At 40.8% G+C, this 72089-nt stretch overlaps 1 protein-coding gene across 2 annotated transcripts; it reads right to left on the minus strand.

Annotated features, from left to right (window-relative positions):
* Positions 1–3564: 3564 nt before the first annotated feature.
* On the minus strand, positions 3565–53285 carry PDGFRA (platelet derived growth factor receptor alpha). Of its 2 annotated transcripts, none has more exons than XM_036762623.1 (23): positions 53100–53285; positions 39796–39856; positions 37846–38163; positions 33394–33657; positions 32224–32354; positions 29961–30132; positions 29672–29861; positions 26300–26415; positions 25013–25139; positions 23492–23679; positions 22251–22345; positions 22002–22134; positions 17943–18047; positions 16823–16933; positions 16338–16491; positions 15552–15718; positions 14234–14349; positions 13677–13799; positions 11985–12096; positions 9683–9782; positions 9464–9569; positions 7212–7447; positions 3565–6463 (listed from the first exon to the last, which is right to left on the minus strand). In XM_036762623.1, exons 2-23 carry the CDS (start codon positions 39842–39844, stop codon positions 6316–6318), a joined length of 3261 nt encoding a protein of 1086 aa, XP_036618518.1. In that variant the 5' UTR covers positions 39845–39856; positions 53100–53285; the 3' UTR covers positions 3565–6315. The 2 variants fall into 2 exon arrangements, with proteins under 2 accessions (XP_036618518.1, XP_036618519.1); XM_036762624.1 differs by lacking the exon at positions 53100–53285 and adding an exon at positions 51820–51958.
* Between the last annotated feature and the right edge of the window lie 18804 nt (positions 53286–72089).

Here is a 72089-nt window from a genome sequence, read left to right on the forward strand (position 1 = left end):
CAACCCCTTCAATGAATTAACGAATGCAGATGTATAACACTTGACCAAGCAGCCAATTCTCAGCCTAGGCATCAGACAGAATTCTGGAACCACTTCTACTTGGAGCAGTCGGCATGAAATGTAATGAAATTCAAAATAGACAGCATCCACATGCTGCAGAGGGAAGTCATTAATATCCATGAATAATGATATAGCAAAATACCATCTGCTAGGATAATGTGGCAAATCTTTTAAAAAGTCCAATTAGCCCACAAACCAGAAACATGGAGCAAATAGGCTCACTGTGCCATGTGAGACCACGTATTCTTAATATCTCTATCAACTTTATATGTAAGTGAAACCATTGGTGACAGGGAAACATTATCAATTTAGGAATACATTTTGGGTAATGTATTCATTATTCATCAGTACATGGGTGCTATTTATGGGTGGAACAGAATGTTATAGTTTGCTAATTAAGAGCACATATGTATTTTCACATATACTGTGTTTGTGAGGAAAAAAAATAAATGTATCCGTTATGAACACAGTATATTAATTTTGCTGTAACAATGTGGCTGGATTTTATCTTGGGTGAATGAGATGAAGCATTTCTATTACCCTGATTATCCCAGGGAAAATTGTCTGGCTTGTGAGGAGTTCACATATTTTAAGCCATTTCCTTGAGCATATAGCTACTAAAGTAATGAAGCCTGTGATTACGACTATTGTTATTATTATTCGGAACAGAAAAGGTTCTCATTACAGAAATGTTGAATAGCTCCTCTTCAGGCAGACTGGCCCATTGCTTCCTGCTTTGGGGAATAAATTGATAAGCAAAGCAACTTCCTTGTCAGCAGCATGTGGCATTATATTAGCCCTTAATGGATAGAACTTGGAGTTAAGAAGACCAAAGTTCTAATCACGCCTCAGGCCCACAACTAGCTGTGTGACCCTAGACAAGTCATTTACTGGCCTAGGCATCAGGCCAGAGCAATAACTAAGGGATGACCAGTTCCTCCCTCACCCTTACCCAGAACTACCGTCGTCAACTCACAAGTTGCTCTCCCAGACCAGCGGCCAACTAATCACACAGCAGGCATGTTCTGGCTATTCGGTGGGGTCAAAATCACCACCATGTATCCTCCTCCCTCCTCTGAACAGCTCTTCTTCTCACCTTCTGGAAGGCAGAGTTTGAAGAATTTGGAGATCACAGACTGTGACAAAGGCCACTCTCGAGGGCAGAAGTTAACTTGCCATCCAAGGGGTGCATAGATAGATTTCATGGGACAAAGTTACATCTTTACTTTCTCTAAACTCTAACTGAAATTTATAATTTCCTTCAATCCTGAGAATGAATCTACAGGCTTCACCAGACTTCCAAAACGATCGATGATGTGAGAGTTTAAGAACACTTGGTCTAGGGAATGGGCCATTCCTTCCATCCTTTTGACTGCACCTGAGTCCCACTGTCCCTCGAGTGGCTTTCCCAGCAGTGGTCCTAGGATGTTCTGAGATCTCCCCCATAACAACAGGGTCTCAGAACTTTGTTTTCTGAGGCCCAAGGTGCTACCCTCCCAACAGTCTCCTTCCTCCTGTTTGCCACGGGAGCCAAAATTATTACAGTTTGCAGTCAGAGGATTTAGGTTCTATTCCAGTTCTATTAGAAGTATTCCTGGTGGCGGCTAACTTAATATATCTATGCCTCGGTTTCTTCACCTGTCTTGAAGGATTTAACGTGTTAACAGCTCTCTGAGGAAGTTATAAATGAAGTAAGAAAGCTTGAGGTATTGGGACCAGAGTACTAAGAAAACACATTACCAAAGCATCAGCCCAAGAGGTCCAGGTAAGCATCTGAATTCAGCTACAAGAATTTCACTGAAAACTTCTGGAAAACTAAGTGGACAGAAGCTCAAGCTCATTCAGTAGTGATAGAGTAGGAAGAAAGCAAGTCAGATAGTCAGAGAGCCTTAGATGTCCTTAGAGTCCATCATTCATTCCCAGGGGGACCTCAGGTAAGACAAATGACTCCTCTGGGTCTCACTTCCTCACCTATAAGGGGGGTAGGACTAGAGGTCTTCAAAGGTACCTTCTAGCTCTGGATTAACAATCCTATGAATGTAAATGAGTTATTATTTCTGTTTATAATGGCCAATGAGGCTTCTTTACAGGGCTTCTAACCACCTCACCTGCTGTGTTTGAACAGACTTCTACTGTTGGGATCATCTTCATTGTGAGTAACAGGATTTGACCCACAAGCTATTTGTTCTATTTGTAGAACAAGACTTGTTACAGAAATGAGGAGTTTTTGGATTTGATGAACAATATGGTCACGTCTCATTTAGTCACAGATGTAGGAAGTCAGATGAGGCATGTGTAATTTTAAAAACCCATGAAATTCATTTGTTATTTGATTTTGGAATATTGTAGGACAGTCAGATCCATAGGTCTAGATATTCACATAACTATCTCCTTGGTCAGCTGTGGCTCCTGCCTCAGGGGAGATGCCCTAAGTGTAAAACAAGAAATCTATTCACAAGTAATCAAGAATTTTGTGTACTTCAGATTTGCATAGCACTTCAAAGTTTAGAGAGCTCTTTCCTCACAGCCCTAAGGAAGGTACATCATCCAAGTACTGTCTCTGTTTTACAGAGGTAGTTTATTGTCCATAGGGACAGTATCAGGTGGAGCTGGGATTCCAACCTAAGGCTCCAAGTCTTGACTCCCAAGTCCAACGTTCTCTCCACTGCACCACTTCTGCTCTCTTATAGTAAATTATTTCTAAGGTTTTGGTATCCCTAAAGAGATGCCTGAAATGGAGCTTTCATTGAGATGAGGGACTCTTCTTAGAAAAGCTGAGTTGCATATGATCTTTCGGCCAAACTCCAATCTTTTGGAGATGGCTCAGTTCACAGGAGATGATTCAGAGATGACCCCCAGTATCAAAAACCTGAAAGTCGAGGCTGAGAGAAAAACCTTTATGGTCTTTAATCACTAACTTTCAATCCCCAAGGAATTTTTAAGAACTGAATGGACAGTTTTCTGTTCAGTTGTTAAGAAAACAATTTTAGATTCTAGTTAAAATTGAGCTTATTTTACCTGTGATATTAAAAATATGCAAAAGGTGATGGATCAATCATCTACAAGTCCCGGGCATGGACATGGAGTGACTTGGCCAGAGATCATAGCTAATAAATGTGGGAGGTACGGTTTGAACCCAGGTCTCCTCGTCAGGGCCTTTCAGATAGGCACTACTTCATTCATTGTACCTAGCACAGTGCCTAGTCCACAGTGGGCACTTAATATGTGCTTGTTGATTTGATTCCTGACTCCAAGCCCAGTACCCAATCTGAAAAATCCCACTGCCTCTAAAGTTCAATGTATTGCTTTGTAATTTATGTGGTTTGCTTTAGAAAAATGAGGCTAGACCTTCAGAATAGCTTTAAATTATATATCATTTATTGAAATATAAAGATCTGAATTTATACATTTTAAAACAAAATAAAAACGGGACATTTGTATTGCATCTTATACTGGTAGTCTCTCCCAATCAAGTTTGCCCTCCTCACATAATACACCACACCATTGTTTTGGAAACACTTTTTTATTATTCTAAAATATAATTTTTGGACATTCAAAAGTGCAACAGTTAACGTGCCTGTGGGGTATATCACAGTCAAAAAATATAAACAAAGGCAGTGATACAGCTTGTCATAAATGTTTTGGCAGTATTCTCCGTCTACATAGAAATACATATATACATATGGATGTATAACATCACCTTATCTTACGTCCCTCTTCACAAAACAGGACCATTTTGTACAAGTTGTCAGACCACATTTTAAGGAAACCATTGACCATTAAAAACTCACAAGTCGCATTTCTTAGGCTAGCTTTTGATTGTCATCATACAAACGGAGAGCTGGTAGGATTGGCAATTTTCCTTCTGGTGGCTTCTCACAAGGAAGCCATAAAAAACAAACATACAAACAGACTTGCAATACACTGAAAACACACACAACAAAATATGGTTCCAAGCTACAAACTGGAAATTGCAGCCCCATGGCTAAGCTTTTGAAAAATGGGGCTAGGAGCCACCAGTCCAAGAGCTCAGTCTGTTTTGCCAGGAAACACGACTGTGGATGCAGAGTTGAAACAAAAAAAGCATCAGTGGAAGAAGGCTACATGAGAATGAGTGATTGGTTGATAAACAGAGAAGGCTTGAACTGTGATTCTGGAAACACAAATGCATTTCAAGTCAGACTGGTTCTTCTAGAAACTCCAGTTATTTTGTCCTTTTTAACAGGCCTCTGCAGGCTCAGGCTTCAAACTAGGAAGAGTATCCATGAAAGGAAGGGCTGATGCTGAAGAGTACGCGCCAATCAGGTATCTAGCTGTTGCTAACATGTCTTCCTACCAAATCACCACAGGCCATGTTTCATTCATATGGTGTCAGCCATTAAAAGATATTTTACACATAACTGGTTCAAATAGTTTAGACAGATTGACCATTTTTGTAACAAAAAGTAAGGCTACTTATTCCAAAATGACTTAAAAAAATAAAACAGAACATCCTATTCAGAATGTTGAATTGGTGTATCCATGTCAACACATTGTATGAATGGCTTCATTTTACTCACATTTCTTCTTAACCCAAGGCCTAATCACAGTAACTATTGTGGGGGAAGAAGTAAATATATCACTGGAAGCTCTGGAAAAACCTCTAAAAGTTAGCTTTCTTGGCATCAGCTAATACAGAAGAACTACACAAAGGAGACCAATTTGCCAGGTATATAATATGATTCGATTAATCTGAAACTAAAACTTCCAAAGGCAATATTGCTACTTGGCTGCTGGTCTAATTCCAAATTTTAGGGGTTGTTTTTCCTCCCATTTCTCAATTGAGTTCAATTTAACATTTATTAAGCACCTACTATGTGCAATGCATTGTGCTAGGCACTGGGTATACAAACACACACACACACTCATACACATATACACCCCCCCCCCAAAAAAAACCCTGTCTCTGCCCTAAAAAAGCTCACATTCAACCTTAAATCAACTTCCTATAATCTGATGCATACCATAGTCCCCCAACCAGCTGAGGGGTTTTAGGTTGTTTCCAGTTCAATTCAGGGTTTTAAGATTTCATCTGACTGAACATTTTGATTCTGGGAATTCCATAATGACAGGAGCCATGAATCCTCCTTGTTAGTGATGACTCTATGTTCCGTAAGAAGCCTGGCCAAGCATAGACTTGTCCATTTACAAAGAGGGAACATTTACTGCTTTACAAGTTTCGTTACTTCAAGGGGAGTTATTATTTTTTTTTTAGTACAATTGATTAGACAATCTCTTCAGTACATGATTTTACAAAGAACAAAAACCCAGAACTTGGAACTGCCTGGGTAATGCTACATGGTTTTTTCTTCTATGTTCAACTAACTTTAATCTGCTACTGCTATTATCTTATATAGCCAAAGGTTATTCAATATAAATGCCCCAACTCATTAACTTCATTACCTATTTAGTACAGCTGATCTTTGTTGTCGGATTTGTGTTGATGTTTCTGAATTGTGCTTTCTCTGAAGGGAAATGTGTTCTAAATTGGATATTCAGAATTACTGATGACAGTAGTCGTGTTATTAACATAGTTAGCAATATGTAAAAGACTTGTTAGGCTTCTAAAGAGCCCAATTCTATCAAAAGAAGGTTTGTTAATGATTATCTTTCTTCTTTTATTATTCAACACTAAAAAAAGGTAACATGCTATAGTACCAGTATCTTTGAAGTTTCAAAAGTGGTTTTGCACGTACTTCCACAGTAGCCCAACAGCAGCTGACACAAGATGTTGTCAAGGGGGAAGTACATAAATGTTTTTAAGTGGTCTCTTCTGAAGTCCAGAGAATATATTCAATACAAATCTAAACACATCCTCAGATATTTATTTACATAATTACAGGATGGCGTTATGATGCAATGAAAATTCTGTTCATCAGAGTCATCAATGCCCTTGAAGCACAAAGTTGGTCTTGTATGGCCTTTCCTTTTGTCCATCTATCTGGAAAAAAAGAAAAGACTCTGCAATCAATACTGAGATGCTATAGAAGTATTGCGAAGAGCAACACTAAAATGGTCCGTTCCAACATATCTCACTCATTCATATTCAGGATGGTCCCTGGGCTCTTGACTGGGAGATTCTCTTTAAAAAATGGAATCTCCTTGCATCATTTGCATTGCGATAAAGTGGTTTTCTGAAGGGTGTTCAAGTCTTTAGACTGAATGGTGAGTATCTCTCTTTCCAGAAATGGAATACATCCACTAGATTCTTGACCATTACAGGAAGCTGTCTTCAACCAGGTCTGAGGAGTCTATCCCAATGTCATCCATCATGTCGATGTCCTCAATGGTTTCATCCTCTCTCTTGATGAAGGTGGAGCTGCTGGAACCTGTCTCAATGGCACTTTCCTCAGATGTCTGGGAACTGGGGAAGACCAAGAATAAGGGAAACTGAGGCTCATAGCTAAACCTGCTGGGCTATTGTTACATAGGGAATTCCAGAATTTGTTAATACTACACTGGCTGCCCAGTTGGATTAGCTTTTATCAGAAAGCATAACAAACTGGTAATTTTCTATCATAATGTAATAATTAAGAATATGGATTATACATAAATATGGATTATAATAAATGAAATGTCAAGGCAATCTGCAAAGTCATTTTGGACATTCTATTTACAAACTCTTCTCTTCCTAAACTTTTCTTCATGGCTGTTAAACAAGTTGCCATAGTGATGGATCCATTTCAGTAAATTCTACAACTACCCTCCTACAACTGCTTAGCTCTGGCAGAAATTAAAATGAGCACTGACACACCCCAAAGGAGGGCATCTAGAGAAGGGAGAGCACTGGGACCCAACCGTATGTGAACAGGAGGCTCTGCTCCAGCCACTGGGGACTCCTCAGTGTCTCACTGCATGTATCTTGCACATCCCTGACTTACCAATGCCTCCCTCCCCTGAACTAATCATAATGAAGCTAGAAACAAAGACTGTCAATCTCTAGGCAGTTGGCTGCATGGAATGTGACTCTAGACAATTCACTTTTCTCTGGGCCTCAGTTTTTTCACCTGTAAAATGAATGAGTTAGGACAGATGGCCTCCCTATCTTCCTCCATCTTCCTCAGCTCAAAATCCATGATAATATAATAATATGGTCCATGGATGCCACCCACCTGTGTCTGTTTCTCTTGCCGAGGTCATCTTCAGGGATAGGGTCAATGTCAGGCAGAGGGATGATATAGCCACTGTCAGCACTCAACCTCTGTTCATCATAGCTGCCCTCCCAGTCCTTCAGCTTGTCTTCATTTTTGTAGGTGACTCCAATGTAGGTGTTATCACATTCCACTCTCATGCGAGCAACAGCAGGATGGTCACTCTTCAGGAAGTCCAGGTGGATTTTCTCATAACTCTGCAAATATCAATTTTATATCATTACTCACATGCTACTGACCTAATTGCAGAAAGGGAGAGTAAGGAGGGAAGGAAACCTTCATTTATGAAGCACCGACCACGTGACAGGCACTGTGCTATGCACGTTACAAATATTATTACATTTGATCCTCAGAACAACCTTGTAAACTAAGTCATTCCCATTTTATAGTGAAGGAAACAGGCAGACACAGGTTAAGTGACTTGCCCAGGGTCACCCAGCTAGGAAGTGTCAGAGGCCAGATTTGGACTAAGTTCTTCCTAACTGCAGGGCCCAGCACTCTACCCACTGTACCACATAGCCAGATGGAAATAAAGGAATCGAGAATGAATAAACTTAGAACAATCTTTCAAATTCATTTGTCACTCTTCTTACTTCCTGAGGATTCATAAGGTAGAATCAAAGGCTAATGATACGGGAGATTGTAGATCAAAAAGAAAGAAGGCACCTAAAAATGTATAGTCTAAAGAAAAAAAAAAAGGATTCCCATCTACTTGATCATAATACTTTCATCGTTAGATCTTGAAGACTTGCTGCCACCATACCCTCACTTCTTTTCCCTGTGGCTTTTGATGGCACCTAATGTTATAGGGAGAATGACAGCTACCAAGACAATGGCACCCTCACTCCTCTCCATGATTCTTGCAGGAAATGTTCCCAGATTCCCTGGCTAAATACAAGATCCTTCTGGACCACAGTTTCAACCAACCTCTGACCTCAACAGTTGAGGTCAGTTGAGCTAACAGCCAACAGGAGTACAGACCAAGACTAGGTTCTTCCCTTTCTAGTTCCCCTAATCATCCTCCAATGGAAATTCTGAATAAGCAGTAGCCTGGCAAAAGCATTTGTTAAAAATCACCTGTAATTTTCAGTACAAGAATGTCTAGAAAACTGGGATAAATGACAAAGAGTATGAAGAATCCAAAAGTTGGATAATGAAATTAAATATTTGGGAGCTGACTGCATAAGTATTTATGTATTCCTCCTCAGCACTAAGGAAGAGAGCTGTTTCTTTCCTATATGTGGCATGTCCTACTCTTCCTGGTAATTTGCGCTTGTTATTTTGGACAAAACTGCCTACATTACAGAGAATCAGCTATGGTAACAGCGAGCCCCAGATAGTATTCCTCCAAGGCACTTGGTAAAAAGCAGTTTTACATGGATTTGAGCAGATTTTAATGAACTGTGGCTGCCCTGAGATGGCTAACCACACTGTCATTTCAACTACTCAAACATCTGGGGAATAAAGAATTTACAGGTGTTGCTAACAAGGAAAAAAAAGATGAAAGGGGAGCCCTGCAGGAAATGGTAGGTTCTGCCTTCAGCAGAAGACTAGGGCTAAGCATTTCCACCTGACACCTGATGAGCATCCTCTGAAGCCAGAAGCCTTTTCCCTTGCCACCATTTTGAAAAGATTCTTTTATTCTAGTGTTACCCCAAGGGGAGCAATATCACTGGATTCACCCCTAGCTTTCCGCCAGCTTTTCTCTTCTGCCCTTTCAAACTTCATACATATAACAGGTGTTTTTAAAATGTGAGGCAACACAGTGCATTAAAAAACTGGACTTGGAGTCAGGAAGAGCCAAATTCAATTTACCTCAGACACTTGCTAGTTGTATGACCATGGACAAGTCACTGAGCCTTGGTTTCCTCATAAATCAAACGGGGACAATAACACCTATGAAACCCCCCTTATTTAAAAAAATTTTTTTTGAAACTCCCTTATTTTCAGACGAGGAAACAAAAGCCCATAGAGGTTAAGGCATTTTCCCAAGGTCACAAAGGTTATAAGTGATTTAAACCCAGGTTCTGTAAGTCTATACTTAGCCCTTTTCCCACTGTGCTTGGGAAGGCCAAGTGAAATAATATGCCTGAGATGCTTTACAAACCTTAAACATTATAAAACGTCAGTTATTGTGCTTGCTCGAATTTCCCTCCTTTCCCGATCCCCAGGGAGACCCACTCACAGCCTTCCCAGATTGCTGAGAGACGAACCTTCTTATACTGCCCAGGTAGCAGATTTTCCACAATCTCACTCAGGTGGTAAAAGGAAGGTCTCTTCTCTGGCTCACTGTTCCAGCACTTCACCATGATCTCGTATCTGAAGAGGGAACAGAATCCAGTGTGAGAAGAAGGAGCAGAGCCAGCCCCCACCCCAGTTTCAGCACCACAGGCAAGAAGAGAAGCCCAACCACACATTCAGAGAAAGCTTACACTTCACTGGTGGCATGGTCGGGTTTGGCCATCCGGTATCCACTTTTGATTTTATTATAGAAAGTAGAATCCACCATCATTCCAGGATAGGGTGTGCCGCCTAAACACAAAAACATCCCAAAAATAACATTACCAAACAAGGATGTGGGGTATTAATTTAAGCACTGTAGGAAACAGTGGTGCTTACACAACAAATCGCACTGGTGGTGCTGGGTCTATACTGGGGACATAACTGATCATATTCCAAACTATGTGGAATTAAGTCAAATCTCCACTCCAAAAAAATCCTAATTGAAGTAATGTGCCCCTGAAGCATAACTTGAACACTGTTCATATTTCTAAATAAATAGCTCACTTGTTATAGAAACACCAGAAAGAAGAAAGTGGCTTTAAAGACCTGGCCAGTGGGAATGGTCCTACAGATTGATTGGACAATAAATCAAATGATGTTCCTGTTTGGGCTTGGCATGAGCCCTTTGGGAATGTCACTGATGTCTAGATTTCTTCCCACGACACCTGATGATGGCTCCCTTTACTGACCAGGAAGACACGGAAAGGAGAAAAATAACATGTGAATTTTTCCTTTGACCTTTCAGAAGGGAAAGAATGAGTGAGAAAGAAACCAAGAGGGCTCCAGTTTGTTGGGTCCTCCCAGTCTTGTCTGTGTGGGTATGAACAGAGTTCTGATAGTATCCAGCTGTCAGACCACATGGTTCCTCATGCCTATTTTGTAACTTTGAAATGACTGACTACTTTGACTCGAATCACCGTTAAACCTGAAAGGCCAAAGGCAAAAAGGACATTGCCTCTTCAGGCAAAGTGTTCTAATGATAACCATTTTGAATGGTACCCCAACACTAATATGTTATTTGGCATACATCTGTAGAATCAAATGGAGAACTAAGAAAATAATTTGAATAAATAAGGAAAAAATTTTTTTTCACCTAAAACTTTCAGGTAATTGAAGAAAAAGTAGGATTTAAGCCTTGAAAGGTATCAATATCACCTCAATTCTCCATTTTCATATGCAGACACAGCCAGAAGCTGCACTACCTAGGTTGTCTAAGATAAACTGGCATTGTGAGATGCTACTATGCATTCTATTAGTCATGAAATAGAGTAATTTGGGTAACTGAGGGAAAAGAAAGCACACTTCCATCATTCTATTAGAATACCATGGGAATGGGCGAGAAATTCTACATTTTTATGCTACTTGCCTTTCAAGGCCCAGTTGAAATGGTCCATGACTGACTATTCTAGCCTACAGCTACTCCTTCCTTTTTTGAATAGCATTTTAATCAATAGCAGAAAGTAAACTCTTGAGGACAGAGATTATTTCATTTCTGTCTTTTGTAACCTGAGCACATCTAACACACAGTAGGTACTTAATGTTTATTATCCCAATACCATTGAGAGTAGCACTGGTCTCTTTTATGTTTTTTTCATGAGGCTTAGTCTTATCTAAATTGTACCTCTTTGAGGTCAAGGAACATGGCAATGGTGCTGGACTCATGATAGAAATTCCATATTTATTGACTCAGAAATATTTGCCACAAAATATTGAAGAGGAAAGTGATCAAGGCCTTCAATGATCCATTTCCCTGCTGTTCCAGAGTTGGGTAGGTGTCAAAAGACCTAGGCTCTAGTCCTGCATCTGTCACTCACTGGGTGACCATCAGCACTCTCTGGCACTGCTTCCTCATATATAAAATGAGAATACTGAAGTACGTGACCTCTAAGGTCCCTTTTCAACTCTGGCACTGTATCAGTCTCCTATGAAGAGACAAAGAGAACACTATCCCCATGAGATCCCCACTTAACTCAAAAGTCAAGAGCAAAACAGTAACTGGTGAATGGATATAGTCGGGGTGGGACCAGTAGAGGAGAGGAGGCAGTTTCCCAGCATGTACAACAAGATGGGGGAAATTAGGGGAAAAGTGGGGATACCTTTCCACACATTACTGCTAAGAACATTCTCCTACCAAACATTCTCCTACCATCTGGTCAGGAGGCACTATCTCAGGGACATGGTATATAGGAATGTGGAATCTAGCAGCATAACTACGTAATATCTTAATGATCTGAGGGTTATTCTGAGAACAACTTGCTTCTTTTTTCTCATCTACATGAAGCCTGGACACACCCTTTATGAAATGGCTTCATATGACAACCTTTTCTCCAATTTATCATGATTTGCCATCTTGTATTTGTAACACCCTGATACTCCCCTGCAGAACTGCCTCGAGGACAGAAGGAATACTTGGAATTACAAGTTCATTCATGAGTCATTTCAGGCACATACCAAGGGAGAAGATCTCCCACAGCAGGATGCCATAAGACCAGACGTCGCTCAGTGTGGTATACAGATTGTCAAAGATACTTTCAGGAGCCATCCACTTCACTGGGAGAAAAGTCTACATCAAAGAAAGGCAAGGCAAAGAGATGTATGCATATTTAAAAAAATCAAATCACAATACCATGTTTTTGCTACCAAAGATGACAGTAATAGAAACAAGATTTCTTCTTTATTGAGTACTTGTAGACTTTTTATAATAATCTTTGCCCTGTAACCAGTTAGGTCTCCTAGAAATATGCTTTCTGCTGCAAAGAACTCATCTCCAGGAATACTTAATACCCCCCAACTTTCATTCTCTCTTTTTTAAGGGTTTTTTTTTACACTTTGATATCTACATATTCCTCCGCCTTTGTCCTCCCAGAAAATCATCTCTTATAACAATGAATTTTTATAAGAAAAAGAAAAAAAGTTCTGCAAAAATGATCAAACATATCAAAGAAGTCTGACATCATATATGATCTCCTACATCCACTCCCCACTCTAAAGCCCTTTCTACAAAAAAGCAAAATTCCCAATGGCAGATTTGAGCATAAAATGGGTACGTTCCTGTCCTTTACTGAGAAAACTGAGCAACTGGTAAATTGCCCAGTGACTTTTAGGTAAATGTCAACCAACTGATTTAGCCCAGTGCAACTCAGAACTCCAAGCTCAAGAGATCCACCAGCCTCAGTCACAAAGGTAGCAGAGATTATAGGTGTACATCCATATGCCAGGCTTACTTTTGTACTTTTAAAGAAGGGTGAGGGGAAACATCAGAGGTCAATTTACGCTGAGGATCCCTTAGAGGATGATCTGGCCTCCTGAATGGATCTCACTAAAGTCATCAAAATTTCTATCTAGTCTCATTAATACTCATTAATAATATGGCTGGGGGGTTAATGACACAGATTACTATTTTTATCAGATCACAAGAATATAACCCTAGGAAAGTCAAATGACTTATCTAAGATCAAAGGTGGAACTGGAGGTTCCAGACTATATTCCACCATGAAAATAAAATTATGCTGAATCATTGCACCAAATATTCTGTGGTCTCTCCAGATATACCCTAACCCTAAAAAATAAAATCTATAATTGGAAGGGACCTCAGAAATCACCCAGTACAATTTATCATTGTAACTAGAAACAGGGAAGTCTGTACAGGAAACAGAGAACCAGACAGGGAAACTGGCATGCTCAAGGTTACACACTATTACAAAGTGATGATGAAAACTCAAAACTTTTGACATCCAGAGCAGTCCTTTTTCCAATATATCATGCTAACTCCCTTCAAAAAGAACTAATTTGAGAGGCACCTATTTTAGCCAAGGACTTTCTCTAGTCTATCTGAATAATGTATGGCTGCAGAAACAAAATGGCATCCTCCATCCATGGTTTTTTATCATAGAACAGTTCACATGAATTGTCATAGAGCCAACTTAGCTATAGAGACTGAAGACATACATAAACATGACAGAAATGACCAGATCATGGCATAAAGTCATGCCTTAGTCCATTCTTTCTGCTGGGCCCAAATGGAACTCCATTCCCAAAACAAAATCACTGTCTTTAGTTACCCTAAAAAGCTAGGATCTGTATTCTAGCAATTTCTGAGGAAAAAAAAAAAAGAGAAGCCAATTGAATGGACCAGATACTTACACTCCCTTTGGACACATAGTTGGAATCATGCATGATGTCTCTGGCCAGGCCAAAGTCACAGATCTTCACGATTTTTCCTTGAGCCAGAAGCACATTGCGAGCAGCCAGGTCACGATGAACACACTGTGTAGAGAAAGATGCACCATTAAAGGACTGGCTCATGCAATGAGCTGAGAACCTTACTACTTTCTACCCAATCATAACCATGCCCATAACTTTAAAAAAAAAAAGACTATCCACTTTTCTAGGGACTGTCAAAGAAAGCCTGACCATCCATAAGAGGGTACCCTCAACCTACTGTGGTTTTCATCTTAAGAGACTGACATCAATGGGGATGAGATAGCTGTATAAATGGGAGGTATACATAGCAGGAATTCTCTTTCTACCTTTACCTTGATCTGTGCAGTAGTTCTCTCTATAGGAAAGAAAAAAAGTAGCTACTTTTACCTGGATTCTCTTTCCCCTTCCCCCAAAGACATATCTCTTAAGGCTCTCCTCAATCACCACCCCTAGACTGGACACTCATTTTTTTACCCTGTTCTCTAGAAGGTACTTACATTTTTTGAGGCCAAAAACTCCATTCCTCGGGCAACTTGATAGGTGAAGCTCAACAGATCCAAGAGACTGAGTCCTTCTGAGCTATCATCTGAAAGGAGGTTTTTAACTTCTGGATCTGTTGCAAAATAAGTGAAGCTATTAGGGATGAACTGAATGATGTAATGCTAAACAGAGGTGAAGGAAGACTTTCTTCCTATAGAAAGAACACAAGATGGTTCTCTCCCCAGAGAAAGTCACTAAAAAAATGTCTCTTGGTCACATGGGTCACTCTAAAGCTCAGCTCCTCTCAAGAATAGCTAAGTTAATGTCCTACAAAGGTTTTATTGTCTTATTCCCAAATTTCTTCTTCATTCTTGATTATCAAATCTTCCCTAATTACTCTTACCAAAAACAGAAAGACAGAAATAAAATAAACTATTGCTCCAGTACTATAGAAAAATACTGAAAAGTAAAAGTGCTATTTTCCTGTCATTTAGTTTGTATCTTCCCCCTTTCCATATTTTGCAAAAAAAAAATCAAATGCCAATTTAGATGACAGGTCTGTGTTAAGTCTGTTTTGGTTTTCCATTTTTCTCAGCTAGTAGGACTTGGAATGTTCCCAGGATTTTCAAGGAAGAAGGAGGAAGAAGAACCATGCCAACAGTTCCTAATCCTTTTTTGAAATTTTTCAGGAAAGAGAAGAGTGACTCCAGCCACCCACTGATTTCTGCTGGCTAAGTGAACTCTGTAAAAGCAAGCTCTCACTGCCAACTTAGCCTAGGACTTAGAGTGACTCAGGTTCTCCTTTACACTTAGAGCCAAGACTACCAGCTCTGCCCAGGAAAGTACAAGGAAAGGAAGTGCTGGCCTCCATCACTATCCTAGAGTAATCTTTAAAAGGGGGTTAGAAATTCAACCACTTGGCATCTAGCAGTGAATGTTGTGAAACTGAAGAAATAGAAAATAATACATGGGTATATTGTACTGCAAATTTTAACAAATAAGGACATCTACATGAGGCTCAAATAAAGTTACATGTGTAAAGCATTTTGTAAGTTTTTATATATTGTATAAAAGCAGTTACTATTTTTGTAGCTTAACATCTAAAAATCCTGAACGTGTCTTATAATCATGCTCAAAATCTTCTGGGGCATGTCAGTATTTTTAATATACATTTTAATGGATGGGAAAACTGAGATCCAGGTAAGTCAAGATCAAATGATGAAAGATAATTGCTACTACCCCTACCCAGGATGGATCATTTGGCCAGAAAGCTCACATTTATATACGGAAAGGTCAATATTTTCAAATACTGCAGTAAGACCCTTTCCCATTTACCTGATACAGATTTCTTCTTGTATGATGCAGGTCGGTCATACATCGATCTTTGAATATCCGAATATTTAGAGCCCTGTTTTCTTTCCAGCATAGGAACATACTGCGTGGTATCAGCTTGCTTCATGTCCATATAATCCCCATTGTTTTCAAACGATAAAATCACATAGCTATAAAAACATCAAAGCAAATGTTATTCAATCTTCCCCTTCAAACAGATCAATGACAAACTCTCTATGATGCTGCTGCTGAAAACAACATTTAGCATCATACACACAGCTGTCCACTAAGAAGATAGTTCTTAAGTACAGAGGGGACTCAATAAACTCTCACTTGCCATTTCAGGGCATTTCACATCTGTTCATGTATCTGTTGCTTCTACAAAGAGAATCATTTCTTTTGGCACCACTATAGATTCCAGGACACAAAAAGACTAAATTGTCCCCAGCAAAGAAACCCAGTAACAGCTGGGCATGGAACTCAACATTCCAAGTTATAACCAGCCTCTGTTTTGTCTCCCTTAGCCACACTACATTTAACAGAACTTAAGTTGTCTCTAAGTGGCAACAGTGAAGTGGCTCCAAGAACCCTTCTAACTATAATATCTATTCAAACCAGTCAACGTCTTCCCATATGATGCCATGATTAGCATGTGCCTGGAAGGAATGGTCATTCAAACGGGGCTGCCTGACTGGAACAGAAGATCACTTAGTAATAGAATCTATACTCTCAATTTGAAAAGACATAGATGAAAAAATACATGAGCTAATACTCTTTGTTCTTTCTCACCTCCTAGTGCTCTCATCAGCTGAGTTCATCCCAAAGATGTCTAGCTCCTTCTTTGTCTTCTCTGGATGGTGGCTCAGGAAGTTGTCTCTGTTCTTATGCAGGTAGTTGACCAAATCCCCATAGAAGCAGTATTCGGTGATGATATAAATGGGCCCTAGAAGAATGAAAAAGAAGTTGAGAATGACTCAAACAATGAGGAACAATTTCCAGGACAAAAAAAAAAAACAAACCAAATAGTAATCTTGAGGCAACACTCTGGTTTCTGCTCAAAGACAAGGAACTTTAGCATATCTTATAAGACTTCAGGCAACCCTAATCAAAACACTGATTAATGGTGTGTGTGTGTGTGTGTGTGTGTGTGTGTGTGTGTGTGTGAGTGTGTGTGTGTGTGTGTGTAGGAGAGAGAGAGATGAAAAGGAGATTGTCATGTTCAATCATTTTCAATATCACCAACAAAATATTCACTCCCAGATCATCAAGCCTACCTGACTTGGTACATGCTCCTAGAAGATTTACAATATTTAAATGGGGTCCCAGATGAGTCATTATCTTCAGTTCTGACATGAGGGCTTGTTTTTCACTGGATCTAGCTGTGGCTGTTGGAGAAATAAACCACATCATTTAGGTTGAGTTGTACACCCTCTCTTCTTACAAAAGGTCAATAACACATCATTAAAATCAAGAATGCATTAATTCTATCAACATGCACTCTGCATGTTGTCTAAAGTAGACAGAAGTTCAATTTAAGAATGTCTTTGGAGGGAAGGGGAAGCTAGGCATCTAATCCCTAGCCTTTATGGTAAAGAGAAACCATTTAAACCAACTCTTGATTTTTCATGATATTGATGAAGGTGAAGTACAGGAGGAAAAAGACAACTGAAATCAATGAAATGCATTAAAAAAATGTAAATATAATGTAAAGAAGGTTCCAGGCTCCCAGCAGGCCCTAGGGTAGGCCCCCTGAGGCAAATGTTTGGGAGGACAAAGAGGAAAGCCAGACAAGGATAGATTACAATCTGCTTCATTAGATGGAATACGCGAATTGATGAGATCATAGAACCACTGGAGTACTAGAAGACATTAATGCTTTTCATCTTCTTTCCCCAACTTTTAACAACAGCAATGACAAATAGAAAAACTGATATATTTGAATTTCATTTCATTCATTTTCTCTGATCACCCTGGTGAATACAAGTCATGAAATGTCAAGAGAATAGTAAAAAGAAGAAAGCAAACCTAAGACAATCCATAAACTGGATGGATAATTAATACCTTTTCAACTGAGATACGATCACATTGCTAATGTAACAACAGAACAATACTACTGCTGCTGCAATATACTCATCTAACAAAAGTTTCCTTAACCTGTACAATACACCGTAGTGTTTTCTTTGGTTTCTTTTTATAAAACGCTGGGCTTCTAAAAGTTGGTAAATCTGCTAGAGGAGAAGGAAAACTCTGAGGTGAAGAAGGCTCCTGAGATTTCATTTTGGGAGTAATTACTGCAATGTATAGACTGATTTAATGATTAAATTCTCCTTATGTCATCTTCACGGAAGAGAGCAGAGCTAAAAGTACAACTTAAGCAAATGTTGCCACCCTTACGTTTTAGCATTTTCACGGCCACCTTCATCACAGGCTGGGAACGGCTTAATCCATATGCTGTCCCTTCAACCACTTTCCCAAATGCACCAGAGCCCAGGATTCGACCTAAAGGAAACATAAATCATTGGTTCACTCAAGTGCATTACACATACATATCACCTTAGCTTTACTTACTACCCCTCAGCATTCCCACAAGCGTTAAGTGATGGGAGTGAACATAATTATTCTTCTAACATCTTATGTCAAAATCAGGACAGAAGCCTCAGAGAAAGGCATTAGAATAATTGCTTTAATCATATAACATCTGCAAGGAAAAGATAGCAGAGAGAAATGAGGCTGCAGTCATTACCAACGGCAGTACAGCACCAAGAGCCGTGACCAGCTGGGACAAACAGGGCTTCTCCTCAGAATGCTGAGACCTAGATACAAGGCTCTCTGCTCCCTGTGGTGACTGTCACCTCCCATTTCAACAAGACGTACTCATCACCAGCCTAAAGCTCCATGCACAGGAACTCCTCTGAGGTCCGATTGCTATGCCGTGCCTCTCAGAAGCCAAGTTCTTCCCAAAACATAAGGGTGGGGCAGGGGGCAAGTGTCAGGGGGTCCCTTCTCTCAGCTCAGCTGGACTCATGCCACATGCCACATGCCACTGCCACCCTGATGAACAGTCATTGCCCCAGGTGAAAAGATCCTGTTATAATGGTTACAACTCCATCACAGGTAACCTCACTGGGGCAGACCTCCACAGACCAGCCTGAACCACTCTTCATCCTTCAAAAAGTCCTTTGGTTCTCCCAACCCCTGCTTTTCTTCACAAAAATAGTAATATTTCTTATTATACTTTTTCACTGTCAGTAGGCACATGAGAGGAGAGCCCGTGTTTTCTCTTTCATCTAAATTTCTCTATCTTTTTCTTTAATAACAAAACCAAAAAAACTCTTCATTTTAATAAATATTTATGCACAATTTCAGGTAGACACTGACTTCCCCCAATATGTGCTTCCACTCCCCACCCCACTCCCCAAGTATCTACAGGATTATGCTAATCACCATGGAGGAATGTGAACGTGTGATTTCTGCACCCTCAAACAGCTTACGGTATGACAGGAAAGTTTCCAGTGGAGAAAGATCAACAGGCAGGGTGTACTTTGCTTTACATAAAGATGGCTCTGTACTAATATACATATACATACATACATATATATATATATATATATATATACATACACACACATATACACACACATATACACATACATACCCACATATGTATATATGTATGTGTATGTATATGCACAGAGTATAACATAAATATATATACATATGTACATATATACACAATACACACACACACACCCACACACACACACACACACACACACACACACACACATACACACACACACACACACACACACACAGATTTGCATTTTAAATGCCTGAGGAACTTGCTATTTAAGTGAATCCAGTAAAAAGAATCTTGTTTATAAATGTGAATAATCTTATCTAATTAGCACTTTATCACATGCTGTCTTGTTCTCTAATTATTTGTGATGTGGTTAGCTGCTTGAGGACAGGAACTGTCATATATTTATTGCTTTTATTAAAATATCCTTCACAGTACTTGACATCCAATATTTACTTAGTTTATAAATTGAAATTTTAAAATATACTGGACCTAAAACTGTAGTATCTGCATTTGTGATTCTCTGATGGCTATGTAAATTCTTACAGACTTAATAGCCTAATATCTTATTATTCCAGAGAGAGGTTAGCAAACTATAAGCTTATACTGCTACTGTATTTTAAAATGTAAAAACCATTCCTGACTCGAGGTACCACAAAAACACATGGGTTTGACCCTCAGGCAGTAATTTATCCACCACCACCCGACTAAACTGATGCCAAGAATTAAAATTTGCAAAAATAAAATGTAGATTGTCTGACAGAGTGTAAAAATGGTTTTCTTTGTAAACTTTGGGGGAATTGTTGATGGATATTCATTGTAATCTGCTGACAATCAGAAACATGTGGGTTACAATCTGACCTGTGATACTAATCCTATGACACCAGGCAAGTCTCTTAAACTTTATGTGTATCAGGCAACTTTGTAGAACTCATCTACTAAATGAAAATAGATCACAAAATACTTTCTGCAACAATCTGTGTGCTGATTTGTACTTTGTGAGGGAGGCTGTAATGATCATATGACAGAATAGAGTAAAGAAAAAGGAAAGTCAGAGTTATATTTAACCCAAGTAGATTGACTAAGGCCATTGTACCACATCAGTGGTAAACAGGATAGGCCAAGGACCAAGGCAAAGTTTCCTAGGAGAAGGAAATTCTTAGAGGTTTAGAAGCTGTGGGTTCCTGAAGCTTGCATGTCAAAGGTCATGGAGATGAAAAGATAAGATAGTAAGAAAGGCACTGGACTAGTTTTGGAAGTTCAATGTTGGTGAGCTTTGACTGCTCAGTTAATGTGCAAGCTTTTGAGTAACTCTATTCCTACTTCATGTTGTAAACTCAATTTCCCTTACAAATAAAATCCCCACCGAGGTCCACTGGAAGTTGGGACTTAAAAGCGAGAAATCAGGTGGATATTTTACATAGGAGACATTAAGGCTAGCAGAGAAAATCTGGTGGGAGGTGGGAGAGAAAGAAACCAGACTGCAGTGAGACATCCATCCATTGAGCCCCAGTGTTAGTGTCATTGAAAGAACGAAAGAAGATTGAACAAGGGACAAGACTCCCAAACCCAGATTGCTTAAGGTGATCTGTTGGCCCCTAAGCTGTCTTGGAATAATGGGATCTAAGGGGTTCCTTTATAGGAAACAGTACTACCCTTAGTCATTACCTTCAATAGTTCCCTCAATTCTAATAACTGTGGTTCCAGCACTGATATGAGTAATTAGCTCCAATTCAAATTAGATTTTAGATAGATAGACAGTAAATATGGTTTAACTAAAGTTCAAATAATGATAAGGAGATAAAATTTTTATCTTCTTTGCGTTGTGCACAAAATTACCTAATTTTTGTACTGTGTGTATCTATCCATCCATCTATCTTTCTATCTATCTATCGAGAGTGTTTCCTGCAAGCATATATGTTTGAAGATGGGACCAACTAGAATATGGTGCTTGGGTTTGGATCAAACAGTTATCAAGGGTCAAAATTAAATTCAGCATGTGATTCATAAATGTAGCAAATAAGACCATTGTAGGAGATGCATTAGTGCCTCGCATTAAGTACCAGCTGAGTACTTATGGTGGCACCAATAGCTATCACAGTGAAGCTTTCTGACGTCCTGCGTTCTTTCATTCATAACTTGATAAAAATATGTTCTCTTGGATTAGAGTGTCTTTCTCTTCATCTAATCACAAGTTTGAAATGGAAAGATGGTAATGAGCTTTAGCTTTCGCTTTGGCTGTTTTAGCTTTTCTATGCTTAAAAAACATCCCACAAAAATTTTTTTTTTCTGACAGAAGGAACATAGACATGTTCAGAATGCATTGGATCAAAATATCTTTAGTGGTTGCCTCCATTTGTATATCATCTGTTCCTTTTTAGTTACAGAAATACATTTTATTTCATTTTCTGTTATTCCCAAAGAAAAGCCATTGGATAGATGTTTTGCCAGGCCTTCACATAGTCTCTTTCCTTTGTCTGAATTTCCTTAACTATAATTTGCTTGGCAACATGATGAAAAAAAGATTATTGCTGTGATTCAATAACATGGATCATTCTGAAGGCAAATTTCCACAGCAGGATCCAGCCAGGCGTTCCACACATCTTGCTCAGGAGTACTCATTTCCCCACATATCTTCAAGGAACACAATCGAAAGTCCTTTGAAGTCAAGAATCAAAACATACCTCTCATTACTGCTACCTGTGAGACCTTCGTCAACGTATTTACCTGTTGGGTCTTCATTTTTTCAACTGTAAAATTGGACTAGATGGCCTCTGAGGTCCTTTCCAATTCTTAATCTATGACTGTATGAAATATCAAAGCTGTTTCTCACTCCTAGGAAGGATAAGATGTTGGGCAAAGAAAACACCTACCCAGGACTAGCCCATCTCTAGGAAACTCCCATCTTGAGTCATAAGGCAGCTGCATCGGATCCACATAAATGTACTCGTGGCCATCAGGGCTGATGGACTCAATGACTCTCCACCGAATTTCATACCTGGGTTTCTGCAATTCAAAGGGTGGACAGTTTTAGAAGTTCATAGATTACTAGAAGAATATACCTATGTTTGATTTGACTTTAGCATCATCAGCTGGGGCTGCACCCCTTTATTGGTACTCACCTGCTTCCATATGACAATCAGGATAATGAGGGAAAAGATGATAATCACTAGCAGCACAAGGACTGAGGCAGCCACTGTCAATTCTGAACGCACAGCTGAAGAAGAAAAAGAAAAAGGAACATTTACTGAAAATTTCCTCATGGACCTTTGTCACATTCACTTGTTTTTGGAAGATTCTTTGACTTCCTGCTTATGTAAGCTATGCAAATAAGCCCAAAAGATCTTACCATCCTTTCAACCCTTTTTTTTTTTGCTCATCCCCCATCCATAAGGAATAAACTACAATCCACATTCTCCAGCCTCCTTACAAAGTTCCTCCCTAATTGTAATACACTCCCCCCAACCCCTACCCTAATTATGTAGAGACATCATGGATTGACAATAAGATACCAGTCAAAGTTGGAGGTAGTAGGATTTTATTCACCAGGCTCTAATAAGTAGCCTAGGATCCTTATTTCCAAGGTTCTTCTAACAGAGACATCTCATGGGACAAGTCCCCACAGCATGAATCCAGAAAATACATGATTTTGTTGGCATCTTATGCCAGAGAGGAGGAGAGTAGGGGGAGGGGAGGGGAAGGGAAGGAGAGGGGAGGGAAGGGGAGGGGAGGGGAACGAAGGAGACCCTTTTGCATACTCTTGAATTCATATTTTAATAGTTAGCCTGAATTCCTGCTCTATAACATGTACCCAGCAAAAATGCCATCTGACCATGCTGCTAGTTTTCTCCTATTAATAATCCTGACCTAGTTACTTTTAATGTCTGTCTTGTTGCAGAGTTGTGTGTATGAGTGGTAAAGACCTGTGTTAAGTCCCGATTATTTTTTAAACAAGAATTCCAAAAATTTAAATTCTGATGGTTACAAAGGAATCATCAAAAATTAAAGAAGTGATTAAAATAAGACACAGAATTTCAGACCTCCACTCAGGTGGTAACAAAAGGAACAAAACTGGCCTTGAAGACCAAGTTTCTTATTCCAGCTCTAACACTTACTATATAAATGCACACAAGTCATTTGACCCCTCTGGGTCTCAGTTTTCTCATCTATAAAATGGAAATATTACCCACAAACCCTATTTCACTTTGAGGAAAGAGCTTTGTCAACTTAGGGAATTCATGGGGACAGGAAATGAAAGCTGCAACTCTAGTCAATGAACCTTCTCCCTCCAATGCCATAAGATTGATTAGACAGAAAGAGGGTGCTACTCAAGTTTCTACTGACTGAGTACCAACTAACTCACCAGGAGCCACAAGTTTCAGTTCCCGGGTAACGGCCCCAAGAGAGTTCTTTGCTAGGCATCGCACGGCCATAGTGTTTTCAATTTTGTTGAAGGTCACTTGGCTCTTCACCATACTACTCTCGTGTCTCTGTGTAGTTATGTCAGACATGTTGCTGGCCAAAAGTGTCCATGAAGTTTCATTATTACACCTGTATAAGAGAATAAGAATACACTTAAGTCGAATTTTAGTTACCATGGCTAATAGAGCAGATAATCCAGAACAAATTGCTCATTTGCCTTCAGAAGGGCTTTCTGGAAGCCACACGATCATCTTATTTTATGCTAAGAAATTATAATGAAGGGCAGCTAGGTAGCTCAGTGTATAAAGCACCAGCCCTGGAGCCAGGAAGACCTGAGTTCAAATCCAACCTGAGAGATTTACTTGCTCTGTGACCCTGGGCAAGTCAACCTGGCTTATCTCCACACACAAAAAAGTTATAATAGAAGCAGTTGTGTTTGAGTCTGACTTCAGCCATGTACTATCAACCCATTTGAACTTGTACATGTCAACTCCTCAGGGCCTTGGATTCCTCATCTGTAAAATGAGATGAACTAGATGGCATCTAATGTGTCTTCCAGCTCTAAATCTAAGCTCCTATGAGCACTGAGAAGGAAGCTGTCCTGAGTTGAGTTCTGCCTGCCAATTACTAAGTGGAAATTTAGTTTTCTAAGTCTTTATTTGCTCCTCTCTAAAGTGGGGTTTATAGCACCTGTCCAATCTATCTCCTAAAGTGGAAATAAGTTAGGATGATATGAAATTGTTTTACAATTAGTAGCAGTATTATTAACATTACTAAATATTAACATTATTAACATTATTATTAAAACTAGGTTTTGATCTCTGGATTTATTAGTGGGAAATGATAAGAAGCAAAAATGGTAAAGTGATTAACATACTAGAAACATAAACTATACATATCCTTTGACTAAAAGATAGCACTCCCAGGAATTTACAGATCAGATAAGCTACATGCCATGTAAAGAAAATGAGCTAAGAATATTGAGAGCAAAAAAAGAAGTTGAAAAGTTGAAAGAAAAATTACTACTCATTCAAAATCTTGTAATTCAAATATTTCTCACCCTTTTAAAGAAAGTCTCTTGGTTACCTTCCTCTCCATCCACACAATGGCCACTCTGTTTCTAGACACCCATTTTCCAGATGCAAACACTGATCCCTTAAAGTCACATCAGATGGCTGGTGTTTTCTCTCTGCTGGACTGCAGAGATGCTTTTTTTTGCCCCTTCTTACACACAAAGTAAGTCAATTATACCCAGTAATCTAGCAGTAACTTCCTCTTTAACCAAGAGTTCAAATAGAGATGGGATGGGGTCAATAAGATCCCCTTCAATCACAGCCAGTGTGATTCTGCGACTTCCCAGAAGTCACACATGAGAAAAGAGCTAACAGAGTCAACATGGCGGATACTAAATTCAGGAGAGGAGGAATCTGATGGAAAGAGAAAGGAATGATTGGCTTCTTACTTTGTAATATCCTTGCAAATCATCCATTCCACAGCTGGAAGCGGTGTCCCTTCTGCTATGCATTTGACCGTCTGCCCACTTGCAGAGCCATGGTTGTCATCCTCCAGGTCCAGAATAGAAGCCGGAACTAAAAGACAAGATTCAAAGACATCATTCCATTGTTTTTAGCAGCCACGTGGATGATGAAAACAATAGAAAACAAATAATCAGAGCTTGTACGTTCAAACACGTTGCCCTCACAGAAGAAAACTACTCATCAGTGAAAACAAACCCAGTTGCTGAGAAAGTTTTCAGTTTAGTACCATAGAAATACCTTGGAAACATGGCCCACAGTTCTCTTCACCAGAAAGGGTAAAATCTTAACAGAGCTGAGATTATCTAATATGAAGGGGGGACGGAAAACTGGTGCTCAGCTAAGCTGTTCTCCAGGAAAATTCTTTATGTCCACTGAGGTCCCTCCCAACGCTGCAATTCTATGATTCCGTGACTTTTAATGCATCTAGAGAAGCTGGATAATTCTGATAAAATAATTTTCTTTTTTTTTTTGATAAAATAATTTTCAAAGAGCCTTTAAGTGCAGCATTAAGCTTCAGTTACCAAAATAATTCACCTTTGCCCAACTGGAATTTCTAGGGTTGAAAAACATCAGATCATTAAAGGAACATTGGCCACCTGGGCTCTGTACTATGCCCAGTTTAGCAGGTCACCTTGTGTAATTCCAAAAGAGTGGAGGTCCCAGAGGTGGTCATCACACCTGGCCCACACCCTGGCACCTTGGGAAAGTTCCAATGTCTTTTCAGGAGCTCTGTGAGGTTCAGATTTGTGTCACAGTAGGTTTGGGAGAGCCATTCTGGTCGGTACCCATTGTAAAATGTCTATTTCTGTAGTACCAGGGCTCTTTTCTGAATTCTAAACCATTCCACAGAGGTTCTATGGCTTTCCATTAGAGGATGAAGGACCCCGCCCAGCATGTCTACTCTTTCCTCTAGGTAGTGGGCTTTAGAAACAGAGGCTGGCAGCTATTTTCGGGTTGCACTGGTACTGATACCCAATCTCAGAGTGGCTCTGGACTCCCAGAGCCACCTGGGTCCAGAAGACCTGGCAGACATCTCCTAGCACAATGGTGTCACTACCCCCTGGTGCCATGCACGTGGGGGCTGGCCATCAGTGGCTCTGATCTTTTCTACATGGGAGAAAAAAAGGCAAGAAGCCAGGCATTCCTTGAGATTAAATGTCATTATTCTTATGCCATATCAACCCCAACTAATATTCATTCTCTTGACTTACCTTGAATTGTAAGTTCAAAAGTATAATTCTTAATATCATCCTCATTTTGAGCCATAATAGTATAATATCCACTGTCTTCTTCCTTAGCACGAATCAGTTTTAACTTGCTTTGATATCTATAAAGAAAGGGGCTTTTTAAAGATATATTTCTACTTCAAACATTAGCAAAATAAAGCCCAAACATCTTTATGAAAGTAATAGCAAACAATTACAGATTTCAATGAATAAATAGTTTGAAATATATATTGTATAGAAGTCAGATCTTAAAAATATTTTTCATGTTCATAGCATCTCTTTTCCAAGACTCCCAGTGTGCTTTGTACATACTGAAATTCCCAATATTGGAGAGCAGATACTTAAAAGATCAGAAATGAATGGGTACATATGGGACTGTGGGAAATGACCATGGTGCTATTGGAAAGAAGCACAACAGGGCATGACTTATGAGGGGGTGTGGCTTCACAGACAGAACACCTGACTCAGGCGAAAGCAGATACCTTGTTGTCCCACCTTGGCAACAGGAGACTTGTATGACAACTCACTCAGCCTCATTCAGAGGCTTGTTCTCATCTGAGAACAATGGAGAAAGTTCTGGCTTTACAGTCAGAGGACTTCAGTTTGAGCCTTAGCTCTTCTACTTCATAACTACCTGACACTGGAAAAGTTACTTCAACTCTCTGGGTCCATTTCCTAATCTAAGAAATGAGAGAGCTGAACTAGGAGGCCTCTGGGGTCCCTTTCAGTTCTGAATCTATGAGCCTGTAATTTATAAAATGGAGGGAATAATACTCTCTACCTAGTTCACAATGTTATCAAAGGAACCAGAGCAACCTTTGATTTTTGCCTTAGTTCCCCCCTCTTTCTTTAAAAATGTGTTTCCCTTCTAAAGTTTTCATAGAATGCTCTGTTATGGTTTTCTTCTTGACTGCCAAGATCCCTCCTGACTCCATAATTCTACAATTCCATAATTTTCTATTTAAAATGCATCATGCAATGTGGTGTAACATGTTGATCTAAGTCTAATTTCTGCCAGACTGCTTTTCAGTTTTCCCAGCAATTTTTATCAAATAGGGACTTCTTTCTTCTCTCTTCGGTTTTGGTAGCGTGTAACTATTCATAATGGGGCAGCTAGGTGGAGTAGCAGACAGAGCACCAGGCCTGAGTTCAAATGTGACCTCAGACACTTACTAGCTGTGTGACCCTGGACAAGTCACTTAACACTGTTTGCCTCAGTTTCCTGATCTGTAAAATGAGCTGGGGAAAGAAATGGCAAACCACTTCAGTATCACTGCCAAGAAAATCCCAAATGGGGTCACAGAGAGTCAGGCATGACTGAAAAATGACTCAACCACAACTATTCATAGTAGGTTCTGATCATTCTTCTAATTTCTTCTGGTTTTGTTGTGATTTCGCCTTGTTCTTTTGCTATACATGTCTTTTCCATTGTTCTGTGTAAGCTTATGATACATAGGTGTGACCATGGCTGACAAAAGGCAATCCTAATTGAGAAAAGTTCACGCTGTCAGATGCAAAGGATTCTTTCATTTGCAACTACAACCAACTATGCTCTGAGCCTCCTTTTCACTGGGTCCCCTCACCCTTGCCTTTCTGCCTCATCTAGCTCCTTATGTGAATAGGACTGTTCTAGCTCTGACTCTGATGTGCTGGATTGGTTTCTCTCACTATGGCTTCCTGGCAGTCCACAGGGATGCCACAATTGAGCTTATGGTCTCCTTTAAGATATTCCCTGTCCACCCTGTTGGTGGTCACTGTGACTCTGTACTCCAGAAGGGGACCCTGCTATCATATGCTTACCATACAAGCTCATCCTTCAAGATATGGGGTGCACTATCTAATCTTTCCATACTGGCAGATTATTCCATTCTATCACCTTGAGGTGCATGAGCCTGTCTTACCATTCAGTGTTAATTTCAGCTCATACATTATGTTCAATTTTTCAGATGCAATATCAAGACTATATCCAAGGTCTCCCGGGTGGAGATAAAAGGGGACATTTTTCATTGATCTTTGATACAGAGATGACAAAGTTGGAGTGTACTTTGTCTATACTCTGTCCCTCAATCTCCCAAAAGCCATTCTGGCATTACTGGTATTTTTACTCCCTTTTCAATCACTGTACTGCCTGGGTAAAAGAATTCAGATATTTTCTCTGCATCCTGAGAGCTCACTGCCAAAAATGTTTCTCCTCACAAACTGCAGAAGGAATTTTGTTCAGGCAGGGGGAAAAAAAAATCACATCTGAGCATGAAATTTGTTAGATATTCTAAAAAAGGGCTCTTTTGATAGAGAACTGCACTACTAAGATTTATTTCCACTTCTCTCTAGGATGGGTTGTAATCTTGACTGGATACAACGTTCTGGACTAGCTGACCTTTCAAAAAACACTTTTTATCCTAGAATTTATTATTCTAATTTTAGAGATGCTAAAAGGGCCCTCAAAAAAGAACATGCAGTCTTTCCCCAGGCAGCTAGGTGGCTCAGCGGACAGAACGCTAGACTTGGGAGCCAGGAAGACTTAAGTTCAAATCTAGCCTCAAACATTCACTAGCTACGTGACCCTGGGCAAGTCACTTAACCTGTTTGCCTCAGTTTCCTCATCTGCAAAATGTGAATGATAATAGCGAACATGCCAGGGTTGTCGTGAGGATCCAATGAGATAGTATTTGTAAAACATCTTACAAACGTTAAAGTGGCATATAAATGCTGGCCATTGCCGTCGTCGTTGTTATCACTGTTATCGCTTTTAGGGTAGTAAACTATTGCTATTCCCTAGTTTACAGATGGCACCCAGAAGGTAAGTGATTTAGCTAAGGTCCCACAACTAGCTGAGTAGCAGAGAGGGCAGCAGAAGCCGGGTCTCCTGCCTCCTTTGTCATTCTTGTACCATGCCATATTGCCTTGTGCTAATTAAGCCAGTGAAGCCTTCTTAACTATTCATTAGCGAAGCAGAGCTACCATATACCATACATCTACTGTTCACATAGGGCTGTGGGATTTTTGACAATATGTTAAATCCAAGTGGCTCCAATCCTGCTGCCCTTCTCCAGGCCAAAATTCCATGAGACAGCTGGATCTGGCCATCTGTCTTCAATTGGAGGAGAGGTTTTACAACTTATGGCTCTTCCTAATGTAATCATTAAACACTTACCAGGATGCCATTACCTTATTACAACGTTTGAGACAAAAGAATTTTGTCCTTTATGCTTCATGGCCAACCTTATGGCTCTTTGAATTGATTTCATTTATAGTCTGGTTCATAAGACACGTATAATTCCCTTGCTAGGAACACACTTATAAAATCAGAGGCAACAGTCATGATAAAAGACTTACTTGGGAAAGGTCTTTCTTTACCTTATTTCCTGGATCTTATCTAAGCCAGTGATGATTTCGGTCAGATTCTCAATCACGGTCATATTGTCCTTAAGCCAGGATATCTTTGGTGGTGGATACGCTTGAACATCCACTACAAAATGGCGGACTTCGTGCAAGTTAATGGTTTCCATCTGGCTGAAGTTGGGTTTGAGCTCAATAAATCCCTTCTCTATAAATAGAAAGGTTTCAATTAATAAGGACTGCCACAAAGTAGAAGGGTGACATTGCTAAATGAGACTTTATATAGACATAAAGGGTCAAATCATACCGTGAACAGAAATGGTGACTTTCTTAATCTCTTTAGTTTCCTTGGTAGCATGACGGGCAGCACATTCATAGTCTCCACTGTCTTTCACTGTCACCTTAGGGACAGTCAACGTATACACCAACTTGAGAGATGGAACTTTGATTTCATCAACTTTCAAAATGCCTTTGTTTTTCTATATCAGAAAGAGAGGGAAATTACCTTTAGATTATCTACCTCCAAGAAATGGAAAGAGTACTTTTGAATGGCAAGACTCAAAAAAAGAGCAAACTGGTAAGCAAAGAACAGGTAGCTCCATATGATCTGTTTTACCCAGAAAGGGTTAATACATGGTTGTTGAATGAATACATGAATGAATGAGAATTTCTCTTCAATGCATGGGGTTTTCCCTAGACTAAATATGAAAGTCTCACTCTCTTCTTTCAGCTAATATGCTTGCTATAAAAGCCTTTTCTTTAGCACCAGGTTAAAGATGCCACTGATACTCCATGGCTATGAATCACAAAATACCACAACCTCAGGAGAATCAAAATCACAGGCTACCCAAAAGGCCAATGAATTGAAAACTGCATAATGGGTAGAAGCAATAATACAATTAACTGACATCTATAAAATAAACTGACTTCTGTTTTAAGGCTTTGCAAAGCATTTTATAAACAATATTTGATGCTAATTACAACCCTGTGAAGTTATAAATATTTTTTTTCCATTTTACAGATAAGGTAATTAAGGTTCAATCAGGTTAAATGACTTTCCCAGAGTCACATAGCTTGCAAGAGCATGAGGCAGGATTTGAACTCAGGTCTTCAAGACTCCAAGTCAAGTATGCTTTCCAAGATATTATGCTTCTGAATTTTGCCAATACTAACTTGTGGGACAGATGATCTAAAATATATCACCAAAGACATTAAACAGAACCATATAAATGGAGGTAGACTGAGCATATAGCAAGAATGAGAGATAAGGGGCAGCTAGGTGGCACAGTGAATAGAGCGTCGGCCCTGGAGTCAAGAGGACCTGAGTTCAAATCCAGCCTCAGACACATGACATGCTTACTACCTGCGTGACCTTGGGCAAGTCACTTAACCCCAACTGCCCTGCCTTCCCCCTCCAAAAAAACAAAAAAAGAATGAGAGATAACGAGTAATCAAAGGAAGACCTCTAGATTTCTAGGTAAATAATCTATGGAGTATTTATGATAGGTGGTGCAGCAGGTAGAGCACCAGGCCTGGAATCAGGAAGACCTGAGTTCAAATCCAGCTTCAGACACTTACTAGCTGTGTGACTCTGGGCAAGTCACTTGACCCCATTTGCCTCAGTTTCCTCATCTGTAAAATGAGCTGAAGAAGGAAAAGTAAACCACCCCAATATCTTTGCCAAGAAAACCCCAAAATGGGTCAGACAGAAGTGAAATAGTTAAAGAACATTTGTGGTAGGACACAAGATATAAAGGCATAAAAAAAGATGGTTATTTATCACAGTGTAGAGAGTACCTAAATCAGAGAGATGACAGATTCATCAATCTAGACAGGTCAGATAAGAGTTGAAGTCATAAGGATCAGTTCCCTAATGGTAAGGCTATAAAGAAAGGTAAATGGACCAAGGAAAGAACCTTGAGATGTGCCTACAGTTTAACGGGCAGAAAGAATGGTGGTGAGGTGGTAGCAGAAGTAGGAAAATACCATGTCATGAGAGTTAGGGAGCAGTTTCAGGAAAGGGATTATTAATGGTATTGAATGCAAAGAAAATGTGTTCAGAGACCTGAGGATTCATGTCTGTCATCTTAATGACCAATAAACCAATCCGTAGAATTACTTTTCTTTTTTTTATATTTCCAATGTCTTTTTAAAAAGTCATTATAGCAATTATAGTCTTTGTGATCTTCCTTTTTAAATATTTGCCACTATTTTGGTTCTCAAAAATATAATGCATGTTTTTCATACATTCTAAACCTTTAATAGAAGAAGGGACTGACTAACGTTTATCAAATCTACACCTTGTTCATTCAAATTCTTTCATAGACCATATAATTTTAGGGCTGAAAGAAATTTCTGTGATTTAGTCCAACCTTTTCATTATATACATGAATAAACCGGCCTAAAAAGGGGAACTGTTCAAAGTCTAGTTAGAGGCTGCCTTGGGACGAGAACCTAGGTCTCCCTACTCTTGACCCATCCTCTTCTCACTATCCCATGCACCTTCTCCAAGAGTTAGGAGAAAACATGACTTTCGTTCTCAAAACAAAAATCCAAAGGAAGGCACATACCACTTTCCCAGGGTAATTCCACTGAAGGTCAACCACCTCATTGTGCAAGACAGCACAAGTTACAACAAGCGTCTCTCCTGTTTTATAAACGGTTTTCACTGCCTCGATCTCAACTTCAAGTTCTGGGGTGGCTACAGGAAAAAGACAAGGAATGCATTTAAATACAGTCAGATGTACAAAGGGAATTCTCAGTGAGGAATTGACAAGTGACTATCATTTTTGGAGGTTTAAGGTCTTCTTTAGTTTCAAATAGTTTTCAATGCAAATTTAATTGGTTTTATTATTATCATTTAAAGCTATTTAATAGCTTTTAATAATCTATAATAATAATTTAATAATTAATAATAGCTTTTTAATAATTTAATAATGTTCAACTTATTACATATTGGGCAAATAAATATAAAATGATACAGGAGAAAGCTTTTAAAAATTCTCTGTGTATCTATAAGTATATATATACATATATAGTAAACATGCATCCATATATACATATACATGCACACACACACACATACACATATACATATATCCCTGTAAAGGATTTTGACATGGCAAAATTCTAAAAACTCCTTAAATTGACTTCTCTTGTTTGGGACACATATCACATTGATAGCTGGCCCCAAAATGGAATACTATGATTTTTTTGTGCATGGCACATTTGGCACAGCCATTCAAAGAGAGACTAGAGCTTCAGACAAGAGCAAGAGATAAATTTAAAAGTATGAGTGGGGCTCTTCTTTCTTTTACATGGGAGAATACACTGAGCTTAAAGGAGAGGAGCAAATTCATTATTCAACAGTAATTTTAAAAAAATAAATGGAATTCTACTATGTCAAGACTTAAACCTAATTATTCTGGGTGAAACTGGCACAAGTCTTAACCTGTTGCTATGAATAAGGTATAACATACTCTACTATTATCAGGGAAGTCACATCTCAACTAGTCAAAACCCAACAAAATAGATGATTTAATTCATTATGTTTAATATGTTTTTGTACCCCAGATTTAAGATATGGGGATAAATGCACCTCCAAATTTTCCATATAAAAGATTTAGTTTAAAAATAAAAGCTACTTACAGGGTTTTAGAAGGGAGCGATAGAGGCAGGAAAGGAGAGAGGAAAAAGGAAACGGAGGAAAGAAGAGGGGATGAGAAAAGGAGAAAACCTACCTGTTATTGTATAAATGTTGAATGGACTCGTTTGGAACTTTTTCCCTTTGATGACTGTCTCACACTTGAATTGTCCCATGGCAAAGTTTCCAACAAATCCCTGTCTGCTATCGTAGAATGCATGTACCACTTTGTCCTCACTGTTGAGTAGGGTCACTTGAGCCTGAGGATCAGTTGTGCGACATGGAATAGTGACAGAATCATGTTCCTCCGCAAAAATTAAATGGTCAACCGTGGCAGAAGGTACAAAGGCTTCATCTGGATCTGTTGGAAGCAACAACACAAAGTAGTCATTTTCATCACTGCACAAGCATCCAGAAGATGCAGTTTAAAGGCACTGGCCGTCACAAATGATGGATGGAATGGAATTGCAGTCAATTGCCAAGCATAAGCTGTAACAGTCTACTTACAATCTAAAAATACTGATGATACACATCCATATTAATCAGAAATTCACTGGTAATTTCCAAAATTAAGTATCATGTTCCATCTTCATTTTATGAAATACAGGGGTCTCCAGAGGAATAGAAGGATTTAGCAGTAACTAAGAGGATCTGAATCAAGGTCATATCTAAAGCCTTGAACAGCAGTGCAAGAGATGGAGGGTCATGTAGAAGGAACAGCATCAATCAGGATGGCCAAAACACAGAATACATGAAAGGAAGTAAAAAGACTGGAAAGGTAGGATATGGCCAGGATGTGAATCACAGGACAAACAGAACTTTATATTTGATCCCAGAGCTAATTAGGAGTGACCATAGCTAATTGAATAGAGAGAAGACATGGTCAGACCTATAGGAGATGGGTCAAAGTGGAGACAGAGTTGAGACAGGAAAATTCATTAGAAAGGTATTAAAATAGTCCTGATGAGAGATGATAAGGACCTGAACAAGTGGTGATTATGTGAAACAGGGACCACGTGAATGTGAAGATTTGGCAATGGAATGAATATGTAGGGGAATGAGAGTAGGGAGTGGATGATAACCCTGAGTTACAAGCCTGGGTAACTGGGAACAATTATAAGAAAACTGAGAAGAGAGAAAGATTTAAGGGGAAAAGACAATGAATTCTGTTGTGGATATTGAGTTTGAGGACAGAAGATTTGGTTTGAGATGTCCAAAAGGCAGGTAGTATTGTGGGACTATAATTCAGGAGAGAGTAGGGCTAGATATATCAATCTGGGAATCCTCCCAATAGAGATGATAATTGAACCACAGGAGATGTTGAGAGGACCAAGAGAGAGAGAAGAAGAAGAGAAGAGGACCAAGGACAGAGCCTTTGGAAATACCACAGTCAGTGGCACATTATGGATGAAAAACTAGCCAAAAAGATTAAGAAAGAATGGTCAAACAAACTGGAGAAGGGCTGAGGGAGACCAGAGACCAGAGCATCCAGGAGGAAAGAGAAGGTGAACAAAGAATGTTAAAGGTTAAAGAAAGATCACAAAGGACAACTGAGAAAAGACCATTAGACCTGGCAATTAAGCAAACACTGGAGAGAATAGTTGCGGCTGGGTAATGAGATCAGGTGTAAGAAATGAGATCAGGAGTAAGAATGCAGAGTGAGAGGAAAGAAGTAGAGAAGGGAGAACAGATTTATGATGGTAGCTAGCAGAGATGGTTAGATCAAATGAGGTGCGGGGTGTGTGGTGTGGTGTGGTGTGTGTGTGTGTGTGTGTGTGTGTGGTGTGTGTGTGTAGTGTGTGTGTGTGTGTGTGTGGTGTTGTGTTTTAAGGATAGAGAGATGTGGGTACATTTGTAGGCAAAAGGAAGGAGCCAGTAGATCTTCATATTCTTTTGCACATATTTGTCTCAAAGAGGAACTTCATGGATCCACAGCAAATGTTTCAGGCTTGAATATTAGGGTTAAACAATAAAGGTAGAAAAAGAAGGCAGTACATACTATGACCATACAATGAAGTGAATAAGAGAATAACGGAAAAGCTGTTTTAATATTTTATGAATTTAAAGTAGTTTAATTATAAATCATTACTAAGCAAGTTTAATTACTTGTATTGGCATTCAATAAATTTTTTTTAATATATCATTTAATTGCCGATGATTCCATTACGCTTTATCCAAACAAGAGGCATCAAATGCTACAACATTTCACTTTGATTTGGTTGAGAACTTTTCTTTAGCTAAATAGTAATGGCATTGGTAGAAAATAAATAGTTTAGATCAGCAAAAAATATTTCTTTCCACCATTAGGAACCACATGACTAAGAGGCAGGATAGTATCCTAAAAGGAACAATGGGTCCCACTGATCATCTTTTAAAAAACAAAGATTCTGGATTAAGAGTGGGAAGACCTAGGTTGGAATCCTGACTCAATCGCTTCCCAGCCACAGGACCACAGGACAGTTACTGTTCTTTGCTGCAGTTTCCTCATCTTTAAAATACAGACAACAAAGCATGCGCTTACTTTCTTCACAAGACTGTTGTGGAGTGGATGCTTTTTAAATTCTAAAGAAAATTGTCAGATGTGAGCTATTCAAACGATGATTCTTGGAGAACAGAAGTCAGGATATCTGATTTCTTGTCCTGATTATACCATGTGGCTATGTGATCTTGGACAAGTCACTCACGTGGTTTTCTCATGAGTAAAATGAGAGGGTTGAAGTAGACGATCTGAGATTCTTTTTAGCTCCCAATTGCGATTAGAACTAGGATATGAATAAACCTAAAAACTCCCTAGGAAAAAACCAGCTAACCTGCCTTTGAACCCTGCAATCCTAACAGAAAAAAGCATAATAAGAATCTGTTTTGTTTTGAACCCTCAGCTGCCTGTGGCCAGATCTATTGAAATAAGTACAAATATTTTTACTTTTTTAAATAAAATTTCAAGTGCTAAGTAAGATTTATAACTCAGACCAATCAATATTTAATAAGGTCATGGCTAGCATACCACAAAGTGGCTAACATCATACTGTCTGTGAGCATTTCCTTTTCTAAAGAAAACCATTTACTTAATTTAATCCAACCTGGTCACAGCTAAAATTTTGGGCCTTTGAGCAAAAATGCCAGAAAGAGCTTGCCTGCCCTTTATTAATGACAAAACAAAACAGATCTCTAGCTCCCTGGGTCAAGAAGGGTCTTCTTGGGTGGTGTTTATACCCCGAGGAGAGAAAAGGAGGATTTTGATGTTTTCCCCATGCAGACAAACTCCCCCCCACCTTGAGTAATTAACCCTTAACACAGTGATGGGCTGAATGACTGATCTGCAGCAAAGGGAGCTCCCCAAACATTTAGAGGATTTAGCTAGAGTGAGCGATGCATAGAAATACAGCATTTTGTATGTAAATATTGTCTTGGGCGGGGCAATAATAAAAATCAAACTACCCCTGGCTGAATGAGAACTATAAAACTGGTAGGAGTCTCCTTCCAAGGGAGTTCTCCCTGTCTTGTGACCTCTAGGTTGATCTCTTGGAGCTCTTCAGCCTCTGGTCACCAAGTCCTACAGGCACTGCCTGCATTGGCATCCGTTCACTTGGGCTGGAATGCTTAGGATTTATGGTTGGAGTTTTATGGTATCTGTTCTTTAAGCAAAGTATTTTAATCACTTCTCCCCTGGGAGTCCCCTTTTTTTCTGTGTGATACTGACATGCCCTTTCCACAAGGATGTCATACTTCATAATAGTAGCTTATGTTTTCTAAGAAATACGTAAGAAGCACTTTCACACCTGTAATTTGATTCTACCCCTGTGAGGTCGCTAAGGCAAGCATTATACCCATTTTACAGATGAGGCAGCTAAGGCTCAGCTATTCAATGACTTCCCCAAGGTCACACTGCTCCTAAGTGCTTGAACCAGGAGGGCTTCAGTTCCTAAGACTTGAACCCAGGTCTGCTTTCTGATTCCAAATCCAGTGCTCTTTTCACCATATCACATCCCCTCTTCTTTTTTCAAGTTATGCAAGTTAAAGATAACAACATAGTATCGTGATGTATGTACTGGAAAGATACATTCAATCCTACTCTATCTCCATACGGACTTGGCGAAATTGGCATTAACATGAAATGATGGTCCATCCCTGTCACTGTTGCTATTTCTTGGTTCCAAACAGGTTATGGGGTTGGTATAGAGAGTATAGGGAAGGAAGTAGTCTAAATGTACTGAAGCTCCCTTCCAAGTCTGAGCCAGTGAATAGGAGTTTTTTCCCTCTTAATCCCTGATTTCACAACTACAACACAATAATAATAATAATAATAATCTTTGCTCTTTAGAAGGCTCAAACCCTAAAGTCTGATAGGAGAATGATTGGCTTTGTTCTTTGTTTTGATTAAGTCTGGAAAATACTATGGGAATAAAGATGTAGGGACGGTTGTATTCTAAGTCCTGGTTTTGTCTTCCAGTGCTGATGGCTTCCCCCAGATCAACATGCTTCCTGGAATTCAACTTGAGTCAACACATCAGACAGGGAAATGATAAAACTGCTTGAGTTTCAGACTCACCTGGCACATAGATGTAGATGTCTTTGCCTTCGACTTCAGTCTCCTCTGTCTGAGTATGGTTGTAGTAACAAGTGTACAGCCCTGTGTGTACAGCTGAGGCATTGACCACTTCCAGGACCGTCACAAAAAGGCCACTGTTATTCTCCTCATTTCTGACTTCTATTTTTTGGTCCTCTTCATCCTGCATGGGGTACTGCCAGCTCACTTCACTGTCCCCAGAGCATCTTAGGGTAAAAGATGAATGCAGCTGCACAACCTTTTCATCCTCATTGGGAAAGACAGTGGGTAATGGAAGCTGGCAAAATGTGAGCCACGGCCCTGTGAAAGGAAACCCTTTCTGAATGAGATGCTTCAAGAAAGGACGGTCTCACTGAGGGAGACTGTGGGAAGCAAAAGGAGCAGCTTATCCCGACAGGGACCCCTTCTATGTAAAGTTCGTTAGCATGGAACCCTACACAAGATCGGACTATAGCAGACACAGCATCTGCAAGGATGGCTCATTAAAATGTCTGAGATTCCCCTCCCTCCAATTCCCACGAAACTTTCCAGATTCAGACCCCCTCCAAATGACATGTGCATGTGTGTACAAATTAAACACCAACATTTAACTTTTAACACTGTGCAATGTTAGTATGGAATGACCAACAGAATAATAGAATCAAGCATTCGTGGGCTCATTATGATGGAATTCTGTTAAGAGAATCCCAGGGTCACATGGGATGAGAATTGGACCTGATGGATACCAACTGAACAAGCTTCATTTGTGTTTGCAAATTACACACATTATACTTGTTACAACTAACTTTGGCAAGCTTGCTCCACTCCAATTAATTCAAGAAAATAGAGCAGGGTGATAGGTCCTTTAATTGTGTGGTTCTACAATCAGTCCAAAGGGGAGGCCTAAACACCTGGGTCCTATTCCTGAATTCAATTCTCTGCCTCCACTTTCAGCCTCTGTTCTCCCAACTACAGAACTGATATGAAAAGAGACATTTTAAAAACATGAATTGGCTCTATCCTTCTCCCTGAAGTCTACAAGATGGAATTACACCCCAATGAAGGATTTGGTGATTGCTATAAGAGGCTCTAAGAGCATGTTTACAGGCAGCCCCAAACTCACCCAACCACGGCTGATGAGGTGCAATAAGCCACAGCTACTAAATCTTTTCTCCTACTCAACTCTACCTTATGGACAAGGCCTAAGGCATCATCCACCAGAGGGAAGTTAGGGGCTTTAATTCTTTCAGACTACAGGGAAAATGGAATGTTCAGTGCTGTAGACATTACATTCACAAAGACCAAACATCTGTGTGAAAAACAAAAAATGATGTCAATTATCCAGATGTTCAGCCTAAACGTCATTCTTCTGCGACTGTGGTTCTCCCCAAAACCTCACTGTTCTCTACCAGTTTGTCATGAAGGTATTGGTGAGAACCTGCCTCAGCGATTTGGAAGCAGATTTAAGAATCTTCCCTTTACAAAAAGTTAATTGCCAGAGATGATGATAATGATGAAGATAATGATTTCTCTCCCTTGGATATCTTAGCATGCCTAGTTGAGCTGCCTTCAATAGACTGCTGCAAGGAGAACAAGGGAGAATTTGACCCATTATTATCATTAGCACTCTAAATGTTCTGGTCTTACATGTAATAAAAATGCATTTTGATGGACTTCTTTTAAATGGAAACTAGAAGATACATCTGTATCACAACAAGCAAAATGAATTGAATATCAGAAATAATTATCTAGAAAATTCAGGAAGGGGAAAGGAGGCTGAAAACCTGAGTTTTACAATCTCCTGTTCATACTTTCCTGGAATCCCTGGATTAGCATTTAATTCAGCACTTTTTTTGCCTGTATGAACAGCAAGATGAAAAAAATCTGAAAAGCACAAATCTCAGCCAAGACTCACAATTAAACACTAACACAAGGTAAAATTGGCATCCTTACCTGTGAGGAGACATCCCAAGACCAGGAACGCCCATGGGGAGGCACCCATAGTTACAGAAAACTGAAATAGCAAAAGACCAAGCAAAAATACAGTTAATTTTTAGAGCCCAGTGAGATATCCATAAACTTCCTGCTCAGTGGTTTTCCCCTAATTCTCGTATCTGGAAGCCACACTACAACTCTGACCAAACCGGGCTAAGAAATGAATCCAGTTCCTCCCATTAGTTCTAATTCTTCTTTACATCATGACTAATATAAAAATGTATTTAATATAAACGTGTAAGTAGAGCTTATATCAGACCACACGTCTTGGGGAAGAGGGAGGAGAACATGGGGGAGGAAATTCAAAACCTTATGGAAGTGTATGTTGAAAACTAAAAATAAAAAAATTATTTTTTTTAAAAGACATGAACCCAGGAAAAATTCAGAGGAGATTCTTTCCCATCCCACTATTTCCTCTGCCCATGGAAAATAGCTTTTTTGCTACTTGTTCAGGCTGGAAGGAAGAAGAGAACTGAATATGTTTGAACTGAATATGATTAAACTGAATCTTACGTTCTATGAATAAAACTATTGCACTGAAAAGTCTTTTTATTCTCTAATTATAACAAATTTCTATATCCTCATATAGGAGTGCAGGTATCATCATTCCCATTTTACAGACACACACAGACACATACACAAAACTGTGTCTCAAGATGAAACGGTGTAACAACAATGTTGTTGTTATAGCTGTTGTAGGGGTGAAAGACCATCAACAAACGCACACAGGAGGGCTGCCAGCACAGGTTCTTTAATCTGCTTTTCTAAGGAAAGCAACTTTAAGGGGTTAACAATCTTACTTTAATTAAACATACATACATCATTCACTTAGTTCAGGGGGAAAAGCCAGCACCCTGAACTTCAGAGCAAATACAAACAGAAATTACAAACAGAGACAACATAAACAGATCATCATTTTTGTCTAACCAAGTCACAATACATAGTTGCCAGAGAAGCACCAACATCTGCAGTTTCAAAACAGAAAAGGGTGGGGGGCGGGGCCCTCCTTCAGCTACCCAGAGTCTTGTCACCAACACTCTTCCAAAGAGTGTGCTCCTAAAGGCATGTCTCATGTACATGTACATGTCTCAGAGTCGAAGGGCATCACAACCATGCAACTCAAACCCACGTGACCTAAATGCTTCTTCAGGGTCAAAGGGTATCACAACCATGGGACTCAAACTCATGTGAACTAGACCTTCCCTTGGTGGAAGCAGGTCATCAAAGACTCCTGAATCACTTAAAGATTCCTTAGTGCTGAGAAGCACTCCAAAACACAGACAACAAAAAGTTCACTTTGCTTGCCATTACATTTGAAAGGCAAGACACAGGACAGCTAGGTGGTGTAGTGGATAGAGCACTGGCCCTAAAGGCAGGAAGATTGGAGTTCTATATGGGAATATAGCCTCAAATGTGTGACCCTGGGCAAGTCACTTAACCCTGCCTCAAAAAAAAAGAAAAGGAAGTGAAAGGCAAGACTCATCAAAGGTACTTGATTACCTCAGCATTCCAAAAGAGAAAAACAATAAAAAAAAAGTCCCACCTTAATTACCATAACAAATGGCTTGCCTAAGACCACACAACTAATTTGTATCAGAGAAATTCAATTCCATGTTCCCTTCACCATACCAAACTGACTCCCAACAAACTTTTTTAGAATCATGATATACTGATGACTAATTAAAATTATTTGGTCTCCTTAGCTACTAAAATGAAACACTCTTCTGAGTTTATACTTTTTGTCTTCAGCAGTTGAGCATGATTTTTAAATTACCCACTGAATGAAGTATATTCCATTAGACGCTAAGTTCTTCAACCATTCTAAATTCTACTTAAAGTGCAAAATGAAGTTAGCAAAGCCAGAAAACCAATAGCCAATGGCAACACTGGAAATGGGAACAATCAGTACAAAGTAATCGAAAGCAAATTTTGTGACATCCTAAGAAGAGCCCTGACCCCAAAGAAGAGCTATGAAAGAACATCTTCTCCCCACCACGCCTTTGCAGAGCTCGGGCCCAGGAGTTATGGAACACTGCATGTCACATCAAGCTTTTCCAATATGTTGATGGATTTTAATGCTTTTTTTTTCTATTTCCTTTTTTTTTTTTAAGGAATTACTTTCTGGGAAGGGGCAGAAAGGCTACGAAAAAAATCTAGGTGATGTATCAAAATCTAAAAAAAAAATCCTGAATTCCCTGGCACCATAATAGGAAAGCAAATAGAGATAATTTGTTTCTACACTTTCCACTTTCTTATCATTTTAATCCAAATAAATGTGAATACTTTTTTAGCTCACATGCAGCTACAGAAACATTCAGATGTTCAGGTTTACAAAGAATGCACCCCATCATATCATAAAAAGCAGAAACAGCAACCAATTTAGTTTAATAATCATTTAGTAAATACCTCCTATGTGCAGAGCACTCACTGGGCTACGGGCTGATAGGGGTACAAATTGTAATAACAAGTCACTTCACTGCCCTTGCTTTCCCGGAGAATCTGGGAGAAAGATACAACACATGTCCAAATAACTAAGAGAAATCAATACAAAATTAGGATACAAATGAGTTCTGAACCAAGGGTGGGAGTCAGAACAGACCTGGCCAAAGACCTCTAGACATCTGAGCAGACTCTTAAAGATTAGCCATAATCTCAACTAGCAGAAATTGTGGGGAAGGTCTTCTAATCTGAGGAAACAGCACCAAGAAATACAGTACAGCAAAGCAGACAAAACATGTAAATGAGATGGCATACACTCCAGTTTGATTGGAGGGTAGAAAAAATAGGGAGTTCCAAATATTTTTAAACTATTAAAGTACAAGAGGGCACTAAAGACTTTTGGGGGCATGCTGTATACCTAAAACATATGTGATAATATTAGGGGTGGGTGCAGATTTTAGAAGGCTTTGAATGCAAAGGGAAGCTGGCGAAGGATTCTCAGCAGAAGAGCCACAGAGTTTATGTATGAGTAAGTTTAATCTGGCAGCAGTATGATGTGTGATGAGGGAAAAGAAGATTGAAAAACTCTACAAATGAAAATTTTTTAAAGTTTTCTTAACAATCTTAGTTTCTGTTGCTCATAAGGCTTTCCAAACCTCCTAATTTTTGGACTAAAATTTTCCATGTTTGTTGTCATAGATTACAACCAAATGTGCAATGGGACCTTCTTTACATACTTTAATGAAGCATTTTTTTTTAAAGAGTCTAAATTTGCTTTGGGAGTATCATTTAAAAAGGGGTTCTATTCTTTACTAACACTGTAAAAATTTCCTTGGAATTAACCAAAGGTGTTGCTGCCAGTGTCCAGATTTGTTGAAAATTTCAAACACATAAATCAGGAAAGCCCAAGTTAAGTAAGTGCTCCTTAAAGACTCCTGTGACACAGAATGTTCTTATATGTTCCAGGTACATCTGGGGCCTCAGAGTAGAACTTCTAGCACATTTTACAGGAATTCTGTATCCGGAGTCCTAAACAATGAATGAATGAACGCTACTTTTTCCACTGGAAGACAAGGAGGCAGTTTGAATTATACCCCAAGGCAGAAGGCAGAAAAGGAGGAAAACGAAATAGAGATGCCTGGGGAACAGAAGACGGAGAGAAAGAAAAAAGAAACAACTGAAAAAAGAGTGACCAAATGATAATGACAGTCGTAGCTTCCCTACCCCTATTCTTAGGAACTCTATAAAAATCTCTCTCTTCATTTTTTTCCTTAATTTTGTTATCTCTCTCTTTCTCCATTTCACTGTACACCCACACCTATCAAATATTCTTAATTCATTATACAAAAGTAATAAAAAAGGGAAGTAATAAGACCTTCAAGCATTAAAATTCTCATAAAAAGTCAACTATTGGTACTGATGTTAAGGTGTGCAGGTACTCTAGGTTACATGGAGCCCAGTATGTAACTGACTTTAGAGAAATTACGGCTTTGAACAGGATACACTTTTCTGAGTGGTCATCTCCAAACAAATCCTAGAATCACAGATTTAGAGGTGGAAGGTACCTTGGAGGCCAACTAGTCTAATCGCCTATTACAGAAAAGGAAACTAAGCCCTAAAGAGGCAAACTTATTTGTCCAAGGTCACACAAGGAGTAAATGACACATAGAATTTGAACCCAAGTTCTCTGGCTCAATACCCACCCAAGTATCCTTGTGCTGTCTATGGAAATTCAACTCAATCCAATTTAACATATGGTTATATGTCTATAAAGTACTGGGCATGGCTCTAGGTGCTGGGCCAATGGAAGAGCTCAGTGAGCGTGGAAGATAACCGTATCATTGCCACAGATTTATAGCCTTTTCTAAATCTTATGCCTAGCTAAGACACAGAAAATAGGAACAGTAATGGCTATGCTGTTGAGTTGTTTGTCATTCCTACCCTCTGTCCTACCCTCTGTGACCCCATTTGGGGTTTTCTTGGCAAAGATACTAAGGTGGTGTGCCATTTCCTTCTCCAGCTTATTTTACAGATGAGGAACTGAGGGAAAGGGTTAAGTGACTTGCCCAGGGTCATGCAGCTAGTAAGTGTCTGCAGCTGGACTGGAACTCCCAGAAGATGAGTCTTCCTGACTCCTGACCTGACATTCTATCCACTGTGTCACCTAGCTTCCCCAGTAATGGTTATACTGTGGAATAACTGGATTGTTTAAGACAATTCATAAATACTACATGTACCCCATGGTACTCAGTAGATTATGGACTGTTTTTTTTTTCCTGTTGATTTAACCATTTGATGTATCAAGCACATCTCTGCTGGAGCCTGATCACCTCTTCCCCCCCACCATTATAGCCACATAGTTGCAGAAGCCAGATTTCTAATTGGCTGGCTTCCATCAGGAAAAATGTGTTTCTGTTTGTGTTAAGGACTGGGGGGGGTGGGGTAGGGGAAAGCGGTTCCCTAGTATAAAATAGTAGGGTCCTCTTGTTTATTCTGGGCAGAAAATGCATGAATGATAATCTAAATATTTCAGCTATGCCCCACACTATTTCCTAACGTAAATTGTAGCATTCTTTCTCTCTACCCCTCACAACAGGGGGAGAAAACACAATACAGTCACACAGTGTTAGCTGGCTGGCAATGCACTGGGATGCTGACAATTCTCTGTGCAGTGGGGCTTCCACACTGTGGCCAGCACAGCATGCCAGCCAAGCTGAGCCTGGCTAGTCTTATTTACTACAATTAGCAGTAATGGCCTATGTGTTTATGTATCAACCTCCCACTGATAATAGACTTAGGGAAACTTCAAAGAGGTCCTCCAGAACCAGCCTCCTTTCTTGGTTTTATCCCATTTTGATCCTGTATTTCTTTAGATAGACTTACCCACTATGTATCTTTAAAGCATTCCCAGGCTTAAAGGAGGGACTGATTGCTCATGGGCCCCTGCTCTGAAGATAGTTTTACCCTTTCCAGACTCTGCCAGATTTCCTTCTGCTTTTTTCAGATTGAGAAATTCTGCTGCCCTGCGTATATTACTGAAAAACATTGAAAATGAGGCAAGGAAACAGACCTCACTGGAAAAAGAGATAATGCTCTGAATGTCCAACATCAACATATGCTTACTAAAAACTTGTTTCCACAACAGAACTGGGAGCCCTCATAGGAATCTAAGTATGTTATAAACACTTTGCATTCACAGATGTATACCTCAAAGGTAAACATTACTAGAACACACTCCTAGCTTCCCCCAAGGCTAATGAAAATCAATAGCTGAGACATTAAATTAGATCATGTACCAGATGATAACTGAAATTTTTGGGTAGTTACGACTCTTACTATTATGTACTTTCAGAGATGGGGATAAGACACTTTATTTCAATGACTTTACAAAACTTCCTTACATCTTCTTTTACAAATTCTTCTATCACACTGCCCACTCAAAAGAAAGATGCATAAAATACAAACAGTTGTAAAGGCAGAAAAGTAAAGGCTAGGATGTTAAATCATGTTTCAGAAATCAGGATTATCATCGGAATTTTGTTTAAAAAGCCATATGCTAGACTCCAAGTAAGATAGGGAATAGAAAAGATATAAGATCCATTCTTGAGATGTCAGAGACAAAGAGGCAACTCAACATCTGGGAAGAGAGTTAGATTTCTGTCATCATTTAAACTCCTTGGTCTTTGTGTTCTCCCCTCCCCCATTTCTCGTCCTCACTTTCTTCCTCAGTGAAAAGAAACTTGGACTAGAAATTCGAAAATCTGAGTTCTTCCCTCACCTTTCCCAGTCGTTTGCTGAGTAGCTCTTGGCAAGGTACTAAAACTCCTTTTAACATATTTGTAAAATGTAAATAATAAAATCAGCCCACGCTGGGTTGGGGTGAGGATGACCTGTGATGCTGCATAGTTTTCAGCACTATACAAACGAAACACAAATATTATAATAGTATTGATCTACGTCCAGGCCTGACATAATCAATAAAAGAATAAAACTAATGAAGTTGATAAAGTGCTGGGCTTGGAATCAGGAAAACTCATCTTCATGGGTTCCAATCTGGCCTCAGCCACGAACTAGTTGTGTGACCCTGGGCTAGTCACTTAACCCTGTTTGCTTCACCTTCCTCATCAGTAAAATAAGCTGAAAAGGGAAATGGCAGAATACTCCAGTATTTTTGCCAAGAAAATCCCAAAATTCGGTCAGGAAGAGTCAGAGAGGACTTAAGTCAACAACAACAAAAAAGGTGAGCCCTTCACAGACCATCAATGGAACACAGACATGGAAACAAATGTGCTTGACACTTCACTGCCATTAATCTCTCTAACTTGTCAAGGAAGCCAATCATCTCTGCCAAAAACAAACAAAACCCAGAAAAAACCCAACTAAAGCACAACCAAAAATCTCAAAGCACAAAAAAAGCAATAGATGTGGCTTATAAGATTTCTATTGTCGGGGGAAAAGAGGCATGCTTTGTATAATGACAGAATAAGTAATTCCAAATTAATAACTAAGTAAACAGCAAGAATACAGGGACTAAGGAATATTGACTTTCACCGTGCCCCCCCCCCCAACAAGAGCCTTTAAATTCCTGCAGAAACTATGATTTCTCTAGACAATGACTTCATTGAGATCCAGATTCCCAAAGGTTCCTCTCCTTTCAGCTCTCCTGAGCTAATTCTAAATGTGAAAATGATAGGGGTCTTGTTTTGTTTTATTGTTGTTTTTTCAATCCAAGTGTCCTGCTCAATCTGGGACAACTTCAGAAAACTCACACCAGGCTGAGTTAGCTGCTGCAGTTTCTCTGATCTACATATTCATCTACTTGCGTGTTTTCATTTTGTTTTGTTTTGCTATCACCGAGCTCCTGTGATACATTCCAATGATGGGCAGGGGTGGGGTGGGTCCTGTATTTTTATGCTGAAGCATTTTTTGGAAATCTCTAAGCTTTAATCCTCTCTACTGTCACTCCAAACAGTTCAGCCTAAGAGACAAGAACACTACTTTTGTACCCCAACCAGAAAAGCTGGTTATTAACAATTTTGCGGAATAACAAACCACTCGGCGTCAGCATATAACAGGAGAGATGTAATGCCTTTTTTCCCTATGATCGAGTAAAATGAAAGTCCCATCATCACTCAAGGTCAAACTGTTTTTCTGAACAGGTCATTTTCCCCCTTAAACAGTTCACCTGCTGTTCATGCAAATGACCACCTGATGGCAGTATTGAATCACGAATATGTACCACAGATGGGTGCAGAAAGGCGTTGTCGCAACTTCAGGTAGAGGCGAAAGGAATGTTTATTAGGTGGTTTTCTCCCAGGACCCAAATTCGCCTCTTTTCGTAGACAGTGCTTTAGGCTTTAAGGGAAACGTCAAGTCAAATCCTAAGGTAAAGACTAAAGTATGAGGGCGAGAGAGCCGATTCCGAAGAAGTCTGAAACCTCAAGACGGTCCCGGCAATATTCTCAATGGAACGCAGCGACCCTGGACTCCTTGGTGGCTCTGGATTCTCTGGTGACTCGGTAAGACTTCGCTTGGGCCATCATCAGGAGGGGGACAGAGAAGAGAAAAACGCATGCACAAAAGAGCTATCGCTTCTAAGTTTTCTTCCTAGTTGGTGCCTTCCTTCGTTGGACACCACTGACTGGGATCCACGTCCCTCCCACCCCAAACAGCATCCTTGTCTAAACGGGAAAACTGAAGGGTTACCCATTAGCCCCTTCACGCGCCCCATCCTCCCCCGGTAAAAACCAACCATCTGAGGTTTGACTGGGAGTCTGTTCCCGCTGCTCAGATTCTACACACCTTCCTTCACTCCATTTCAGCATCTCGAAAGAGCAAAGGAAGGTGAACGTTCGCATATTTCCATTCTCAAGGAAGACAAAGAGGGACCAAGATTGGGAAAGTCTGAGGGCTGGGGATTTGTTGTTGTTGCAACAACTTAAAGACGCCGCTTCCCCTGGAGTCCAGGAGTTGCCCAATCTGGTTTACACACCATTGTAAACCGTAATAAAACTGCGCAGCGGGAGACGGGACAGGCCGCGCGGGTCGGCTCCAAAAACCGCTGGTTGATTGGAAACGACTGTTCCCGTTGCACAATAATGTAGAATCGTTAAAAAGGAACAGGCTGACGGAAAAGAGAAGAATTGAAAGGAATTTGAAAACAATATTGGAAAAGAAAAAAATGGTGGTCGTGAACTTCAAAAACCCCTTTTATTCCCCATGCTGCACCAGTACCTCCTCTAATCCCCTTCCCCTCCCAAACAATTCCAACACCACCCCGGCACACCCCCACCCCCGCCTGGAGCTTCCTGGGACACTTTTCCATGAGCCCCCCAACCCTTGCACTCACTCCGTACCAGCTCTAACCAGTACACCTGGCCACAGTCAGTGACTGAATTCTATATCTCAATGAAGAGGGAACCCCAGTCCTTACATTTATTCAATCCAGTCCACTCCACCAAGAGCGGAATCCAAGCGCATCTATACCAAAAACTAGGACTAGGGGGCTGCCTCTTCTCGAAAGAAACAAGGTAACGGGCACTCACTGGACCGCCCGCTAGAGGGCAACACAGTACCACGGACTTTGCCACAAGAGAGCTTGCTCTCCAGTCCTCGACAGCGAAGGACTGGACAAGAAACCCGCAGACTGCCCTTTCCAAGAGAAATAACACGCTGGCACCGTCCAGCCGCGCCACCGCGCCACATCAGCCAGGCACCAGCCACAGCACTATCCTCCCCCCCAGCTCCACAACATTTCTTCAGACTGCCCCCCTCCCACCCCTGCCTCCTTAGAAGCCCCGCTCCCCTCTGCACCGCCCTCTTGCCTCCTGTGGTTGAGCTCAATTACTCTGGCTCCACGGTCACCCCCGCACAGCCCCCGAGCCACCTCCTGCACAGCAAGTCCCCCCGGCTGCTCAGAGCCGTCTCAGCACTTCTGCTGCCGCGCCTTAAGCAGGATGTGTGCAGTTTGCATTGTTTTCTGCTGAGACCTAAGAGAAAGGAGATTGGACGGTGGAGGGGGGCGGTCGAGTTTAGGGTTACATCTCTGTACACAAGCGCCTCCTGTAGACCTTAAAGCAATAGGAATGGGGGTGAGGGGGACTGGAAGAGAAACTGTTTGAGACCCCAGCGGAGCGCTGAGCTAAGCCAAGAGAAAGGCAAAACTGACCTCTCCAGGAGGAGCCTGTGGTTTCTCGGATCGCCACCCTTCCAAGTACCCTACATCCATCCAACAAGCACTTATTAAACTCCTGTTATATGCACTTTACCCTTTCCCTCCGGACCTCGACCCCCTCCTCCCCAAGCGAAGTCTTAAGGGCAGGAATTGTTTGTTGTTGTTTGCCTTTCTCTGTATTCCCAATACTTAGCACAGTGCCTGGCACATAGTAGGCTCTTAACGTTAGTTCTCGGACTAAACCATCCCCCACAGTTTATATTTTTCCTGTTCTAAGCCTCCTCCAAAGGGTGAAAGGGTAGTCTGGCATATTTTAGCCAAAGGGAAGCGTTTAACATTCACACTTAAACCCTCCAGCCCACTTTCCTAGAGACCCAGCAGGGTCATTGATTAACTTGAGACAAAAGGAAGATTCAATCAAATTTAATCACCATCCGGTTCTAGGGTAGCCTAGCAAAAGGCAGAGCCAGAGCTGGGAGAGTTTAAAGAGTAAAATTCAAGCAAGTTTGAGAAGAAGCAAGAAGTACTCGACGACCCACACCCACCTCTTGGGGAGTGGGGTGGGGGCGGAGAAGAAAGCTTGCGAGACCCTGACTGTGCTGCCTTAGATGCTGGCCTCGTCAACAGGATAAAATCCTCCTACAGCTGCTGCCTCCTGTGCTACAGCCAGGCTAGCGCCAATCTCACCCTGGGTTGCTAAATTTTCTTTCCACAAAGCTCGTGACTTCCTCATTACAAACAAATAGGACGAAAAGGAGGGTTCTTTTTACTCGGGCTGGAAAAGCAGCCAGAAAAAAAGGACCCAGGACTCCGGCTATCGCCCTAGCAGCCGACAAGCCCCAGGGGGCGCACTTCTCCACCCCATTCGGCGCCAGTGGCGTTCCCAAACTAGAAACTATTGCTTACTCCTCCCTTCCCCTCCCTACCTCTGGTCCCACAGCTGGACGCGTCTCAGAGCTGCTGTGGTTTGGGCGTTCATGGGGGGGGGGGGGGGCAGAGTTTTTATCTGCTCAGCAAACAAAACGATTCCTGTCCTTCGAAGGGCAGAAGGGGGGGCCTCAGGCATTCACACTTTTCCCCTGTTCCCTTCACTATTCTCAGTCTCAAATTTAAACAAATTTAGAACCAACCAAGAGCCAGCAGGAAGCTGGGTCTGGACAGAGAGGCAAAGTGGAGGTTAGGCTGCCTTGATTTTTGAAGGCAACGAGGAAAGAAAAAGAATATTGTGATTATCTGAAAGAAGGCTGCATTTGAATGTGGGACGGCGGGTGGAGAAGAGGGAGGACTTGGGGGAATCTAGCATTTAAGATGTCTGAGTCTAAGGCATCCAGTTGTTGAGGGAAAATTGAGGCAACTGATGTTTGTGACCACCCCAGAACCTTCAGCTTCACTCTGTCTTCCCTCTCCCACCCCCACTCTGTTGCTCCTTCCCTTAGGGACAGGGAGGGACTTGTGTTGTATGGCTAAAGCCTGTGGACTGAAGTCTCTCCACTATACCTTATATCCCTTTCCACTCGGTCCAAATTGTTGTCCAGTTCTATTATGGAGTGATCATGGACCCAAGGCTATTCGGTCCAAAAAAAGTTGAGCAATCCACTGAATGAAGAGCCAAAAACCCCGTTTTCCAGGCCTCCCTGCCGCGAGACTTTTCCAAGGGAACCCATCTCAGTAGAAGGGGCACGGTCTAAAAGAGAAGGGTTGTAATCCTGACTCCCACTCCTTTCTGCCCTCCTCCTTTACCCCCACACCCCAGAATCGGGATCTGACAAGCTGTCCTTGTTGGTGCTTCCGTGAATTACCATTTCCCAAAAAACAGAGGGAATGAACAAATGGGAAGAGGGTTCGAGGTGGTCACTTAGACAAGCTCAGAGAGGAGGCTCCTGGAGACGAGACCGCCCCAGAAACCTGGCCACCTCAGGCAGGGCAGCCAACGCGCAACGGGGTCTGTCCTCTCTCTGCTGCCTGCGAGCCTCTCAAAGAGAACAGCTGAGGTCAATTGTTTCCGACTGCAGCGCCCGCGCCCTGGCGCTCCGAAGAGAAGTTAATCTCACGTGTAAAACCCGATTTACATGGGGATAGACGACCGGAAAAAAAAAAAAAAAAAAAAGGAAGCGCGGCGGCGAAGGAGGCCAAAAGTCGGGCTCCGGGGACACTAAGAACAGACAGCGGCGTGCGGGGAAAAGGAAAGAGGGAGGCTAGGCCAGGGATACCCGGGCAGGCAATGCCACGAGTCTTAGAGACGCGCGCAGGGGCCAAGGCCAGGGGCCCTGGACCACGGGGTGGGAGGTGGGGGCCCCGTTAGGTTTTTTTTTTTTTTAAGTGGCTGTGTAGACCACAGACAGAGGCCTGCCCCACCTTCCATCTCTTACCTTGCGCAAAAAGTTTCCCAGCTCAGTCCTCCCCTAAACTCCCCACATGTGTTGCTTGGAGAAATTATCCGGCACTTTTCTGGCGATATTCCTACTTTCCTTCCTGTTGCCGTGGTTTGCCAGAAGATCCCAGAGAACGGCAATACTCCAGGATAAGATGTTTTTAAAAATACACTCACAATAATAATAATAATAATGATAGTGACTCCTGGAAAGGAGCCTGATCCCAGCTCGAAATTCCTCAAATCCTAGGTTTCTGGAATGCGGTGCGACGACGGCTTCTGCTCTCTCTTCCAAATGTGTTTGTCATTAATGCCAGAACTCCTTCCCCCCGCCAGTCAGACAGCCAGCCAATGCCGCCGCCTCTTCCAGACCAGATCCATCATCTATCCAACCATTCCTCGGAGTAGAGAGCCCTCTATCACTGCAGAGCCGCGACCTTTTTCTTTGACGCTTTAGGAGTCCCTGGCTAACGGACAGCAGAGTGCCCCCCCAAAACCTCGACACACCCCCTACCAGCCCTACGCAAATTACCCCGGAGCGCCTTGCAGCCGCCGCGGTTCCCCTGAGTCTGAGTCCTTGTTGCACAGTAGAGCGCCGTCCAGTAATTACGAACGCACCCTCGGCGTCCCCAGTCCTCCAACCAGTTCATATATCCGAGGTCCCAGGATAACTCCAGCAAAGCCTTTCTCACCCAGTCACACCACTCCCTTAGGGTCACCCTTCTCACAAAATCTACCGTCCTTCTCCAAACTGTCCCAGAGCTATTCTGGACCTCCCTCGACAGAGCGGGCAGCCTAGATCCACTAAACCTCCGAAAGGACTTAAAATACTCATTAAAAACTTGCCGTCTCCCAGGAATGTTCACCAGGAGTAGGGCAAAAGACCTATATCCCTTCCCAATCCTCCCCCACAAAAGAAATAAAAAAGCGAAATACCAGATAAAAGCGCTTCAGTGCCTTCTTAAATAATGCCCTCTTCCTATCTCAAAATGATGTTTAAATAATTTCAGGTTTTTAAGGGGGAGGGGGTCCAGGAAAGGAGGCTAGAAAAACACTAAATTTTTTTTTAAGTCCTCAGTCTCTCTCTTCCAAGTTATTTTGCTTCCCGACTTGTTCAGGTTTACTTAGGATAAATTACTCTTTGAATGCAGAGATCAGCTCCAGCATTTTTTCCCATAGCCAAAGTTCGTAAAATTACCACATTTCTTCCAGCCTCAAGACCTAACTTCCCCTGAAAGGAAAACAAAGTCGAAAATTCAAAAATTTGTCCTCCCTTACCTTCTCTCCTCTATGTTAATCCGCAATGAAAATCATACACAGTAAAAATATAGATATAATTTTATATATGCCTATCTCCCGTGACTTTCCCCCTCCTGTTTTCTCCTCCTCTGTTTCTCTCTAAGCTGAAACTGTTATGCGCTCAAAACCCGCGTTTTGTAATAGATTCAATGTTAAAGTCTATCCTAAAACTAATCATTTGCTCTAAGTAAATAGCTGTCAGGAATGAAGCCCCCCTCCAACCCTCTTCAAAATAAGAGTCTCACTCGCACATTCGGAATTTGGAGGCGCTCTGCATACAGCTTTGGGTGTTCCCTGTCGTCTTTTACTCAGGCAGGGGGTCCACCTCCAGCCTCCAGTCTTTATCAACAACTGGGGGTGGGGAGGGACCAGTTGGCCATATGGGGTGCAGGGTGTGGGGGATGTGTTTTGATAGTCTTGCGCTGCAGGAGGGAAAGTTTCATTAAAATACAAACTGCTCACAATTTCATGAATGAGCTCTGCACACTTCTGGAACTTTTCTCAACTGCATTTTGGGGGTAATTTTCAAAAATGTTAATTTGTGGATACAGCCTCCAGAGAAAACAAATTATATTTAGGAATAGTATTTAGTGGGGCTCGCTAGATTCCGGCCCGAGGGGGAAAGGTGTGGCAAAGATGGGGTCCCATAGCCGCTGTGTCTTTAGGAGAACAGGTAATGCAGAAAATATTCTTTGGTGCGATCTGCAGCTGATGGCTGTTTACAAGTGCAGTCTGATAGGTCTGAAGAGGACATAAAGAATAGATAGTTGACGTAGGATCTTTCCATGCTTTGTCTTTGGGGGGAATCTAGAATCTGGAAGAGATTGGTGCAGGCTTCTGCGAAGGCTGAGATTTAGTCATGTGGGAGATCCTTTTTAAAATGGGCATTGGGGGAAGGAGCACTTTGCCCCCTCCTCCCGCGCTCCCTTCTGCAAGAACAGATCGGGAGGAGGGCATCTTCCCTAGTCCCCTATCTCCCCACCTCGGGCGCAAGGGAGGAAAGTTGAGGGCCATCTGCAACCTTCTCTTGGTAGCGAGCTCTGCACGAGGTTCCTTCAAAGAGTGTTGTCCTACTTTTGTAAGCCAGGGGGCGCTGCCGCTCCAGAAAACAGGCCTCCCTCTCGGGACGTGGAGTGTGTGTGTGTGTGTGTGTGTGTGTGTGTGTGTGTGTGTCTGTGTGTGTGTCTGTGTGTGTGTGTGCGCTCGTGCGCTGGGGGAGGGGAAGGTGTCACGAATACATTTTGAACAATGTTGGCACCCCGTCTTTTCAGGCAGAGTTTTTAAAGAGAAGTCTCATAAAGGACCAAGGTTATCTCTCCAGCCTCGCTAACCATTTCCTTTCCCCCAACCTAAAGAGATTTGCAACGCTATCTTTCCCCTATCTCCCAGCGGAATAGAAAATTGACTCCAGGTTGCACCCCAAAAAAATGGGGGGAGGGGCTGACGTGCGAAGTTCAGCGTGGCGTGAGAAGCTTAGGGGCTTCAGTGGAGTCATCCGACAGAGATGAGAGGAGGGGGACCTAGGGCTGAGCCTGAGAGTCCCTGCTGCCTCTAGTTCTTTCTGCACATTCTCCTCTAATGCATCTTCAGCTTGGGTGACTGCACAAGCCCACTATTGCTTCCACATGTTCCTTCAGGAAATCATTGGAGGCAAATAGATGAACAGTCCCTTGTTCGAAATGCTAACAGGATACCGTAATGCTTGTAGACAAAGAACCAGAGAGACTCTCGACCCTCTCCACCCCATCCTCCAAAAGAAGGGGGATCATGAAAAAAAAAAATCCACAGTGATAGGTGGTGCTCTTTGTACTTTTTCTAAAAACAAGGTTGAAAATTGGGAAAAGGAACGAGAACACAATAAATCAGGGTTCCAGTCTCTGCTTTGCTTCAGCTAAACAGGCATCCAGTCGCGCCTTCTTCTCAAGTTGAGGGCCCCAATGTTGCCCGCCCACAAATGGTAACTTCACAGTTCATTGCAGAGCCGCTTTATTGAGCCCTGGTTTTATTCGCCTAAATGGAGACCCAGGCGGGAGTGTCCGGCGGTAACCTCACTTTAAAGAAAAAGAAAATGGATGAGCAAGCCAGCACCCAGTTGTCCTTCTGTTTGTAATTACCTGCCTAATTTGAATGATGTCTTTGTTATGATCATTAACAAACATTTGCTAAAGGTTTCCATGTGTGACATCCTCAGAAGGTTTAAAGCGAGCTGAAGTTTACTGGTGATAGAGCTAAGGTAGGGGGTTAGGAGTAAGGGGAGAAAGCAAATGGAAGAAGGGCTGTTGTTTCCAAGAGAGAGACTTCCAGAGAGAGACCTGACTGAGAGGACATGGGAAGAAGTCAGTGATGCACCTCCCTCCCCTCCAAAAGTAAAATAAAATAAAACCCACAAAGATCTTGCATTTGGGCCCTCTGCTCAAGCCTGAAATGAGGCCTGCCAGAAAGACAGCCATTTTCCACAGCTTGGCATCCGTGGCTTCAATTTCTCCCGCTCCCTGCGGTCCTTGTATTAGATTTCAGGGACGACCTCGGTCTACGCCTGTCAATCAGCTGGGGTGGCTCGCTGCGGGCTGGAAAGGGCTAGGATGGACCTTTCCCTTGTGTTGTTCTAAGATTCTACAAGATTGCTCCCTCGACGTGCTCGGGTGCCCTGTGTGGTCTTTGGGCTGGGGCATAGGACGAGAAACCTCCGCCTTTAACCGGCAGGCTGCTGTTTATTTGTTTCTTATCTGGGTATCTGGCTGATAGAAAACATCGGAGGTGCCACGCACTCGCCATATGTGCCCTTAGGAGGAATGACCTGCTTTGGCCCAGTCCCCATCCCTACTCCCCTCTTTAGGCCGTTGTGCTGTGTGAAGGTCCCAACCCCCGCCCGTATTATATTTTTTTTCTTACTTTTTTTAAGGTGGGGATATGGAGTAAGGAGTTAAGAATGAGATTTTTCAAGCGAGGGACTTGGGGTCTGGTAAAGTCTATGGTAAATCTCTTGGATGTTCCAGGAGGGTGCAAGAGTTCAAAACTCTGGTAGCCGGAGAGTCAGACGGTCAGCCGTCGGCGAAGTGAGGAAGCAAATTGGATAAGTAAATGGAAAGAGTGTGTGTGTGTGTGTGTGTGTGTGAGAGAGAGAGAGAGAGAGAAGAGAGAGAGAGAGAGAAAGAGAGAGAGAGAGAGAGAGAGAGAGAGAGAGAGAGAGAGAGAGAGAGAGAGAGATTATACCAAAGTTGTTCATTCACCATCCCTATAAACTGCTGGAGTCCAGGTTTGGTATTACAACAAAGAATTAAAACCAGAGCCCTGCACTGCTCAGAACTTCTCAGTTCTGACGGAGAGGTTTTTTTCCTCCCCCTTTCTTCCTTTCCCCTTTCCTTCATTCCTCCCCTTCTGTCCACCCCCAGTCCCCCCAAAGAGACCTTCATCTGTGACGTCCACGAAGTTTCTTGGAGCAAATGACAAGAGAGAAAGCAGGGACAGTAGTTATGGAATCATCCGAACAAATGACAATAACTTAAAAGCTCAATTGGGCTGGCGTGTTGGGGGTTGGGATGGAGGTGGAGAGAAGGGAACTGTAGGGAGAACACTTTTCCTTTGTTGGTTCAGGTTTCGAAAACCAAAAACCGTTTGGTGAGATTACAAACGAAATGTCACTACAACCCTCTTCCCCCGCCCCCATCTCCCACTCCCAACCAAACAACACACAGGCCCCCTTCTGCACGCAGCCTTACAGAGTCGCTTCCCTGCAGGGCTGGGATGGTGGAGGGGAGTTGGGGGTGGGGAGGGGATCTTTTCCTGGGAAAACTCTTCGGAGGCTGTGCGGATGTGGCGCACAGATGTGCTGTTCTCAGCTCTGGGGTAGCGAATTGGGGCCGGGAGGAGGGGGTGCAGAAGGGATCCGCCCCTGCCTCGAACAGTCAGGCCCTCGGAGCCCGAGGCTCCAAAGGCTTCAAGTTGCCTTGGGCCACCCTGCACTTGAAGCCTGTCCTTCAGAGAGGGGAAAGCTCAAAGGGAACGTGTTTTAAAGACTGCATTGAGGCTAGTGAGGGGCCGAAGGTGATCTCCACGAGACGCAAGGAGTTCCTTAGAGACCCCTAACAGTGACTCCCTCCCCAAGGGAGAGGCTTGTTGAGTCAGAAGGTACAGCTCAGCCTCCTGGAACTCTGGAATGCATCTCAGGGCGGGAAGGGAGGCAATTTGTTCAATATGCCCCACGGAGGTCAAAGATGCCATGGTTAATCTGACTTCAGGCTTGTGGTTGTGGGTGTATATTATTTTAATTAATAAGCCAGTGGCTTAAATAATCAGTATTTGAGGATTTTTTTTCCGTTCAGAATTGAGTTAGGCACTCCCACAAAACTTAGGATAGACGTGGCCCATGGACTGTGGAATATTTGGTATCCCCTCGGTGTAATTCCCTTTTTCTGTCAGGTATAGCCAGCCTAAACCTAGAGGGAAATACTGGGTCTTGTTAGTTCCTCATCCACGAGTCTTAGTTTTGAACTGCTTTTAATTTGAAAACCTCAGGAAGGGGAGGGGAGGGGAAAGGACGTTGGGTTTAGGAGGTCTGCTCTTTATTACAGTGGACTCAGCTTTCAGACTCACAACAGTGACTTGGGAGCAGAACAGGGCTGGTTGAGTGTGTAGGCCAGGGTGACTCGGGGAAGGGTCTTGGTCTCTGGAAGGCCCCATAGTAGAGGAGAGCTCAGGTAGAAAAAGAACTTTTCATCATTTTTTTTTCCTTTCTCAGGCAGAATCTATTCTATAGCATATGTATTTCTAACAACGTGTTTCCCTTTGGTTAAGCAGGTAGTTTCCACTTCACATTCTCTTGTATTCAAGCAAATCAAATTCTGATCATAAACACTGCTTATAACAGACTTGTGCTTTCATGTACAATATGTTTCGGTTTTGGTTTTAGTTGTACCTCTGAGAATTTGTGCTTGTTGATGGTTGCTAAGTTTATAATTAAAACCAAACCAAATACAACTAAAAGAAGGGATCCCCCTCCCTTATTTCCCCAGCTGTTTGCCCACCCATCTGCCAGACTCCCAACAAAAATCTTGTCCAAGGATAACTAGATAAATTGAATTAGATTTGGAAGTGATCTCAGAAGCCTTCTAGTTCAATCTCATCTTTTTCCAGATGGAGTGTCTGAGGCCTAGAGAGATTTAAATGCCTTGCCCAAGGTCACACTGGAAGTAAGTGGAAGAGGTGAGATTTCAATAGAAGGAGAAAGTGAAATATGTGAAATTGTACCTTTATATCAGAAATCATGCCCGATTCCACCCAATGCAGGGTCTATAAGAAAGAGTAAGGAAAACAGATACAGTAGAATCAATGAAACTTGGTTAAGAAAAATATTTCTATAGCTTAGTAGTGATAAAGAGATACTAAAAACTTTAAAGGAATTGTAGACAGGAGGTACATGGGGCAAGATTTCTCTTCACAAAAACAAAACAAAAACCCTTTATTGTTTCTTTAATTATTAGAGTCTCCCATCAGCTTCATGAAATAATAACAAATGTTTGTGTAGCCATACAGCACTTAGCAGATGCAGCAGATAATAAAGTTGTAAGGTACTTAACATACATTATCTTATTGGATCTTCGTAGCTTTATAAGGTAGTTGCTGCAGACACTATCCTCATTCTACAGAGAGGAAGCTGATGCCCAGATAGGTTGATTTGCCCAATCTCAAGTTCAAACACAGGTGTCTCCAGAATTAATGGTATTCAACTCAAATAGAAACACTTATCTGGACACAAGGATCCCTGTGGGGCAATATTGATTTAGTTTTGAAATGTAATGTTGTCTATTTTTCATTCTATTTTTATTTTGTTAAGTAATTCTCAGTTGTATTTTAATTTGATTTGGGCCCTTGGGAATGTCCTCTCTTTTTTTGTTTTGTTTTGTTTTTTGGCAGGGCAATTGGGGTTAAGTGACTTGCCCAAGGTCACACAGCTAGTACATGTGTCAAGTGTCTGAGGTCGGATTTGAACTCAGGTCCTCCTGAATCCAAGGCCGGTGCTTCTACTCACTGTGCCACCTAGCTGCCCTGTAACTCTAAATTCAACATTTGTTTCCCTACACAAGGTTGCCTCTCTAGTCAACCAACAATCAAAAACCATTTATTAAGTACTTACTATTTTCCAGGAATTGCACTAAGCCCTGACAATACAAATACATACAGAAAAACAGTGCCTTTGAATAGCTTATATTTGAATGGGGGAAAATAACACATAAAAAGGGAGCTAAAAAGTGGAGGTGGAGGGGAGAAACAGGAGGTAAGGAGGAGCATGATGACTAAGTTTGGAGGATAAGGGATGTCTAGTCTGGACCCTTCCCTAAAATGGAGGTTCCAGATATAGGAATGTTCATAGGAGCACTCAGAAGATGCTGAGTCATGATGGCTAAGTCCAGAGAATATAGTGAGCTATTGATACTGTCTGTGCAGACTTGGTCCCTCCTGGTAGGAGAGCATACATAACAAAAGCATGTGGAGTAAACTGGTGAATTCATAAGCTCTAACCAATAAGAACTAGAAAAATTATAACAGCTCAAGTTTTCATTCTAGCTTACTTATAATTAGTCTAATCATGAGTAGCTGGGGTTTTCTTACTCTAGATTTTGCTTTTATTAAGGCTACTCAGTGACTGTGTTTAGTAGTGAGGATAAAGGAATAGAGATATGATAGAATAGATTGGGTCACTACAGCTAGTCTGTAGCTCTAGGCAGACCTGGATGTGTGCAATGATGACTCCTTGGGTAAGAATGAGTTGCAACCCAATGGTGGCTGCATTTTCTGACGTGTTTGTGTATCCTTTGACTCGATACAAATAGGTTTTGTTATGGATGAGCAGTGTATGTGTCCATTGAATCTAGAACTCAATGAGAAGAACTATAAAGAATATATTTCAATATTTATGACAATATCAAACATTAGACTATTAAAGAAGGCATTATCTTGGCTCATAGGGAGAATCAAAGTTCCTAAAGAACATCCCTCAAATTTACTGCATTCTATGCAATCGGAATATCCCATATGAGCAGAAGAGAATTGTGCTGAATGAACACGAGCAATATACTAGCTAGGCAGCTTATGTGTAGAGTAGAGAGCAAGCATATTGTGATGTATAGGATGCTGGATTTAGAATCTCAAAGATCTGAATGCTATCTAAGACATTTACTAATTGGGAAACCCCAGGAGCAAATCACTTAACCTCTTGGAGACTCAGGTTTCTTATCTGTGAATTGAGGAAATGATTAGATGACCTCTAAAATCCCTGCTAGCTCTAAATCCATGATTCTATGATATCACCTAAAAAAGTTTTCATTTAACTTAAAGACGTGCTATCTACCCTCAAGGAGTTTATAATCTGAGGCTAGGACCTCTAACAGAGGGGTTTTTTTTTTGGTGGGGGTGGGGAGGTTAAATGGTCTAAACCTACAATTTCATCAATGTCAGGAACTCCAGGTGTGGAAACAATTGACAGTGATGCAGATTGAAACTCTGCTATGATTTATTGTTTTCGAAGGACACTGGGAATTTGAGTGAGTTGGCAATTATTAAATAGCTAGTATATGTCAGAACCAAAACTTGAACCCAGGCCTTCCCAACTCCAAGTCAGACCTTCTTCCCATTACCAGATCCTTATTATTGTTGTTATTAGTAATAATAATTGTCATATAAGATTTGCCAATTCCTTACATAACATGATCTTGTTGGAGCTTTCCAACAATTCTGGCAAGACACTTTATGGCTGGTTTTCTTTTCATGTGTGATAATGAAAATAGTATCTAAAAACCTAACACCAGTAGCTACTGTACAACTGGCGGTGGTGGATTAGTGCAAAAAGAGTTGGGTGAATCTATTCTGAGAAAAGAAATACATAGCTTTCATTGTTCCCCTTGAACCAGCAGACGTCCATTTGCAATTAAGATTGAGATCTAGCTACTGATAACACCACTCCTCTGAAACTTTTCTCTCCAAGGTTGCTGAAGATCCCTTAATCGCTGGATCCAATTACCTTTTCTAGGACTCATCTTTCTTAACCTGTTTGCCATTTTGGACACTGCACATCAACTCCACGTCAACCAATCAACAAGCATTTACTTAGCACCTTCTATATACCAGACCCTCAAATAGGTATTGAAGATACAAAGACAAAAAAATTACATAGCCCTGTTCTCAAGGGCCTTACATTCTACTGGGAAAGAAAACAAAGAGTATGTAGAATGAATTTTCAAAAGAGTAAGAGGTAGTTTGGAGAGACACTTTGGGCTATTCTCTCCTTGGGTTTATGTCACAGAGTTCTAATTACTTATTCATCTCCTTGGCCGTGTCATCACCCTTGTCCTTCCTCCTATTCCAAGGTGAAACCCAAGGCTCTTTTCCAGGTCTGCTTCTCTCTCTAAACTCTCTTGGCATTCTCATCAGCTGCCATGGGTTCAATTATCAACCAGATGACTTCTAAATCTATAAAAACCAGTCCTCATGCCCCTAATGCGCTCCATCACCAAATGCCTGGAGGATACTTTCTCTACTGGCATCTTAAACTCAACATATCCAAAATGTAACTCATGATCTTCTCTTTCGTGACCTCTACTTCCAACAGTTTCAAGGGCATCACCATCTTTTAAGGCAGTTTCCCAACCTCGGGGATATCCTCAAATCTTGTCTCTTTCATCTCTCATTTCCAATCAGTCACTTGGCCCTAATGATGCTACCCTCTACAATTTCACTTACACCTATCACCACCTCCTGCAGGGTTATTACAACAGATTCCTAATATGTCTCCATGCCTCTTCTCTTTCCTTTCTGCAACCCATCCTCGACACTGCTGTCAAATTATTATAGCCCAGACCTGACCCTGTCAATAGCCTGCTGAAGAAGTTCCAATGGTTCTCTATTACTTCTAGGATAAAAATAGCTAGCACTAAATAGGACTTCACAATTACTATCTCATTTTGTCCCAGCACCAGCACTGGGAGGTAGATGCTATTACTGCTCCTCCTTTACAGATGAAAAGAAACCGAGGTTACATGACTTGCCCAAGGTCACACAGCTAGCAAATGTTTGAGACTGCACGTAAAACCTGGATTTTCATAATGTCATTTCCATCACTGTCTACTTTGTCACCAGCACTGGATAAAATACATTGAAAGCCCTTCATAATTAGGCATCAACCTATTTTTCTACACTAATTTCATACTTCTTCACAACATTCTGTGTTCTACGCAAACTGGCCATCTTTCTGTTTCCCACACAAGCATTGTATCTCTATCCCTTGTACATACAGGCACTCCTGCTGGCATGGGGAGGGGGGCCTGGTGGGGCTCTCTCTCTTCATTTCTGTCTCTAAGAAGCTCCATCTCCCTTCAGGATTCACCTTAAATGCCACTTCTTACATGAGACCTTTACTGAGCCCTCAACCAATGCTCCTTTCCTCAAATTACTTTGTATTTCTGAGTATGTATTTTGTATTTATTTATCTATATACTAGACAAAGGTTATCCAGGGGTTCCTAAAATCAATGAAATCACATGCCCAGTTTTTAACCTCCATCACAGAGGTTCTCAAAGTGTGGTCTAGGGGTTCCTGAGATCCTCATAGGGGTCCATAAAGTCAAAACTATTTTAACAATAAGACTAAGACTTTTTAATTTCAAATGTAGTAAATATTAATAGATATTTACATAAAACTCTTTGGAGGAGGTCCTTAATTTTTAAGAGTATAAAGGGCTTGAGAGCTGTTCCCCTATCATATCTTTGTTTCATTCTGATTAAACATAAGTTTCTTCGGGACAGAATTTTTCAATTTTGTCTCTGAATCTTCAACACCTAGCACAGTGCCTGGTATATGAGGGTGCTTGCTAAATGCTTAATGTTAGATGTTAGATTCCAAATCAACAAAAAGACCTGAAACAGTAGCCAAACCAGTCCTTGGCAAGGTTGGATGCCCATCATTCTACCATGTCCCTACCATGTTCTAAACTAGGGATTCCTAACTTTGTGTCACTGACACCTTTGAAAATATAATGAAACCCATGAACTTTTTCTCAGAATAATGAATGTGTTGAAATGTATACAATAAAATACATAGGATTACAAAGGAAATACATTTTGTTGAAATGCATTTGAAAACAAAATTCGCTGACCTGAGGTTAAGTGCTCCCATCCTAGAGAGACTGCAACAGAGCTTGGTATTTATATTCTTAAAACTACAAACACTGCAATCCTCCTCCCAAAATTACAACTGTCTAGGGACAAGCTGGATAGAGAGCAGTTGGACAGTCTGTAAGCATCCTAAGGTTGGCTGTTTCTCTTGTCACCGTGTGCCTCTGGGAGATTTGTCTCTGTGTTTCTCTGTGTATTTCCCCCCCTTTTTACAGTTCCAGGTTCAGTCATTCTGCTTGTTCAATTTAATTTGGCTTTGAATAGAGGAGGAAAAGATTTGAAAGAGACAAAAGAAGTTAACTGTTACTTGTCTTCCCCAGCTCCTTTTATTTCACTCATTATCACACTATTATACTGGGCTATTTTCCATCTTTTTAGTTTGGCCTCCTCCTTTGCCATCCCTAGAGCTTTAAGATTTTATGCTGTAATTTGGCTTTTAATATATTTTTTAAAAGGTTCTTTCCTCTCTTCTCCACACTACAAATCCTCCAGCTTATTATTATTTCTCTCCTGTCCTATCCCACTTCCCCAAGGTGAAAAGACTTTTATGTAGATTTTGAGAGAGTTAAAAAGAAATTGACTATTCTTTGTAAATTAGCCTATGAATAAAGGCCAGCTTTCACCCAGCCAACGGTGTGGTAATGCAGCCTGAAATGACAAGGAAAAAGTGATTCCTGGTTGATTCACTTAGGTCTTTAAAAGATTAAGTCAGAGATTCCTACAGCTCCCTTTACTTTCCTCTCAGCCAACCACTTAGGGAGCTACAAATGGACTTTTCTCTGCATTCACCCTCTGGGACTGTGTGTTTCTGAAGGGCAAAGACTAAATCCTATTGTTAGCCCAGAAAAAATCTGACAGGATAAAAGGCTAGTGAACAATCTGATTTCCTTAGCATAAGGAGCTCCCTCCACCTATGCAAATGGTAACCATTCTAGGATTAGTAGATAAATCCTAGGGAGTTGCTGGAAATATGTAAAGGTTAAGTGATTTGCCCAGAGTCACTCAGTGTCAAAAGCAGGATTTGAACCTAGATCTTCTAGACCCCAAATATCACCAAACTTTTCGTTGTTGTTCAGTTGTGTCCCACTCTTTGTGACCACATTTGGGGTTTTCTTGGCAGAGATACTAGAGTGGTTTACCATTTCCTTCTCAAGCTTGTTTTATAGAAGCTGAGGCAAACAGGGTTAAGTGACTTGCCCAGGGTCACACAGCTAGTAAGTGTCTGAGGCCAGATTTGAACTCAGGAAGATGAGAATTCCAGACTCCAGGCCTGGAGCTCTATCCATTGCCCCACCTAACTTCCCCCCCACCAAACTACCTCTATATAATGAGTATGTTAATATTAATAATAATAATAATCACGACATCCATTTTCCACAAATATTTCTAATGTTTACCACATTTGAAAGAGATTAATAACATCTAACATTGGACTAACATCAAACAAGTATCCAATCACAATAAAGAAATGAAGACCTCCAGGAACTGAATATCTCAAGAAAATTTAGGATCATGAAAACTTTCTGCCTCCCAAGGAATGTTTAATTCTGCTGTCTCTGAATCCATAAGAGGGGAAATAAACAACATCCTTTGGAAATAGTAGGATTTAGCACCAACTCGGACTTGGCTAGTTGATGAGTCTTGAAACAGTGAGACTGTTTGTTAATGATTAAAAAACATTTTCAGTCACTAGTCAGCCAATAAGTATTTATTGAAGAGCCACAAAATTCAGAGAATTATTATTACGATTGTATTTTGGAATCCAGATTAAAGAAGAGAAGGCACCCTATCCTTCAAGGTCCTTCTAATCTAGTTCTTTCTTGTTTGTACTTTCCGTCCATTTATTTATTTACAAATTCATTTCACAGTATAGATTGGAAGCCAAATGGTTGATCCTAGGGAAATAATTTGTCTACTTGGATCCAATACAAAATCCAGTTTAGTGATATTGAAACCACTAGAGGGCTCTCGAATCCAACACAGAATTTAAGTCCACTAAAAGGCTATTTATGCGTGAAGGCAAATTGGTCCAAGTGAACTGGATCCTAGACTAAGTCAGCCTGCTCCCTTCCTTCTTTTCTTCCAGCACTCTAGTTCCATGTCAGCCTGGCCTCGGATTCAAATCTGGAATGGAATCAGTCCTGGGATTCATTTCAGTCCAGGCCAAACTGTGAAAGGGCTTACCCAATCTTGAATCTTCCTTCTTCAGTTCAGAACATAGGGGCAAAGTAAGTTGTTGATTTCAATTGCCGAATCTCCTAAGAGATAGTTGTCAACAGAAGTCTAATTCAGTCTTCACAATCATTCTTCACACTGCTTAGAGCAGAGCTGAACTGCCATGTTAGCCCTGGGATTCAGTCAGTCCAACAAAGAAATAACATAATTTGAAAATTTAAGTAAAGCTCATGTTGACGTACTCAAGATTGAGGCCTGAAGAAGTATCAGCATCACATGGTGCACATTCTGAATTTTCTTTTTTTTTTTTTTAGAAATCTAAAGTTTTATTTATATCTTTTGTTTTTATAACACCATTTCATATTCCAATATATCCTTCCTCCTTTTTCCTTCCAGTCATTATTTATAACAAATAATAAAGAGGAAATAAAAAACAGTTCAACAAAACCAACCAACACATTGAAAAAACCTTTATGTACAGCATTCCATACCCATGAAACTCCCCTCCCTCTGCAAGAAGGCCTGGAGTTAGGGGTTTATATCTTTAGGGACAACCTCAGTCATCCATCGTCATTTCTCAGTATAGTTTCGATTGTTTTGTTGTTGTTTTCCTTCTTTCCACTTATATTGCTATAATCATTATATATATTGTTTCCTAGTTTTTCTTGCTTCACTTCCCATCCATATGTCTTCCTATGCTTCTCTGGATTTTGATGTTCATCCTTTCTTACAGCATAATAATATTCCATTAATGACCTATAATTTTTTTTCTCCCCAATATATGAGCATCTACTTTGTGCCCAATTCTTTTTTAAATAATAAAATTTCATTGATGTCTTTACTTTTACATCCCATTAATTTTCCCTAAAAGTAATCCCTCATAAAAATTTTCAAAAAAAGAAAAAATCAGCAAAACCACTCATTCTATCGGAAAAAATCTGACAACATGAGCAATATTTCACACCCATTGCTCCAAACTTCTGCAAAGGAGTAAAGGGAAGTGTCTTCTCATGTCTCTTCTTTGGGCCAAGCTTGTTCTTTATCATTTTGCAACATTCCTATTCATTGTTTTGTGGTTCTTCTTCCCACTTACATTATTTTAATCATTGTTTTCTTCCTTTTATTTACTTTATTTTTGTTTTAGTTTATATAAATCTTTCCATACCTCTCTGTACTCATCAAATTCATTGTTTCTTACATCACAATAATATTCCATTACATTGGTCTACCACAATTGCCCCCAATCTATGGGCAACTACTTTGTTTACAATTCTCTGCTACTACAGAAAGTACTGCTACAAATATTTTTTATGTATACGGGGCCTTTTTTTATCTTTGACCCCCTTGTGATATATGCCTAGCAGTGGGATCATAGTTTTGCCAACAGTGAATTACCATACTCATTTTTCTACAATCTCTTCCATCATCAACTATGTTTAATTAGAAAAGAAGATTTTCCAAAGTAGCAAAATAAATATCTCATCCTTCTCCCAGGCACATAAGAAAATGATTAGGAAGCTTTTGTATCTGCAATCACAAAATGCAATAGTATAGCTAAAGGGTAACCTCACATACTTTTTACAAACTGTGGATGTACCCAGTTCTATTGGATACTGCTAGATATTTGGAAAATCTAATAAATGCAAATTCTAATCCTAGAAAAGCCCATTTAAAAAACTCTGAATAGCTTCCTATTAAATAGATTATTGATTATTCTCCAGGGCAACCCTGTGATATGACAACGTAACTAAGATAATTTCACCCATTTTTATGAGTAAGGACACCCAAAACTGAGCCCATAGAAAAATATTTTTCCCTTAAATATCTAGAACTGAAAACACATGATTTGACATTCTCAAGCTTTCAAAAATTTCAAATGAGTACATTCACTTAGTACATACATTTCTAGCCCTAGTTGAATTCATCCACGATCATGTTGGTTTTCACTTTTGAGAGGTCTTTTCCACGTATTTTAACTATATGTTTTCAATGATCAGACACATTCCCCCCCCCACACACACACACACATACAAGAAAAAAAAAAGAGAAAGAAAACCCTTGCAACCATAAGCACAGTCAAGCAAAAAACAAATTCCCATATTGGCCCTGTCCAAAATGTATCTCATTCTGCAGATCTAGCATCTCTCTGCCCAGAGGCAATTGTCATTCAGTATCTTCCTTCCTCTGGAGTTGTTCATGCCCACAGCCTCTTCAAATTATCTCCTGCTTAACATCTACATAAATGTTGTTTGCCTCACAGTAGAATATAATCTCCTTGTGGGCAGGGACTGTTCTGTATTTTTGTATTCCTAGAATTTAGCATAATCCTTTGTACATAGTAGGCAACTGCTGAATTGAATTAAATAGATTTAGATTGACAAGGGAGCAGAAAATTCTGATAAAAGTAGCATTCCAAGATTCCTAAGGACCTCATTCAAATTTATAAGAAAGAGAGCCATTCCTCAATAGATAAATGGTCAAAGGATGTGAACAGGTAGTTTTCAGAGGAAGAAATCCAAGTAATCAACCACCATGTGGGGGAGGCGGGGATGCTCCAAAATCAGAGAAATACACAATAAATCACATATATGGGATTCTGCCTTAAACCTATCAGATTGCTAAAGATGACGAACAAGGAAAATGACAGATGCGGGACAGGTTTCAGGAAACTATAATGTTAATGAACTGTTGGTGGAGTTGTGAATTGGTTCATCCAATTAATTAGCATTTTTAAGAGCTTACTTCATACCAGATATTATGGTAAGCACTGGGTATAGGGAGAATGGCAAAAGACAGTCCCTGCCCTTGAGGAGCTGACAATCTAATGGGATAAATGACATTTGAACAACTAAGTACAAACAATCCAATGGATATACTAGAAAATAGTAAATAATCAACAAAGGGAAAGCACTAGAATTAAGAGGTATTGGGAAAGGCTTCCCATAGAGAATAGGATTTTAGCTAAGACTTGAAGTGATATCAGAAAGCCATGAGATGGAGATGAGGGAGAACATTCTAAGCACAGGGGACAGCCAGAGATAATTCCTAGATCTGAGTGATAGTGTCCTTTTCCAAGAAGAGCAAGGAGGCCAGTGGCACTGGAGAGAATTCTGTGGTAGGATGTAAGGTTTATAAAGACTGCAAGGGGGTGAGATTGGGGCAAGGACTAGGTTATAAAGGGCTTTGAATGCAAACAGAGGATTTTTGATGGGGAGCCACTGAAGTTTATTGAGTAGGGAGGTGACTTGGTCCAGATTTGCTCTTTAGGAAAATGAGAGAAATTTGTGTCAGGCAGACAAACCAGCAGCTATAGTACAGGTATAGATCAGGACCTGAACCAGGGTGGTAGTAGTATCAGAGGAGAGAAAGGGGGTGGGGGTGCATTCAAGAGACATTGCAAAGGTGAAATCAACAGGCCTGAGTAAGAGATTTGACATGGGGGTGCTAGGTGAGAGATAGTGAGGAGTCAACCATGGCATCCACATTGTGAGTCTAGGGGACTGGAGGATGGTGTTGCCCTCCACAGTAACAGGGAAGTTTGGAAGTTGGATGGGGGTGGGGGCAGAAAGAGAATGAGTTCAGTTTTGGACACATTGGGTTTAAGATGGTTCTGGGACATCAAGTTTGAGAAATCTAATAGTCATTTAGAAGTGCAGGACTGAAGGTCAACAGAGAGGTTAGGGCTAGATTAGCAGATTTGAGACACATCAGCATAGAGATAATAATTAAATTGTTGGGAGCTGATCAGATTGCCAAGGGAAAGAGTACAGAGGCAGAAGAAAAGAGGGTCCAGAACAGAGTCATGTGAGATATTCAAGGTTAATGGGCATGATTCTGATGAAGATCCAGCAAAGGAAACTGAGGAGTGGTCTGATAGGAGAGAATGGAGTCCTGAAAATTTATAGAGAAGAGAGTATCAGAGAAAAGAGGCTGATCACAAGTGTCTAAGGCTACAGCCATTCTTTTCATCTCTCCTCCAGATTCTAGAATAGTGCCTTTCACTTAGTAAATACTTGTTAGATTTGAATTAGATCCAAAAAGCTTCTCTTTCTCTTAATGAAACCGCTATATCCATCCATCTATCCATTCATCCATTCATTCACTCATTCATTCAGCAAAAATTTATGAAGTTCCTGTCTGTCCTGGGTAAGAAGCAGCCTAACACAGTGACTTAAGAGCCAGCATCAGAAGACCTTGACTGAAATTCAACCTCAGGCACAAACAGCAGTGCCCTGGGCAACTCTCTTAAGACTTTAAATTGTATCAAAGTTGAAAAACTGCATTGGTAGAGGAAGTTTCCTTGTCTGGGACAAGAGCTATATTACTTTTAGTGTCCCTGTCACAGTGGGAAGTCCCAAGTGGGAAGAAGAGCCACACACTTGTACAGAGGTACAATACTAGCCAGGTACAGGGTCCATTCCTAGGCTGAGCTGTCTCCTTGAGGTTAACTATAGCTTCTGTCTCAGCCACAAATCCGCATCTGGGAAAGCACCCATACTGTTTCAAAAAGAATGGAGACCTTTAGCCTAGAAAAGTCAGAAGTTTCTCAGGCAGCTAGGTGGTACAGTGGGGATAGTGTGTAGAACATTGGGCCTAAAGTCAGGAAAACCTGAGTTCACATCCAACCTCAGACAATTACTAGTTGTGACACTCCAGGCAAGACCTCTCTCTGCCTCAGTTTCTCCAGCTGTAAAATGGGGATGATAATAGCACTTACCTCCCAGAGTTGTTTTGAGGATGAAAGGAGATGCTTGTAAAGTACCTGGTGCTTAGAAGACCCTAAGTAAATGCTTATTCCTTCCTCCCCAGGTTCTCTAAGCCGTGTTATCTCTCAGAGGTAGGAGGGAAAGGAAACATCCTTTACTTCCTCTTCCCAGTTTAGCACTGGTTTCTCTCAAGTGAGAGACCTCACCAAACATAAGAGGCCCTGCATTTCCCACATTATACATGTCCACAGGCTTTTTCATATGCAAGTAAGCAATTCAAAGCCTTATACCAGAAAGGCACTCACCCTGATGAGGTACAAATTAGGTCCAAGTAGGTTGTAGAAAGATAAAATCACACCAGAAAAGCTTCACCTCTTCATTTACTGTTGTCTCTGTCCTTCCCCCTTAGGACTGGAATCTTTGCCCAGGGTCTGAAAAGGGGGACATGTCTAATACTTTCTATTTGTCTTTTCCAATATATCCCCATCTTTTTATAGCAATAAACTTTTGAGAGTACTTGGGATACTTACAACAGCCCTGAAGATATATAAGGCAGAGTTCAGTATCCTTATTAGACAGAAAAGGAAACTTGAAGTGCAGAAAAGTTAATTAACTTCTATAATCAACAGCATGATAAGCTAGAATTCAGCTCTTCAAATTTGGATTTGAGTAATATGACTCCACATCTGGCAGAATCAATTCAATACACTTCTAATAAGTGTATACCAATATCAGTGTGATGTCACATAAAAAAAATTTTTAATAGTCACTGACCACCTTTAAAGACATAGATTACAACTGAACTTACATACTGACATACAACACTTACAGTCAAGAGGCAGCTAGATGGCTCAGTGCAGGGCTGTCCAACTTTAGGTTTTTATTGAAACAATAGACAGTAGATTTTGATTTGCCATTTTAGTGGGAGCTCTGAGGCTTAGTTTATAAAAGCATTTATATAAATTTCTATGCCTGTAGGCAGGCTGCATAAATATCACACAGGCCACCACCCAAAGGGTTTGGACAGCCCTGGCTTAGAGGATAGAGTGGCCAGCCTGAGGTCAGGAAGACCTGAGTTCAAATTCAGACTCAGATGCTTACCAGCTGTGTCACCCTGGACAAGTCACTTAACCCTGTTTGCTTCAGTTTCCTCATCTATAAGATGATCTGAAGAAGGAAATGGCAAACCACTTCAGTACCTTTGCCAAAAGAAAACCCAAATAGGGTCATGAAGAGCTGAACGTGACTGAAAATGATTGAACAACAACAGTATGTGCCAGGCACTGTGCTAATCAATGGGAATACAAAAAAGGGGTGGGGGGACCCCAGTCCCTGCTCTCATAGAGCTCCCTGTCTCATCACAGGTCATGAGGGCAGGAACTGGGGTTGTGACTATCTATCTATACGTATATAGGGGGTGGAGCCTGAGCTAAGCCTTGAAGAGAGCTATTTGAGGTGAAGTGGGAGAACATTCCAGACATAGTTCAGTTCAATCCAACAAGCATGTATTAAGTTCCTCATCCCCTGAATAATGAGATTGGACTACATGGCCTCTGAAGTTCCCTGGGGCTCAGTCCTATGATCTTATGTCCCAGAGTGAATACTGTAATGTTGTAAATGATGCTGAGATGTTCCCGCCTGAGGAATTTCCCCCTTCTGGCTAGGTGTAACATGACTATAACTCCCTCATTATTCCTTGTTAGTGGCTTAACTGATGGGAGCTCTTGATTTGCTCCCTCAGAAAGAGAGGGGCAAAGCTGAATTGGGGAAGGGAAGAGGTGGAAGGTAGATTGTCTTAACTAGTTTTTATCTGTCTTGGAGGACTTTGGGAGGCATGGGTTCGTTTATTAAGACAGAAGAAGAATATCTCATGGGCTAACAATTCTAAGATTATGGGATTCTCAGATTTAGGTCATGTAAAA

This window comes from Trichosurus vulpecula, chromosome 6, assembly GCF_011100635.1.
Source record: "Trichosurus vulpecula isolate mTriVul1 chromosome 6, mTriVul1.pri, whole genome shotgun sequence".
In the NCBI taxonomy this organism is placed as follows: Eukaryota; Metazoa; Chordata; class Mammalia; order Diprotodontia; family Phalangeridae; genus Trichosurus; species Trichosurus vulpecula.

Bases quoted from the DNA above. Each gene is read 5' to 3' on its own strand.
- PDGFRA (XM_036762623.1), bottom strand. From the start codon at position 39,844: ATGGGTGCCTCCCCATGGGCGTTCCTGGTCTTGGGATGTCTCCTCACA. The intron at 18,048-22,001 runs GTAGGTGTTTTC...TGTTTCCTTTAG, and splicing joins TAGAGATGGGCTAGTCCTGG to GTCGAATCCTGGGCTCTGGT. The intron at 13,800-14,233 runs GTAAGTACCTTC...TTCTCTACACAG, and splicing joins AGTTTTTGGCCTCAAAAAAT to TGTGTTCATCGTGACCTGGC.